The sequence below is a fragment of the Nesoenas mayeri genome, assembly GCF_963082525.1.
Source record: "Nesoenas mayeri genome assembly, chromosome: 13".
Classification (NCBI taxonomy): Eukaryota; Metazoa; Chordata; class Aves; order Columbiformes; family Columbidae; genus Nesoenas; species Nesoenas mayeri.
Genome location: NC_137550.1, coordinates 303879 through 359766, shown reverse-complemented (window position 1 = coordinate 359766; position 55888 = coordinate 303879). Strand labels below are relative to the sequence as shown.

The window sequence follows — 55888 nt, the reverse complement described above, 5'->3', positions numbered from 1 at the left end:
TCCTGAGTAAAATCTCACTTCTGTGGTGTCATTTTGAAACATCTCAAAGGTGTTTGAAAAAAGCAATATGTTGAATTAAAATGTAGAAAGACATTTATTTTTTAACTTCAGCCCACGAGACTGACTGATCCTGCAGCACCCTTTCTTTATACTTCCAGCTGTATCTTTCTTTTCTTTCTCGTCTTCCTCAGGGGGCAGGGGGGGTGGGGGTGGTGGGGGTGTTCTCCAGGGCGAGAACCCATGGTTTTGATTTTGTGCTGTAATACAAAATGCTGAAGATGCTGTGGTTGGAGTGCTGCCACAAGCAAGTTATAGCACAGTGTCTGCTTCCACACCCCCCGGGGAGCCCCGCTCTCCGTGATGTGGGGTGCAGTAGTGCCTGCCCCGGGGTGTGAATTCCCTGCAGCAGGAGAAAGGCTCATGTTTGGCTCTTCGGGGCACCTGGGCTTGAGAAGGGCGTCCAGCTACTGAGGTGGCAGCAGATCTGCCGCCATTTGAGGATCTTCAAAGGTCAAAGCTTAAGGCAGCCACAGAGTGAGTTACCTGCTTACTGAACAGGACTCTGTTTTAGCCAGTTTGATGTGTTTCGAAAGGTTTGAACTTCACTGCTTAAACTCTGCCCAGGTGCTCAGACTTAACTCTAAGCAGCGGTGCTTTGCACACTGGGGGCCTTCTCAGCCTCAGCTGAGCTCAGTGTCAGGTGCGAAAGCAAGGCTGGGGGAAGTGTTTGCAGGGCAGGAGCTGTGTGTTTTTTAACAGCACATCTCTGCCTCACTGGGGAACTGTGAAGATTTAATAATGATTGGGACGTGCTCAGATGTGGTGGCAATAAGACCGTAGGGAATGTTTTTGGCAACTGCCTGAGGAACTTGGAGCCCTTCTAGTTCTAAATAAAGCAGCTTCCATTTTATCAACAGACCAATTTTTGAATTATAGAGTATGAGACTCGCACGTGCTCCAGCCCAGCAATGGGAAAGCACAGCTCTGCAGTCATTACTGCCAGATCTCCCAGCAGAAATGACCTGCAAGTGATTTCTTTCTTCCCTCGGTGTCCAGGGCAGTGTGCCAGTGACCTTGAGGTGCAGTCCTGAGCACGCTTCACGTTTCAGATTAACGGGACCCTTCTTTTAAGGGTATTCCCTGGTATTTATAGCAAACCATGTGACATTGCATAGAGAAATGCTGAGAATAGTAACTCAGGTGACACACTAGGGGATGCCAGGTCCTGAGCCGAAATCAGCAGGTGTGGGCAATGCCTGGCAGTACGGGGGCTGTGTGTGCTCAGTCTGCTGAGAAAAATCAAACTGATGGAGAGGCAAAAAGCAATTGCTCTTTTCCATCCATACTGCCATTGAGTGTGCAGCTGTGTGTAGCGCAGAGGGTTAACACCTTCAGCCTTATCTTCTTTCCTAAGTGGCAGAATAGTCTGTAAGGTTTAAGTACAGTTTCCCTGGTTGTTTATAGAGACCACACTTCAAGTTCTTCCTTGGTGGTTTATCACATTTAAACATATTCCCCAGAGACATTAGCACACATCCTGTGCTAAGTGCTTTGCTTATCAGCTATGCTCGAGCTCCCTGCGCAGAGTGCTTGGGTTTCATTTGTTGTGCATGCCACTGAGCTGCTGCCTTGCAGTTGCCTGAACCAGCTGAGGGACCATGGGATACAGGAACCAGACTGGAGAGGCAAGGGGTTGTGTTAATGCAATAGCTTTTGTGGGGTGGCACGTCTTAGGTCTGTACCCTCCTTTCCATCCTAGAGCTTGCCATGCTGCAGGGTGCAGATGCAGCCCTGATTGTGACCGCTGGTAGGGACAGCCCTGGGACTACTCCACAGCATGATGTCAGCATCACTTAAGGTGCTGGTGGAATCCAAACATTTGAGATCTTTGCAAGATGGAAGGCATGGTCGTCCAAGGGCTGAAGGGCTGCTTTGAAAAGCAACATATGCTCTTTGGGGACAAGTGGCTAACTGGCACCTCTGTGGTCAGGTAAATGTTAGGGTTGAATTCCAGTGGGTCTTCATGCCAAATACCCTGATACTTGAGAAGGCCACTGCTCTGGCCAGCTGCCCTCGAGCTGTAGCCAAATCCATCAGGGAGCTACATTTAGACAGCACCCTACCAGGGCTGGTGGGAGAGGAACACCTTGCTTTAAGGCAGGTCAATTTCTAGAAGTATTGCTGGATTCTTGAGCTCTTATTTTTACTGAGGGTCCGCTAGGCTATGTAAGGATGGGCACGTACTGCACTTACCCCTCTCCTCGGCATCCCGTGCTCTCTCTTCTCACCTGCTTCTCTCCAGCAGATCTTTGCATGGACGTCAGCCTGGGCCAGGGAATAGTTCCTGTCTGTCCATACTTTTCCTCTGTTTCCTAAACGCCATTGTGTGGACCCAGAGTCAACTGAAACGGGGTTGGGATCACTGCATGTCCTAAGGGTATGTGATTCTCCTGGGGCTAAACAGGAGACACTTGACTAGGTTGTCAGCTCAGAGACGCTGCGGTTTGGTGGGAAGGTACAGCAAAAGAAACTGTTCAAATAACTTCCAAGCTAAAACAGCTGCATGTACTGCTGTCATTTTAAGCATGCCGCTGTGAAAAAGCAGCACAAATATTCGGTGCTTACAGTTTCAGTGGTTAGTTCAATGGGTGGCCACCCTGAGCACCGAGTTTTGTGTCTCTGTAGCATGTTTGTACCCCTGGTGTGAATCCCGGCTGTGTGCTCAGTGGCACTTGCACAGGGAAGCTGTGCAGCCTGTGCTAAAATAAAGGCCCCAAGGAAAAGCGAGGAGGAGTCATGGTTTTCCCATATACCCAGTGTGTCCTTAGTTTCATCCCTCGCCTATTTTCCAGACAGCAAAACATGCTGGGGTTGATATACCTGGAAGATCTGGAAAGTTAAGCTGTGGGGATGTGGTGTAGCTGGAGGATGAACATGTTACTAAGGAGATAAACATCTCCAAAACCATGATCTGCTGCCAACCAGGCTTTAGAAGATGTATTTATTTGTTTGCAGAGCACATAAATGATCTGGTAGTTCCAGCACAGCCGCTGCTGGTGCGGGGCCTCACTTCGCCACAGATGAGTGGCTTTTGGGACTCCCGTGGGAGGGCTGTAGGAGCTGACGTGGGCTCTCAGCACGGCATGGGTGAGCAGAGACCATGAGCAGCCAGCACATTTGCTGGGACAACATGGTCAGTGCATCTTCATTGCAGGCAAGGGGATAGAGGTGCCTTTCCTGGGTCTGGAGCAGGGGTGATACTGCTGGGGCAAAAAGCTCCTGGAAAAGCTGGACGCAAAGCCATGCCCTGGCCTATGTATGAGAGGGGCTTTGGCCCCGAGCTGGCACAAGGCAGGCAGCAGCTGCCCTGTCTGCATGTACAGCCCAGCTCCTGGGGCTGCCAGGCCCAGCGTTAACTTGTCTGTGGAGCTCCAAAGCCGCTGTGATGAATGTGTCTCACGTTATCACACGATGTGATACACGGGAACACAGGATTATGTTACTCCCTGAGCCATATGCTCACGATTACGTGTTCTGCTTGAAAGCAACCCTAAACCTGAGATCAGGAACCTCTCGATACCATTTGCCCTGGACTCTGTGCAATTGCATTTCTTCTAAATAAAACTCACTCTCTTGACAAAGCTCCGCAGAGCTGGCGGTGCCTCACATAGTTTCCACATTTCCCAGCTGTTTATTTGTTTCATTTACTCGAACCGGCACAAACGCGCCCCTTGGAGTGGTTGTCAGCAGGACAGGGCTGTCTCCTGACCCCGTTTCCAGACCTCAGACCCCATAGAGTGCAGTTCCTGCCAGCTCAGTCTCTGGCCTCCTGTAAATTTTTAGTGAAGGGTGTAGATTGGACTTTAAAATCTGCGAAGTAACAGTGTGAGTCCTGTCTCCTGCCCCAGCATCTCTCACTGCCCACACAGCAGCTTCCTGAGCCCAGAGATGAGGCAGAAGAGCTCTGAAATAATGGCAAAATGTTCATTTGCATCGGGGCCTCTGCTGCAAAGCGCCGCTCCGCGCCGAGGCGGCAGCGACCGTCCCTCGGCCCCGAAAGCTCCTGCGCCAGCGCGGGCATTCCCCATGCTGGCGGGTTGGGCCTTGCGGTTGGTGGCACATCCAGAATTACTAGGATGCACGAAGATCCAAAAAAAAAGAGCTGCGTAAATAGGTCCTAATGCTGTAACAACAAGGCAAGGACTGCGGGTGAGCCCAATGGGGGCTCGCTGACCCTCGCTTGCTGGGAATGGCGTCCCCTCTCTCCATCCCAAGTACCTCGAACCCTGTTTCAGTTTATGAAGCTGCTGTGCTGGGGCTTGGAGCAGTGTGGCTGGAACAAGTGGCCCATGGTGGGGTGGTCCGAGGTGATGGAGATGCTAATGCCTCCCCCGTGCCCTGCCCCATGGCAGGACACAGCAGCAATTTATATTGCCTGACTGTGTCCTCTCCCTTTCTTGCTCTGTGCTGGTGCTGCAGGTCTATCAGGAAAAGAATAATTAAATTTCCTTTTGGCAGACTGCTGCCGCGTCTCCATCCGGTGGTGGATGGTGCAGAAGGTTCAAGGCTGTGTCCCGGGTTGTTGGCCGTGCAGGTGACACTGCGGTTCAGCAGTGCTGGGGGCTGCAGGGCCACAAGCAGCCGGGACAGGGATGGAGCTGCGTTTCTGGGACGGCATGGGCTCGTGTAACCTCATTAGAGCTCTTGCAGCCCCCTCGCAGCAGTGTTGCTCTGAGGAAGGGCATAGGGAAATGGAGCCGTTAGCAGGAGTGGTCTGGGAGGCTGAGATGGGCTGCGCAGGCTGGGCCGGGTGTCTGGGGAAAGCACGAGTGAGCACCGCCGGCCAGAGTGGAAAATCCTCTGGTCAAGAGCTGATGTGCTGGCTCCCGGCCATCGTGCTTTGGCAGAGCACTGTGGGCACCAACTATGAGGTATCTTTACATGGAGGGAGACCTTTTCTTGTGTTTGATTTTTTTCCTTATGTCTTTATATGTGAAAGCCTGGTGAAAAGAGGCAGCTGGAAGCTGCACAACTATCCAGCACAAAAGGCCTCGGAGGACTGCAGCTGGATGCGGGCTTAGGCTGGAAACATGGAAACCATTCTGCTCTGCTTGTGGTTGGCGGTGGTTTCCGCACACAAATTACGTGGTGCCTCAGCCAGGACCTCGCCGGGGCCTGCGGTGGGCCTGGCCCCGATGAACTCGGTGGCTCTCACTGAGTGATTAGGTACCATTATCCTTGCTTGAGGTGAAATATGCAAATGAAACAGTCTAGTCTCCTCTTAAGAAGGAGCTGGGGAGAGGCTGCGGTGGGACTCTGCCCTCCTCGCCAGCAGCTGCGCTCCCTGAGCGAGCAAACCCTGCAGCCCTGTGTGGGCAGCGGGTGCGCCGCACCGGGCAGAAATCTGCCCTTCTGTGCTTGGCCAGAGCCCATCCGGCCTCTCTGCGGGCAGAAATTAGCATTCGTATCTTGGATGGCTATTAAGGGAACTGAAAATATTTGCATTACTAATGCATTCTTATGCTAACTGCAGCGGTGGAGCAGAGCACAGCCAGGAGTCAGCCCATGTGGTCCTACTCTGTAGCCCAGATTGTTCTGGGACTTCATGGCTCCATCTCTCTCTGCATCCTAAAATGCAATTCCTGACCTGGGAGGGGACATCCAAGCTGCCTTCTGTAGCAGGTGTATAAGTTGGTGACTGCTGTGGCCGAACCCAGGTTGTCTGCTAGGGGTGGACTAGATGTTTGAAGGTCCTTTCCAACCTGAAGTGTTCAATGATTCTGATATTGCACCAGCCACCCTGAGCGCGATGGTTCTTTAGCCCAACCCAGACCCTGAAGGCAAAGCTGGAGGCACCTGGAAAATGCCAGTGCAGTTGGTAGAGATCTATTGTTTTTTTTGTTGGTGTTTGTTTGGGGTTTTTTTTGTGTGCTTTTTGTTGTTGTTGTTTTGTTTAAATAAACCACTGAACTGGCTGATAGAAACCTTGCTGACACCAAAGCTCTCTAGCTTGAGGAGCATGGTACTGCTGCCTGCTCATTGCTGAGCCATCATCCTGATACCTCTAATTTGCATAGACCCAAGAAGGTGAAGCAGTTCCCAGGGTTTCAGTGCTCTAATTTCATGCTCTTTCCTCCAGGAGGGCCTGGCAGTTACACGGTGGGCACCATGTCGGAGCGGTTTGACTGCCACTACTGCCGCGACCCGCTGCAAGGGAAGAAGTACGTGCAGAAGGAGGGCCGCCACTGCTGCGTCAAGTGCTTCGAGAAGTTCTGCGCCAACACCTGCACCGAGTGCAAGAAACCCATCGGAGCCGACTCCAAGGTGAGCGCTGAGCAGTTAAATGGGTGACGAGGCAGGTGCTGATTGTCCTCGCATTTGTTTTCCTGGCTCTGGTCTGTGAGCTTCTGTGTGAAAACAAGTTGTCGTGAGTCCTGTGTCTGGTGGGGCATGTTCTCCGCGGGCAAATAGCCAGAGGCTCAGGGGCACTGCCGCAGGGATGCTCGCCATGGGCTGCTTGTGCACAGGAGCTCATTTCAAGATCTAGATTCAGCCACATGAACTGTTGTAAGTGCTGAATTGTCCTGAAGAGAGCACTGCAGGCTCTCCAGCCTGCACGGGGCGTGCAGAACTCTCATCTTCTGGGCAAAGAACTCGGGAATCTAGGGACTAATTTTTGTCAGTTTGTGAAATGCTTATTGCTTCATGTTTGTGGCAATAATAACGCACACCTGACCTAGGGGGAGCTTGGCAACCAGAGAAGCCCTTGCTTAGAGAACTTCAAAGCTGCTGCAGCACTTTCTGCTACTCTGAAGGTCCAAAATGAATTTGATTTTAAATAATCCCCTTGTTCCAGTGAGTTTGGTTAAATGTTCTTCCCTTAACTGCTTGCAGATGAGCTGCACCTCCAACCACTGAATGTGGACAGGCTTAGAACTAACGAATCTATTCTTTACCTCCCAGGCTGCTGGGATAGTAGCTTGGTTTTAGTGCTGCTCAGCAAGAGAGAAAGGCTTATTGCTCACCCCATCTCTGCTCGTTCCAGGAGCTGCATTTCAAGAACCGTTACTGGCACGACAATTGTTTCCGCTGCTTCAAGTGCTACACGTCCTTGGTCAATGAGCCCTTCATGCTAAGGGAGAACAACAAGGTTTGGTGTAGCACCTGCACGGCCACTGCGGATGCGCCCAGGTGTAAGGGCTGCTTCAAGCCTATTATTGCAGGTACTGGTGCCAGGGACACGGGTACGACAGCCGAATTCTGCTCCAGGGCAAAACCATGGTGATTTATCTAGCCGTGGAGGCTGCAGATGGGGGTAGGGGCATTTTAGTGGAAGGCTGCAGCACCACAAAATGGTGCAAGTTCTGACTCTTGCTCTCACCTGTCCATTTTATTGAAGTGCTTAAACGCTGCTTTGCAGTTAACCCTCCTGTGGGTAGTTCAGTTTAGTAGTTAGTTTCCAATCCTTTGTACAAAAAGCTTTGTTCTGTAAGTCAAGGTCTTCTCAGAAAGGCTCAGGCACCTGACAAATACTTTAAGAAAATCTAGAAGGCCCTGGCTAAAGTCTGATACAGAAATTAACAGCTCATCCCTTGTCCACGTTACAACTGAGTCTTGGACATAGCTAGGGACAGGTCTTGCCTATAGGTGTGTTGCATTGTGGGGAGTGGGGAGTTTGTCACAAGCCCAAAATCCCACATAACAAATTATTTCTGTCTGTTGTAGGAGACCAAAATGTCGAGTACAAGAAGATGGTCTGGCACAAGGACTGTTTCACCTGCAGCCAGTGCAAGCAAGTGATTGGATCTGGGAGCTTCTTCCCCAAGGGTGATGACTTCTTCTGTGTCTCCTGCCATGAGCACAAGTTTGCCAAGACCTGCACAAAATGCAAGAATGTAAGTCCCTCTGCTTTGCCAAGGCAGCTTCCAAGATCAGCCCTCACGGCTTCTAGAAGCTGGGAGAGTAAATCAGGAGGCAGATCATGCTGGAGCTGTACTGATGCTCCTGTTCTTTCCTTGAGATAGCAGTGCAGCCAGCTGATGTTGTGGCAGAGCTCACAGTTCCTGCACATCGCCGCATCCAAGCGGGAACTGCACGGTTGTCTCTCAGCAGCTCTGCTGAAACCAAGTGGGCACTGGCCTTTCACTTGCTGTGGGGTTGGTTTAAGCTCCGTAATAGGTATTGTGTATTCAAGCAGTAATACAATGTTTTGTAAAATAGCTGGTTTGCAACTTTTGCAACTGATTAGTGTAGAATTGCAGAGTCACTGCAGGTAAAGTAAACTATCATGAAAGCTCCAGGCGTGAAGGATTTCAGGCTATAGGAACTGAAGTGTGCCGCGCTATTTAACTCCATGACGAAGCCCTCCTCCCCCAAACCTGCATCACCTCTCTTCCTCCTCACCGTTTCTGAAACACATCTCTGCCCTTTGCCCCCCAGCCCATCACTTCTGGAGGCCTCACCTACCAGGAAAAGCCTTGGCATTCTGAGTGTTTCATTTGCTCCAACTGCAAGAAGCAGCTGGGTGGGAAGCGCTTCACAGCCGTGGAGGACGACTTCTACTGTGTCGAATGCTACAAGGAGTGCGTTGCCAAGAAGTGCGCTGGCTGCAAGAATCCTATTACAGGTATGTTGGAATAAATGCAGCTTTTGAGGGTGGTGGGTCCCCAAAGATGTGCAGCTCAGAGGCCACTAACGCCAGTATCAGGTTTAGTGTAATTTATACGTGACTTAATCATAAACCATGTGCTGGATGGAGCCTGTTAGTAACGGAGCTCTTCACCCTTTGGACACCTCAAATTCACTTCCCTTGAAACTTCCCAACTAGAACTGTTCCCACCTTTATCTTAGTCTAGGAACCTTAAGTTTAGAAAGAGCAGCGTTTTATTGCCCCAAAGTCACATTTGCTTCGTTTCTGATGTATTTTACATGTAATTGTTACTGGATTACAAAGCTCAGTCCTGAAATGTGGCAGTCTCCTGCCAGTCCTGTGAGACTTGCCTTTCATTCCGCATTTTAGAGCACAGACCCCTACCAAGCAGGCAGGGCCTTTACCCAACCTGTCCTTGCTCTACAACTTGATCTTTCCTGGAAAAGAAGATCCAAGCAAGAAAGCTTGTTCCAGACAAGCCACACAAGCCTTATGCTAAGCTGCCTGTTCTCTAAGCACAGTAGTACTGAGCAGCAAACAACACAGTTCAATTGCAGTTTTTGACTAGTATTTTAATCACACGAATACAGTTTGCAAGAGCACAGACACACGGGGCAGTAAGAACAGGATCTGCTGTTGGGTGGGCTAACCCAGCCACGGGAAAAGCTACTATCGCCGTCCTATAATTGTTTTCTCTCCTAGCAGGATTTGGAAGAGGAACCAGTGTGGTTAACTACGAAGATGAATCCTGGCATGATTATTGTTTCAAATGCACAAAGTGTGCCCGTGGTCTGGCCAACAAGCGCTTTGTTTGCCATAATGGAAAAATTTACTGTGCTGATTGTCCCCAACGGCTGTAAGGAGCAGACAGCAACTGCTGTCAAATGGATTTAGAGCCCTGGTAAAGAGCAGGTTTTTGCATGTTAAGAATTCTAACTTTTTTCCATTTCAGTATAAAAGACTAAAGCTATACTTGGTTTGATTTTGAAGCTCCTGCAGTACAAAAGCATGTAGCCTTGCAAAAATCTGACTTTGCTTCCAAGTAACTCTTAGTGTAAAGGCTTGAAATGCCGTTAGATTTAGCATGAGAGATCTATATCCTACATAATCTACGTGTGGCTTAAACTAAAACAAAGCTAGTTTTAAACTTGTCTGGTATATGTTTAAGCTTGGCACTTAAGTAGGTTTGACAAGGCGTGCACCTGGGAAATGGAGATGCAAACATTGCACCCGGGATCAGAGAGATCCATCCAGTACTATGCTTTTACCAGTATAGGTACATTACATACATCACATTAATTGCAGCACAATAATAAATACCTTTACTTACCCTACCACACCAAACTGCAGCAAGTGTATGGAATGGCTTCATCTTACATATAACAATGTTTTGGCAGTATGATTTAGCTTTAGTTAAGTTTCCATAAACTTGTTTTAGATTTGATTTCCGCATGGTTTGCCCGAAAGTTTTGCTCATCAGCTTTTTTTACATTATTGTTTAAATGAGGCTGTCTATAAACAATTATTAATCTATTAACAAGAAGTAAACCTTTCAACTACAAGAAAACACACATGCATTTAGAAGTGCCTTAAGAATAGCTCAGACAATGATAGCTCTCCTATCATGTCAGTGTATGTTTTATGATGTAATAAAAATGAGATCAGTGCCTGCTTGGAATCCCACAGTCTGGAAAGTTGTTTTCTTTTCATTTTGCCCTCTTCCATGACTGACACCTCGTAGAGCTGAGCTACTGCAATCAAGTCTGATATATTGATACTGGCAAAGTAGGGTCAGCTGTTCTGCCATAGTGCCCTTAAGTATCTGAGGGCCAAAGCAACAATTTGCATAAACTAATTAATTTTTTTAATATATGACTGACACCAGACCATCTGCCAAGAACAGCCTGTGTGAAAAAGCCCCTTGGAGAACATATGTGTAGCCACCATCCATACACAGTTCTACTATTACCTTCAGCACCTTCAACACTGGTTTAAGGTTGCTTTTTCTTTTTTCCACATCAGTGTTTCATAACATACAGAAATATTTATCAACTGGATGCTGCTCCAGCCATTTCCTTTTGTTCACAAGCACCTACCAGAAACAAAGAACCCTCACACAAAAAACCAAAGACAGCATCTTGCTGTATTCTCCACAGTCTGGTTCCACTGCTCGACTCGCTGTTAGAACAGAAAGATGCTGGTGCTACAAGGAAAAGGCTTAGAGGGAACAGCAATTTAAAGAATTCAACAGTTAGCGACACAGCATCAGCACGTACAAACGTAGCCAGAGCTGACGGTGTTACTAATAAACACCCTCCCAACCACACAAATGCCATCACCAAAGAGGCTCCTGTTGGTGGGGACCTGCAGCACCGGGGGCATCTCCAGGCAGGTCAGCACAGCCAGGCCTTGGAGACCCCTCCTAAGGGAATGCTTAGCATTAGAGAAATAAAGCATTGTTGAAATGCAAAGTTTATTTAATGGTGTGCACATATTTACATAGAGCTGTAACAGAACATTCAACAAATAGCGCAGAGGAAAAAAAAAAATACCGGCATCTTTTTCATTAGAATGATTGTCTCTGCCAGAACGAAACCGCTAGCGTACAAAAATACATCTTTCCTTTTACCTAAGGCACTGCTCTAAAGTCTAAACCAGTTCTACTGTATTCTGGAGAGCAAACAGTGAGAGTAAGAAGGCGGAGGGTTTCCTATAGTGACTGCGATGTCGAGAAAAGAACTAGTTTGGATCCAGCAAAACCATTTGCATTTAACCACTGAAAACACAGCTGCCGTTTGGGCGGTTCATCCAAACTCAAGTATCAGCCAATGGTTTACAGCAGGATTTGAACCAGCTATTCTGTACAGTAATCACTTACCCAGTATATCTGTTACAGGAGACAGAAGAACAAGACCGCATTAGTACTTTTACTAGCAATTTGCAGAAGATGCTTAGTTAATCTCTTCATGCCGTAAAAAGCACGCAAGTTTAGGTTAGATAAATTACTTAATGCAGGCTTTAGGGGAAGGAAAATATATATGCAGCTTGCAGATGCTGTTATAAAGCTAGAACAGGAACACACAGAATAATTAACATAAAAAAAACATGACTTCAGTGGTCTAATACTGTTATGTACACAATAAAATAATACTTCCATGAGTGTAGATAAATAATTCAAAATGAAAACATTTTTAAAAGCATGACAAGTTAAACTGCACTATGACAGACACACCTAGGTACTCAACATTGCTGTAATACATTAGTGCATATGCTGTAAAATGTTTTGATGTTTTCCAACAGATTAAAACGTATTAGCGATGGTACAATAACACATTTTGAAACTGCCAATATTTTCATGTTAGAAAACATGACATTTTTCTTCTCTACTCAAAATTGAAGATATCCAATTTTGTGTTTTTCAACAGCACGTGAACCAAAAAGTAACAGCATTTTTCTAGAACGTAACAAAGGGAGTTCAGCTTCAACACACACTGAATGGATCTTTCATTTCACCAAGTGTCATTTTAGGAATATGCAAAACCTGGCCAGTAAGTAGCTGGGGCCCTTGCAGTGGCACATGGCTGCACAAGATACTGATAGCAAAATTAAAGACGACTCAAACAGGTTACTGTAAAGACTGGAAAAGGGAAATGAGTGATATTTAAACAACGAAATCTTATCTAACAATTAGCTAAACAAATGGAAAAGGAACATCAGCACAACAGTTTCCCTGAAATGGTTCAAGGTGCAAATCTAGAAGTTTGTCATCCCTTCCCTGGTGTTTTGTTTTGTTTTTCAAATTTGAGGATGGATAAAGGTAAACAAGCAGCTTTTCAAAACAAGGCCTTCGGTACTTGATAAAACACTGGATTACTGAAGTGCAATCAGATTATTTCCAGGTCTCTAGTGTTCACAGTTCTGTCCAAAGAGAAGAAAACATTTAACCATCATAACTGGGTGTATTCCACAAACATCTGTCGCCACTGTCAGAGTCTACATCCAGGGAGCGAGCAAGGAATGGTCCAAAATGAGCGCAGCAGCTTTTCCTTTTTTATATATGCATATTAGTTTTCCAAGTTGCATACGGAATTCTTAAACCATACTACGTCTAAACATTTTCAAGTTCAAAATTAAAAGGCAACAAGGTAATGACTTTGACCAGAGCAATATGTGATCAGCAGTATCACATCATTAAACTTCAAGGAAAGACTCAATAAGGCTGTGTCCATGGGACTAAAATTCCGAGACGCAGAGTGACAGAGGAGACTCGGGAAGCAGTTCAGTCTAGAAAAGTGCTACACTTTAATATAAAAAAAAGTGCTACACATCACTTAAAGAAAACTTGGAGGCAAGTCCTGTTTTTTTTTTCCACTACCATTCATTTCAAGTGTTCACGCAGTCATTTATCTCACGGAAAGAGATCTCCTGCTGTGAGTACATCCATTTGGGGCTTAGCTCCAAACCAGAGAAGTTTAATCTTTACGTAAACTAGCTTGCTGAAGCCTCTCTGACACACTATGTTGTGCTGCATGAGGTTTTGGCTTCTCAAGTACATGTGGCTCCATACACAGCCCTCCTTCTTTCAGAAAATTCATAATATTGTGTGTGAAGCTTTATTACTCCTCCCAAAATGTAACACAACCATCTGCGGAATTTAAGGCTGGTGTTACCCCCCTCCATGAAGTGACAGACTATTCTACAGTAAGCGGAGAGGAGAGCTAACACCTTGCCAGAGCCTGGAGAGACCTGTTAAAACCATGCAGGCCAGGATCAAAAAGTTACAGAACACGCCTACGAGTGGAAAGGTCTCGTCTGTAGAGTTACATCAGACACCTTGTAAACTGTTAGTATCTTCAAAAGTAACATGTGCCACTTAGGACACCTTAGAACAAGCCTAAAAATACAACACATGGGCCTGAGTGTTGGTGGGAGAGACAGGGGCTTCACAGGGGCTCAGCTCTGTCTTTGGAAGAGCCTTATGTTGGGCCTTCGCTGCTGCCTAGAGCAAGGCCCTAGAAAGGCATTGTTTAGTGACTCCTCTTGACAGAACACGAGTTACAACCACTACAGAAAGAGGTTTCCCTCCGGCCTACACAATGGAAAGAGTGCCTTGAAAATAAGAAGCTGAAGTTAAGGCAAGGAGAGTAGAATGCGAGGAAGTTAATTATCTAACCAGAGGAACTGACAGAGAGGGAAATCAGCTTAGATTACCTGATGAAGCATCTATAGGTTTGGTCAATGAATTCACTGCACCCTCTTCCTCAAAAGTCAGTTTGGGACTAGAAGTTATTGTAGCAGCATCATTCAAGTTTTGGTTACAGTTACCAGCAGAGATGCTGTCCGAGCTCAGTCTGGTTGACTTGGAATGGACTCCAACGTCAATAAACTCCTCAAAAGTCCATGAACCAGATCTTCCATTCAGGTTCTGATTAAGTCCAATTGTATGATCAACTTCACGAACACTCAACTTCACTGAGTCATCAATAACCATTTCTTTTGCAGGATGGCTAGAAAAAAAAATGGGATACTTGTATTACAATTTCTGGATGTTTAACCTTTAGATTGATTACAGGCCAACCAATTAACAGCCTGTGTTCGCTGCAAAGCACTGAGTATCCTGAAGGGAATTCCCAGACAAGCTCCTCCAGCCACCACATGGATCCCTCCTCCAAGAACCAACGTGGAGGGACAACTCACCAACATATAGACACTTTTTACTGTACCAATAGCTCTCAGGTAAGGTCTGGGGACAGAAATTTGACATAAGAAACCAACAAGTTTAAAGCTCCGCATCATTAAAATCCTATTTTAGTAGTGTGCATTTCTCCTTTTTAGTTCAGTTAGGTCTTTTTACTGAGCCTCAGAAGACTAATGATACTTAAAATGGATTCAACATCTAAACCCAAATCACAGTGATCAATTTTCATTCATTCTTCAGAAAATCATGAAAATGTCTTCATGTTCCATCACCATCATCACATTAAAAAGAAGAGTTCACAATGTCATTTCTAAATCATTAGCATTTAGATGAGCAAAGGGAACAGCATCAGAGGACAGATTTTCCAGTAGTAGATGGAAATACTTTATGTTCAAAAAGATAAAATTTGAAATACTAAAAAAATTTTCCACTAAAGGATGCTTTTATGTTGTATTCGGTGCTTCAGTGCAACTGAAACTGTTCTAGAGCTTTCTGCACGTTCTTCTTCCTTTTCATTGTTGTCCCCCTCCTTTTTGTTTAATGTTTCGTTAACGAGAGAACTGCTAACCACTTCAAGGGAAGAGGTTTCAAGCCGATGCCATTCTTTATGAGTAATGCTGCCACAATGCTGGCTGTGCATCTCACTTCACAGCAAAGCCAGTACTGTTAACATGGTGCCATCTAAACAAACAATTACCCTGAACTAACAGCCTCTGCATGAAGCAGTAAACTGACATCAGGCACACGCCACGTGTCTGGAGCAAGCCAGACAAATACCACAGAGGTAGCAGGGTGCAAAAATGTGATGGAACGCTCCGTACAGCACTGAATTTAATTTAAACACAGAGAGGGGTTTCTCCTGTGATGGATAACTGCTCTGACGGTAAAGCAGCCACCGACACAGACCCACCTGGAATCCTTAAATTCAGCAGAAAGCAGAGAGTCCTCATCACTTTTCAAGTCACCTCCATTCATAAACACTTCGCTGGCCTTCGACTGTGACACATCTTGTTCTTCAGGTTCTGTAGAGATCAAGCTATGTGCAGTCTCTAAAAAACCCTCTGCCTCCCCCTTCACCTCCTGGGGTAAGTCAACGCCATTCAGCTTTCCTAAAAGGGGGGTGAAAAAAAGAAAGAAAAAAAAAAAGCTTTAGCAACAGAATCACTATTCTAAGTGAATAAAATCCGAGTGCCAAAATGACCTTTCCTAGCCAAAACTCAAGGCACTTGGCTTCAATACATTCATTTGTTTACAGACAAGCTGCCTGTAACAACATGAAATTTGCTTTCCATCTTTAAGAATATACTTGTAAAATTAAAGCATGCTGTCTGCATTTCACTCCCCAATCGTTTTGCATTTAATCACTTTGGCAGTCTCCTGTGGTACGGAACAGTCAATGCCCTACTCTGTGTTCACACAGAGAGTCTTCCTGGCATTTCAGGGACTTGTGTCTCAGACCATCACAGCGTTATTAAGTATTGACATTTTTAACAATGCTTCAACATCCCTGAGACACCGACTGCCACTTAAATCTGACTCATCAAATTTCCTTACCTGGCTGATCAGTCTTCTCAAGACCCAACTCTTCATCCTCTTCAATCTCCTCTCCCTCCACAGCCTCCGCCGCAGACTTCCCTTCGCTCTGCAACTGAATTCCAGGGCGTTATTCACAACAGCTCACTGCCACGCAGCGTTTCACAGCGGCTTCAATCCCAGCTCCCACGCAGGGCTGTTCTTTGCCCAGCTGTAAAGCCACACAGGTCCAGAGGCTCACAGGCAATCAGGTCCCCCAGTAACATGTGCTGTGCTGAGCCACAGCCTGGAAAGGAACCTGTGGGATCCACTTCCATCTCCTACCTGTGAACTATTCTTGAGCTCCTTTTCCCCTCATTTCTCCAGGGTACCTGCTAAATACTTATTGATTTTCAGCTATTGAAGACTCGGTCTCTGAACGTGCAGAGAAGAACAAATGCTCCTCAACATAATACATGTAATTTGCCAGAAACCTTAGGCCACTACATTAACAAAAATATATCCAGTTTACTGTACCAATCCAAGGAGCGTCCAAGATTGGCCTTAAAGAAACAGATGAAGCCAGGAATTTAAGTTTCCTGGGGAAAAATAGCCCTAGCAGATAGCATACAGTTTAATAAAAAAATCCATTACTAACCACTGCTTTTTTTAACCAATCTGCAAGCAACAGCACTACATCACGTTGCTTCTATATGCCTTGAACAAAAATGCATCAAAGGCCTTTTGGCGAGAGCAAGCAAAGTAGAAAAATGAGTGTGATGGGAAGCTACTGCAATCTTTTCAGGTGCAGCAGAACTTTGCACTTCACGTGGCAGCCTGTCTGTGTGAGGAGAGCAGAGGGAGACACGATGCACGGCAAAGCCTCCCCTGAGAAGGGCCTGTTCTGTCATACAGATCCAAACAAGTACCTTGGATTCGTTTTGATCCGATTTTCGTGTTCTTTTCATTATTTCTTCAATTCTCTGTTAAAACAGGGAAAATATTTGCAATTATGCAGAGAGCTTCATATTTCAGTATCTTGGTTTAAATTTTAATAAATTACAATATATTTTCATATTTTAGAAATTTACTATGTTTTTCACCATTTTAAAGCTCACAAGCCAGAGCTGGCTTTTTAATAAAACACACTACTTCTATTTAAATGCATCTGAGACTTTCTGCCTGTTTAGTTCACCACTTCGACTGCTATTTTAGGCTGAGAAAATTCTCTGCTTTTGAAACAACACACCTTTTTTCTTTCAAGCCTTTCCTGCATATTTTGCTGCATAATTCTCTCTCTTTCCAGCCGCTGTCTTTCAGCCTCTTCTTGAGCTTTTGCTTCTGCTTCTTCTCTCTGAAAATAAAACAAAAAAGAGAGCACCCAGTGCACAAGTCATTCCCAAAAATCAAAAGCGAAGCTGTTACAGAGATTTTGGTTCAACATAGACAGGAACATCAGACAATCACTATTTAATATTATCATACATTGCAGCTAGATGCCAATTAACCAGCTACCGACATGAAATATATATTACGATGACATTCAGAAACTGATGTGAAAAGAAAAACGATGTGCATGGCTATATTGTGATAATGCAAATGTTCTGGATGTTGTTGAGCTACTCAGAGCTCAAACTATTCTTCAGGACAAAGTTTTGTCTAAGGAGGATAATTTTTAAAGTAACAAGACAGCAATTAAGTTCTATATGTGGCAAAGTTAACTTAAAAATCTTGGCAGTCAGGTATTACTCCCAAGCTACTTTGTGCTGAGCATCTTCTGCTCCTCCTACACTGGAAAATCTTTTCCGGTATGACTGGAAAGAAGGCAGAAGCATATTTAACACTGAGTAATTGTTAAAAACCTCAACAAGCTTTTAAAGAAACATTCAGACACATGCCAATGGGATCCACGATACAGCTCTTCAAACACAAATTTCATTGTGAAACGACTATAATTTTCAAGGTTAGACTCATTTAAAGAAAATCCACTTTCTGCAAAACAGTTCCCTTCAGTTGGAAGGATTCACTTGTAAAGGTACAGAGATATTTGCTGCTCAGGACTATTTAGCAACCAGAAGAGCAGACTTGGAAACACTATCCATCTTTCAGAGAGGCCAGATGACCTTCCAGACAGACCATCTCCTTGTAATCCACAGCAGTAAGCTGGTACAGTGGGCTCAGTACAAACATTTTACGTATGCAAAACAGCATCCCAGATGGCTAAAAAAAAGAAATCTGCTTCTGCCCCACACTTGAATTTATCAAATGTTGGAAAAAAAAATCAAAATGACAGACTAGAGCAAGGAGAGGACTTCAAGGCATTCTCAAATCCACCTCGGACAGGGTGAGTTCTGCTTTACAGCATTCCTGACAGATTTGTCAAAAACATTCTGTGAAAGAAAATCAAAGACAACCCCCTGGAAACCACATCAGCCAGCTGTGCAAGGAACACAGTTGGAGCCTACAGATAAGCAGACCTGGTGTTGAAGCTCTGCAAGTTTTTCCTGCTCCTCCTGTTCTCGGCGGATCCGCTCCTCTTCTGCTTGTCTTTGCTGCTCTTCGTTAGCCAGTCGCTTTTCTTCCTCCTGCTTGCGGAGCTCCTCCTCCTGTCGTGCTTTCTCCTCAACCGCTCTCTTGGCTGCTTCTTCTTCTCTGATTCTAGTGTTTCCAAGATACAGGTTACCAATTGGATATTTACATCTTTAAAAGTGTGCATGCACATGAGACAGGCTAGGAAAGCAAGAAAGTTCTAAGGTATCCAACCACAGAATGACTGTGTAAAGATACTTTCCGGTGTAGATTTACAAATGCCATCAACCAGACCCGTCAAAGGAAGAAGTAGAGTAAGCTAGAAGAAACTATCTATGTGTACATAAAAGTTCTTTGCTGATTAAGTCAAGGCCAAGTCAGGTTGCTCCAGAAATTGAATGTTCGATAGAGAACCGGATTAAGTGACAACTATTTAATAAATACCACCTGCATCCATGACATTAAGCTTTCAATCACTGTCAAACATAAATTCAGTTAGATTGTCTAAAAAACCCTGTTTCTTCTGTAGTACAAATTCCAGATATACGGGAGGTGTACACCATCAAATCATGCAAATTTACACAACAGATCTGATGACATTTCTGATAAAACATCTGCAGCAGACTATATGTAAGCTTATGACACCTTTATACCCATGAGTGGAAAAAGACAAAATCTAATGCTCTGTAATGCTGACAGAAGCACAGAGAGGTGAACCCTCATCAGGAATAAAGTTAGTCAGCACAAAGCTAGTCATTTTTTTTTAGCAACTTCTATGCAGTGAACCAAATGTACACTGATTTATCACCTTGAATTACTTGGCTGCAACGTTTCTGACCCAGATTTATGTACTATCAAACCACCACCTGAGTACATCACAGGAAAGTTTAATAGAGAGAGAGGTTAACTATTTCAAGACAACAAAGCAAATACAAGTGGTGCGAAAGGCACATTCTAATTTTTAAATAAAAGCACCAGTGGTGACTGGAAGGAAAAAGCAGCAGTGATTTGCACACGGCCCATGCATTACTTTTACACTGAAATACAGGTTAATGATATACACAGCAACCTGGCCCATCTCGCACGGCGCTAATGCCTGTCCCTGCTGCAGGAACTGCATTAAGATTTACAGGATCTCACATTAATGCTTAAAAAAACCATTTACAGCTGAAGTGTCCACTCTAACCAGACCCCACCACCGGAGCATCCCTTCCTCCTCCTGAACTGGTACCTTTCCTCTTCCTGTCGCTGAATTCTTTCTTGGTCTTCACGCTCTCTTTGCTCCCGTGCTAGACGTCGTTTCTCTGCCAAGATTTTAGCAGCTTCTTCAGCTGTGGTGGTCCCTGCTACTGTTTTGCTCCCTGATTCTGCAAAGATTAAAAGAAACTGCTGTTAAAAAGCCTCAGTAACTTAAAATTAATAAAGAAGTTATCACTGTGAGATAAGATTTTTCTTTTGGCCAATGGCCCGCTATCTTTTCAATCAGTGCCCATCACTCATCACGTAAATCCTGTATCTACAGGCCCACAGGAGCCCAAGGGGAGTCCTAAAGAGCCACAATAGCTCACTGACGCTGAAATAACAACTCATTTCAATTACACCGACCCAGCCATATTCCAGATGACACAGTTAAAGATATTCTCCAACTACCATAGTACTTAAAAAGATATTTTTAAAAAGACACTCACTTTTATTCTGTAACACTTCAAAGAAAACTGAAAAAAATCCTGCTTTAGGAAATACACTTAACTTCCTTCTAACAAAACTGAACATTTGTGACCCTAAAGAAGAATTATTATTTTTTTAAATGCCTCTTGTTTCGTAACATTTATATTAATGTCTTTATGGAGTATCTTAGGGTGCAAACAATCAAAATGTTATCTGGCCCAGAAGGCACATACTAATGACTTGAGTAATACAGTATTTCTACACATTTTAGCAACAGATCAACTTCAAGGTTTCATGAAGATGAAAGCAGCTCCAACCACCATGTTAGCAGATATTTGTACAGTCCTGGAGTTTATGTTTCTTCATGTCCTGCCTGGTGCTATGATCAGAGATATTATAAATTGCAGATATTTGTCATTATTATTTATATAAATTATTAACTAACATTAAGGGAAAAAAAGGCCCCTCCCATCCGGTTGCTCTCAATATATATTGAAAGAACTCTGATTTTTTTCAGTTATTCCCACTCTCTAGAAATATTACTATTTGAATGTGGCTAAAGAACCGATCATGTGAAAATTCAGAGCATCAGCTCTCGGTGTCAGCAGAGCAATAGCATCATAATGCAGGCGAGGACCTGCCTTTCTTCAATATTTCACAAATCGGCACATATATGTTTGCTTAACATTTATAAAGCCTTCAAGCCAAGGTAATTTCAATGACCAATGACACTGAGGTTTCATCAGTTACTTTGCTTCTGACCTGAAGACAAATCATTCAAAATACAATGCCACCATGAGGAACTTTAATACCTGAAAAGCTGCTTAAGCCCCATGGACACGTAATCATCTGCCGCAGCCGTAGGGTGTAATTACACAGAGCGCACCCAGTGCAGCTGAATTATGGCAGTGGTTTGTGCATAAAAATTATTCTTGTAGTCCTAGGAAAAGCATTTCCACATGGAGTGAGGTCACCGACAGGTTTTCTAGAATTCAGATTTATCGAATGCTGAAAAATTAGCACCTCCCCAGGACACTCATTGCTTCTGATTTGGGTAAAAATGCAGTCATATTGGTATAAACAGGGATCAGCCATGACAGTTCCAAATTTGAACTCAGTCACAACTGAACTCAGTCCTGAGACAGCAGTGATTCTATATTCACTGGAACTGAGACTTCTGGCTTTGTGGAAACTGGCTTTCAGGGTGTGATGCACTAAGAGCTGATTTCTTCCCCCAAGCAGGTTTCTACACAACCAGTTTTAAGAACAACCAACTGGACTGAAAGACCTTTGTGGAGTTTAACTATTGACTTTGCAAACCTAAGCTAGTAGATTCTTCAGCTAGTATGGCTGAAGTCCAAAAGGCAAACAGGATTTCTGCTTTGCTTAACATTATAGTACAAGCAATAACATTGAAAGCTATTGATTTAAATCTCCAAGTCAAATAAACTGACTACTGCACTAAAATCCACAACCAAAAGTCATACCATGTAAAATTATTGTATAAATCATCAGCAAGGAACAACTTCTGCCTTAAAGTGTCCTACCCTCCAGTGGTCTGCCTCACAGTCCCAGCACACACTGGAGATATCTTCAATAAGAGTGTGTCAGTCCCTGAGAAACACTCACCTTCTTTGGTCTTTGTGCTAGCTGCTACCGCATCTCTGTCCAAGGCTGGTGAAGCACCTTGCTCTTGTCCTGTTCCTTCTATGCTCTTATCCTTTGGTTTGCTCTCTGTTTCAGTTTTCTTTTTGGTAATGTTTATAACCCCTGGTGTGAGCGGTGGACGTTGGATGGGTGCCGGTTTGGAGACTGGAGTAGGAGATGGTGGCCTTCGTTTTGACACGCTAGGTGAAGGTGGGCGAGTCTTTTGCCTGTTGAAATAAATAATATTTTTCACGGTTGACACTGAAAACCTCAAACAGACAACTGAGGACAGTCTACTTTGGTTAGTTTACGTGACATACCTCACTTTGAAAAATAAATACACCCACAAACTACTGTTGTCTTCCTCACAAAACTCAAATAGAAGACTCCAAAACAGCATGGGCACCTGGACTTGGTACTTGTGGGCTAACATCAAAACAGGTCTGCTAGCCCTCACTTCCATTTACTCCACATCAAGGATGAACCCTGTGATTCCAATCCAAGAAACTTCCTACACTAATACAGGCAGGTCAGCTTACTCAGAAGCTCGCAGGCTTCCTGCGGGTTTTAGTGCACAGACTGTACAGAAAACCAGGCTGGTTTTTGTCTGCACAAGAGACAAAGGTTCAAGTAAGAGCTGCATCCCTACTGTGGAAAAGAGAAATGGGACCAAAAATCAAATCCTTACGGGTATAAACGTGGCATAGCACAGGTCATCCAAATTCTAACAGCACAGCTGCCTTGAGACTGGAATCATCCTTCATTTTGTTCTTAATAAAAGACATTTAACCTGTGTGCGTACCTAACTGTAGAAGGTGATGGAGGACGCTTCACCAAATTAGCAGGAGAAGGGGATCTTCTACGGGCAGACACAGATGGCGAGGGGGGGCGTCTTAACCCAGAACCTGGGGATGGTTTTTCCGTCTCTGATTTCTAAGAAGATACATAAAACCAAAATAAAGCTCACTCTCTAGAAGACATTATGGCAGAGGAGCTACTACCACAACAAACACATAACTTCCCAACAAGATGTACTTCACATTTTCTTTATGTTCCAAAACACAGACCCAGTCAATATGTTACCTAAATCAAATTTTGGGAACCATAAGCAAACGATTTATCTTTAAGATAACAGGGAGACCAAGGACCATAACGTCCCAATTTGGTTTCAATACTGTCTTTTTTAAGCAAAAGCTATTACACATTTCAATAAGCAAGCAAACTGTTGAAAGAGGATCCCATCCCAAGCTGTTCCAAACCCCCAGATTAATACAAACCTAATTGCTGTGGATTTTCAACAAACCTGGGTCGAATCTGGTGAACTTGCGTCTGATGAAGACACAGAGGACTTCAATCTGTCGATGCTACGGCTGCGCACGGGCACTTTAGGAGCTGGGACTGGGGAACTGATGGAACTGGCTGAAGCTGAACGAGGACAGAGGTGAGATTCTATAAAAGTTAGGAATTTGACAAGACAAAACGAGAACCAAGTGCACAGCATAAGAACAGGAGAAAAAGAAGAGGGAGAAAGAGAGAAAGAAAGATTGTGTGTGTTAGAAACCATACAGAGCAACACCACAGGCAGTGCACATTGCAATGGGTCACGGACACACACACCACCACCACATGATTAGTACTTTGGAAGCAACAGCACCAAGAATAAAACCATTTTGAAAGCAGCAGTCTGGAGCAAATAAAAATAAAATGCTTTTCCAAAAAAACCATCAAAATTTGCAACACACCAATGTTACTTTAATTTTAGTCAAGCTGCATCTAATCACAAATACATCTGTTCTCATGGCTTAGCATCTTTTTTTACAAGTTCTTCAGGACAGGTTCATATTCTAAGCCTGTTTCCCCCATATTCAAGGAGGAAATCTTCTTTCTTTCCAAAGAGTAGTAACAAAGCAGCATTACTTCACAAGCTTTTGTTGTGAAATAAGCATTGGTGCAACATTATTTTACTTTACTTTTCTCCCTGACCCCTTTATTACAGTATATGTGTGCCCTTTATCCACACTAACCCATCAAAATAGGTGGTGTGAAAGAAAACTATCGGGAGAAAAAGGTCAACTGTTAAACTAAAATACCTTTCCTACCTAAGTGTCAATCTCTTCACACAAGATATTAAAAGAAACTGCATCTTCTAATTACTTTTTTCACTAACATCACTATAGATGGATAAGCATACATACATAGATGTAAAAATCTACTTCTGAATCTAGATGTTGGATTTTTCTATAGTCTGGATAAACTGTGACAGATGCCAGCATTCAATTTTGTAACTTTATGGAAAATACATTTTATTTTTATATTTACAGCTTTTGTGCAAGGAGAACTGCATTCTGTTTGTGCACAGTTTGTACCAAAGCACAGGTGCTTTTCCATGAAATGAAGAAAGTACTTTTAAGTAAACCAATAATAATGTAAAAGTTATCGTTAATTCAGCAACAGTGAATGTCACATGCTGTCAGTAATGGTGAAAAAGATGGTATTTCCCCACATGACATGAACTGAAAGATTCATGGTAAAATAAAAGTGGTACATACATAGGTGTGCAAAACTATGACCACTAACTACAAACCAAAAAAGTAGAAACTGATTTTTACACAAGGGGAAAAGTGTAGAAATGTCACCATTACCAACAAGGATCAAGTTAAGTGGCATAAGATAAAAAATAAAGATGGAAGAACATATTCAAAAGGAAACAAGCAAAACTGGGAACGCAAGTTGTAAGGTAAGAGAGGAGAAAAGACTCCACATTGGTTCCAAATATGCATTTACTGGGACGTTCTTATAATCACTAACAACTGTAAGACATGTGGGATGTAGCTGATGATGCAGAGATTCTTGTGCCAGTACTAAGTTGAGCCACAGTGTGGGCTTATCAGCTCAGTCTGGACCATTATGAAAGTGCTTGAGCCAGCCAGGGTTTCTCTTCAATGTCTTCTGGTGTGCCTCTACCATCAGTTTGAGTGAAGCCAGCCCAGGGCTCCTTGCACTCAATATTGATATCCCCTTTGTCATGTTTCTACAACAGTTTCTCCCCCTAAAGAAATTTAGGCTTTGCACTTATTCCTTTCAGCCTCCTTTGAAATTCTACGTTTGTCTGGGTTTTTCCCCTTCCATTGCCTAGAACTGTTCTCTGAGCAATAAGTCTCAGGTTCATTTGAGCATACACTCAAATGCAGATCTCTGTCACTTCAAAAAACAGACAAAACAAAACCACAAACCCCAAAATGAACACCAGCATCTGGTTCTCTGCAGAGCAAGTCAACTGGCACTGGAGTTTAACAGCCAGTATTACTCTATGGTTTTGTAAAGTAAACAAGCAACATTGCATATGATTGGTTATTACTGAACAAAGAAAACAGTATATAAGTATGCATAAACATGTATTAACTGTCTGATTCATACTTCAGTGTAGCACAGTTAGCAACTACCATGTAAGTTCTTGCTTGAAGAGCAACTGCACAAAACTTTCAGGCTTTGCTGCCCTCCGGTTACCTGAAGGATCTTGTCCATCAGCCGACAATGTAGCAGCACTTTTACTCCTAGCTAAGGAGGCCTGCGTGGGGGCGAGGAGGCGACTGATTACGCTACTGTCCAGAGGACTGAGCTGGGAGCGACGAGCTAAACGATGGGGAACAAATCAAAAAAGGATCCAACATGAAATCACACAATGAAAAAGACAAGCGCTACAAAGCAAAGGAAGATTGTGAGCATTGTTGCAAATCTTAACAGTTTTGGAAGAAAAATACTCAATTTGTGGAGAAGGAAATCCAGACTAATGGCACAGAAGGGTTAAACGCTGCAATCTCTTATAACGTCCTTGGTTTGATGTGCAAAGACTGGCATGCATACAACAGAGATGAGTGCTGAAGTCAGTCAAAATACGAAGCTTTTGACCCAGTTCTTCAGAGCTACATTCTCTAGATTGCAGGAAAGGCTGTTCTGACATAACAAACAGCAGACTTGCGAGTCAAAGCAAATGGTTCTCATGAGGCAACATCTGCGCATACAAATTCACACAGACAGCACCCATCACCCTCCCATACAGGAAAGATTCTGAAGCACAGTATCATTTCCACCGCTGGCAACAGCTGCTAAATAGGAAAGTTTCAGAATTGTTAACTCAAAGGGAGAATCGTGTTAGAGAAGCTGTGAGTCTTCAGGTTTAGGAAGAGTCCCTAGAAAAGAGGTTATTTGTAACCTAGTGGGAAATACACCGACCAAAAGAGACTGAAGTGAGAACAGGTTTCTTCCTTCATTTGCATGCACAACGTTTAGGCCAGCAGCAGGAGCAGAGAAGTTGCTTTTAAACAGAATAATGAAAGAGAGTTTAAAAGGCAAAGGTAAGATTTAACTAAGAAATAAACATATCAGCGACTTTTTTTTACTGTATTTTACATTTAAACCTACCAGCTTTCACATACTTCTCTCTCTCAAGTAGAAACATTTTGCTTTCTGCTTATGGTGCCATTTAACACAGTCACAGTCTTTCTTGGAGGATTTCTTTTTTGTCCAAAGGGAGACGTTTAATCTCTACCATTTACAATTTTATCTTTACCACTGAATAACTAAAAAGCCATTAAAAAGCCCTAAAAGCTCAAGAACCAAGGAAACTAGTGAAAGTAAGCCTATCTAAACTTTACTACGAATGGCTTTAAACAGAAATATTCAACTTTATGAAACAACCACCTGGTTTTTCTTCCTTTTTCACTTTTTCTAGTTCTGGAGAGGGTTGGGCTTTACTACTCATTCTACTCAAAGATGTGCTCCTCTTCTTTTCTGTTCCTCCTAGAGACCAAGTGTAAGGAAGATTATTTTTAACATGATATTTCTATATATTATTTTCTAAACTGCCATCCCCACGCTTTGCTTTTGCCCAGAAATCAGCTAAAACCACCAGACTATGATTACAAAGCACTATTTTCTCATGAGCTAAATGGTCTGGCTACCATTTGTCTACTCACCCCCACCCTCCCACATTTCAGAGGAGTAAGTCTGGTTTACAGACACAGCTACCAGATACCTGGCATTACAATGTGTGCGGCAATATTTAGGCCACAGCGAACAGACCACATGCACAGCAGTGAAAGCCTGAGTAAAAACTTTTATAATGAAACTGGGACATGGTTTAAAGTCAACTTCAAATAACCCATTTGCTGCCTCCCAATTCTCAAAACCAACTGTTTTCTAGCACCTTTCTGTTCCACCTGCGAACCTCTGAGGGCTGACTGCTGAGAATGTGGAGGAACTTTGTTATTCAGTCTGTTTAATGAGGCACTTCTCTTTGTGGTACCTGGAAGTGAAAGCGCGTGGATTAATAATGTTGAAAAGCCTCAAAGTCCCCTCCAACACCAGCCCCACTTCCCTAAGATATAGAAGAGTAATTAAGTTGCTTTATATAGTGTGAATCCTTCAGAAGCAGGAAAACCAGATCAGGGAAGAATTACTAAATGTAAAGCATTATTTCTTATATTCCCGTATGTTACTGATCATAGCAGCAGGATGCCAGCCTCAGCAGACCTCGTCTCAACTACCGAGGCCATCCTTGTGCGCTTTTAAAAATAAATGATTAAAAAAGGCCATTGCTTATATTCTGTACAAGTAGAAGTGAGAAACAAAGTGCTCAGCTCAGAATTAACAAAGAATGCAGCTCATTAAATACTCCGCTGATCCAGGGAGAAGCGTCTTACTCTCAGTTTCACATTCTGCTCCTCCACCTTCCCAGGCACATACACATGGCAGCAAACTGGTTGACTCTGTGACTGTCATGTTTGAATTCAGCCATCATTTACCAAACAGCTGTTTCTTTTTGAGTGACAGATCAAGAGCACAGCACAGCTCCAGCTTGCTGGGGTGAATCTAAACCAGTCAGTCAACCTCTGTATCATTGGAGTCCTGTTCAAATTCCTTGTATTTCAGGCCACCTGAGAATTCTTCCTCCAAAGCGAACAAGGATTCACAAATGATTTCAAAGTATGACACTAAATTTGAAAGCAATCCCAATTAGTTGATAATTAATGGCTTCCTTTGTTAGAGGCTTAATTTGTACCTTCCAGCCCTGTTTCCGACTCATACCCAGAGCTGAACCCTGCAGACACGTTCTATATAAATATCATTTTAAATTACAAGCAGCCTCCAGTGACTCAGAGCCCCTGCAGCTATGCCAGGATGGATATAGTCACCGATCCCCCTAGCAGGCACACAGCATACGGGTCTTTCTGCTGCATCACCTTCCAACATGAACCAGCAAAATCACTGTTAGCCATGTCCATCTTAGGGATTCTTCCAGCACAGCTCATTTGATTAAAGGCTGTAGATTGACAGAACACTACAGCGTAGAACTATTTGAACTTGTTTTCATATTAAGCGGCTCTGAGCTTATTAATGCTTTCCATCATTTTCAGAAAAAATACAACATTCGGTATATAGCAAGCTCCTATGGAACACTGGGAAGATTCCCCACAATGACATCTTGGGCTAAAACAAGCTGATGTGTGCTCATGCAAATATTTTTGCCGTGATTTACAGAATGATGGTGAGGTAACATTCTATAAGGTCTGTTTCACATTTCCTCTCCGTGAGTAATTTACATGTATTGGGATGAGGCAGTGAGGAGGAGGCAAAGACTCACACCCCCCACTCCCAAAATACACCCATAGATTTGAAGAATTTTACATGCATCTTTCTCTACTTGGTTAAGGCAGAATTCTAATATTAAAAAGAAAGTGTGTGTCTGTAGAGTACAGGACTAGCACAACCAAAAGATGCCAAAGCTACATTGATTTTTCCTTCCCACAGCCAATCAAATGCCTGAAGCTGTCTAAAAGAACAAGGCAAACTTTATTTTTGTACTATTTTTATTTTGCTGAAATTTGAGGGTGTGATTTAAGGCATGCATACTCAAAGATGATGTGAAATGATTTCTGAATCATCATTCACCAAGATTCATCTTTAGTAAAACAATTACGGAAATAAAATTCAAGAAAAACCAGCAATCTTTACCGTTCCTCTTCTCCTCTAACAGAGATCACACCAACTGGGTCAAAGCCCTGAACAGTCCAGCTGGATTAACAAATCGCATGAAATGCATTTGAGATCAAAATATGAAGTGAGATACAGAGCAAGGGAGGAAGAGGAGTATCATTCCACCTCCCCTCTCCTCCCAAATAACAGCTGAGCAACACACCTGCTCCCAGTGGACACACAAACACTTACTTCGATCAGAAGCATTTAAAAGCGCTGCAGATGATGACAACCGTTTATTCATGGCAGGTTCTGCCTGTTTGAGGTTTGCTGTGGAGGTAGATCGCTTGCTGGCTGTGTAAAGAAGCCATTTAGGGTTTTAGAATTCACCATCACACCCCAGGAAGAACCTTTCCCACGTGGCTGTGAGCTCACTTTGGAAGTGTTGCATCCTGAAAGCTCCCTCCAGTTCTGCTTAATGAGAAACAGAGAGATTGTTTTTTCCCATTTGAACAGACTTGATACAATTAGCACCGGTTGGAATGTGCACAGAAACATGCATTTCATTTTAGCAGAGTGACGCCAAGATTTTAGGCATGTGTGTGTAAACAGGTGATTTTTAAACCCCGCGCTCCTGATGTGTAAAGACAAAAGCTGCTGAGGGTTGTGTGTTGTTACCTGCCTGGCAAGAAAGAGAAAGTAACAACAAAACCTGAATAAGAACAGTTTCTTTCTTTGTTCCTTCCACATAGGTGTGTCAAAACAGTTCTTCAATCACTAGTTAACAAAAGCAACACAAATGCTTTTGGAGGGCTAAAAGCAAGTCCTGAGGAAAAGGAAGAAAACAACCCGGTTTCAAATTACTTTCCAAAGGTTGCTTTGACTATTTTACAAATTTCAGATTTCTTCATGTTTCCTATTAGTTTTCCAACTCCTCTGAAAAAAAATGCCACAAGAAGCATTATTCGTTGTGTGTATGTATATACACAGGCATATGTATAAAAATCACATCTTAAGTGGCAAAATTGCAAGTTTACAACAAGCCAGATATATACTTGTTTTTTAATTTCAAATAATGTACTTTCAGGATGAACACCACTCCAGAGTGCGGAAGCCTTGGAAAAGCATGTACCTGTTGCTATGGAAACTCAATAAGCAAAAAACAGTAATGCACACAAAGTAGTGCGGACTAACATAATAAACACAAGAAATTCTATACATCAAACACAGGTAATCAATTTTGCTGGCATAGTGGACAGCAAAGATGATTAATGTGAACTCATTAGTGAATAAGTGGCACAGGAAAAAGCAGCACTACTCACCACAGAGGCAGCATCTTTTCCCTTTGGCCAGCATGCTATAGCAGCTCGTCATAGCAAGAGCCAAGACATAAGGATTCCTATGGACAGCCCTGCATCTGACTTTTGACAGATGTACCCAACCCAGGCTTCCTGAGCCAGGGGCCTCCCACAAAACCAGATTTTGGAGCAGAAGGTATTGAATCTAGTTAGAAAAATGAAGATCTCAGCTTAGTAGACACTTTCCCAACATAACCAAAAAAGCCCAAGCAAACAAAAAAGCATTTTATGAATGAAGCCTGACTACTGTGGTAACTAAAACAGCCTTGAGAGGTTTTATATACAAAAGTCAGGAAACTCATAATTCATGTATTTGGGTGTTTTCAAAGGCAAAGACTACCCTCTAGTGTCCGCTCTTGAAAAGAAAGCCTGGCTGCTGCCGGAGCTCAAGCGTGCGACCCAAAGGCTTTCAAACATCGTGGAAATGCTTCAGACAAATTTCTCTTGGTTCAAATTAGCACTTTCACAAAATTTGACATTTGTTCTATCACCTAGGACTCAGAGGGCAGAAAATTAAATCATGCCTTGAGGAAAACTACACTGAGCAAAGCGATTTTACAAGTTCTGGAGGTGGGCTGTGCTGTTTAGTAAAGAGACAAGTGATGTAACTTCTACTTGGAGACTCAACAGAAAAAAATGACAGTCTCCATATGACTGTTCAGACAAAAAACCAGTATCAGTTCCTATTTTACAGGGAAACAGCAGTGCTGAGGGCGTGAGCTAATATCTAACCGATGTCTTGACTAAAATATCTAATTGGTAAACAGCATTCATACGGGTATTCAAATTTTCTTTTTCCAGAAAATTTTAAGATCTTAAGAAGTCAAGTGGTTTTTTGATCAATACATTTGCAAGTACACCATCAGATGGCCTCAACTTTTTCCCTACCTCAATCACAAGACGGATTCTGCAAACCTGAAAGCTTTGAACAATTCACTAGGGAAAAAGCTTTACAAGACAGACAGGATACCCTTGAGTAAGGTAGTCCGGTTACATCAGCAAATTACTCTGGTATTTTTTGGGGAAAAGTTAAATTACTTACATCAAGGGATTCTAAATGGAAGAAGCACAGAACATAGTAGCACTCAGTATCAATCGTCTGTATTGTTTTTAATGCAAGGGGGAAAACAAACTAAAGCAGCAAAGCCAAATACAGTATACGGCTGCCAGGCAGTGAGGCTGCCAATGGGGTGAGGAGCTGGGAAACACGGTATCCTAAGAAAATAATCATTAAAGAGCAGATCTCAACCCAGCTTCTGAGTTTCACTGCGAGAGGGAGCTGGAGCACTGCCTATCTAAAATTAGGCTAAATAAAATAAGATTATCTGTCTCTTAGTTCCTTCCAAAAATTTCTACTAGGACAAGGAAGCTCTTTATTTAGGAAGGAGAGACTCTGGCAGCCCAGTTCTACTCCAATAGCACGTGTCTCCACTACAGATGCACCTGAACGTCTTGTTTTGCTTCACAGTCATCACTAAACCTTCCTCATTCCCAAGGACTGTGTTATCGAGGATGCTTTATCACCCGGCCGTGCCGTTTCTCCGGGCAGACCCAGCCCCGCACTGACAGCAATGCCATTCATGGCACATTTGACTTGGGGGCTTTTATTAATTTTTAAATTCCAGGCCATTAGCAGGGAATTTGGTGCAGTCTCAACGAATCCCATTCTGTACATGATATCGAATGGCTGATAGTTGGTAGAATGTTGTCTTGTTTTATTTTTTACTTGCCAGAGCACACTACCTCACCCACAAATGCTGCTTTACCAGTTGATGTTCCTAAATATTACTGTGGACACAGCCAGTTCATGCAAGATCATGCCTAGTTTTGTATTTTTTTCGCACAGCAATATAATAGGAAAAAAAAAAAGCCTTTAGTCCTAAAATAATGCAAAGAATATTTGAAATTTGTTCCCCTAACGGTTTTCATTTAAGAAACAGAACCTTTAATCCCAAATCTGCCACAGCATCCGATGATGGAAAACAATATTGTACTGAAGCTCGCTCTAGACACGCTGTTAGAGAAGGCGCAGCTCTCAGCCACAATGAGGTCATGTAGCAGAGGGCAGATGGAGCTCCCACAGAGAAAAAAAGCTAAGAATGATCCTGAAATGGGAATAAATAGGTGAAGTGTGAATTCAACCCTGATTCCACATTATCCAGCCCAGGTAAGACATCGGTAGGTTTGAAACCTCAACATAAAATGAAACAAATTCAAAACAGTGCGGAGGCACAAGTGTCTTAGTTGAACACTGCGTTATATGTTTATCTCCACAGTCACTTTTTTCAAAATGAGTGCCAAGTTATCCAAATTGATCTACTGTAGTCAAACAAATCTGCTCCTCCTTATAATGTACAAGGTACAACTTAAGTGCCCGTTTTTACATCAGGAGCATATTTGTTGGAAGAAGCTTTAATGTGCTTCAGCAGCACTGAAGATCCCCCTCGATCAAAGGACAGACAAGACTCCTTCCCTCACAGAAATTAGGAAAGCACAAAGGATATTATTTTGTTATAAAGTTTAGCTTTAAATTAGATAAGGTAGAAAAGAATGGAGGAGGAAAGAATAGTGCCTTCTTAAACATGTAAAGCAAATGTGATTTCCTAGTTTCATGGTTAAATGGCATTTGGCAATGTGGAACACAGTAATTGGATTTATATATGTACCCAAGAAACATATGTTAAACAGGTAAACCAATCCAGTCAAACTGGCCAATTTTGAAGAAAATTAGGGATTCATGCTGTGCAGAGAAGGGGAAGAGAGAAGTTAAACAAAACACACATGGTTCTGCTGTTGCCAGAATAAGCCACAGTAGTTAAATCATACTCGGTCAGACTTCAATTGCATTTTCAACTCTCATATTGTTAGTGTTATGAGACAGCTGTATTGAATTAGTAATGCCCTGAGCACGCACAGGTTTTCAGAATTCAGATTTAGCTGGGTCTCAGCTGAGAGCTATCATCTTAAACTAGCTACAAGGAATAGTTTTGCTTATTAAACATATAGCCTTGGCAAATGTGTCAGTGATCCAAAGCATTTCTATGAATGGCTCAGTTTGTGCACTGACAAGTGCCAGAAATCCGATGAAAAAACATGTAATATATAGAATTGTGTTTAGGTAATTGGACAGATCTGATTTTGCAAAACCCTTCATGGAAAAAGTATGAACCCACACAAAGGACCCATTCCCTTTCACAAAGTTTCAGCAAAATATGGTTTGATTTTGCAAATGTTACTTCAACTGCTGGTAAAGCAAAGCAAAAAGAAAACAAACCAAGCCCTACCATGTATTTTTTGCAAATTAGGAAACAATGAAAGAGTTTGAAACAGCCCTTAAAAAAACCAACCAAACAAAAAACCTCTTAGACTACTGAACTAATTTATATTCAAATACACACCACCAAGAATTCATCTTCTCCTCCCCCGTACTGCATCCGGACATCTTTGCAAACCCAAATGCACATATCCTTTCCCTGAAAATTCCCTTGGGATGCCATGACTTAAGCTGAAGTTTAATTAGCTGGGAGGGAGAGTTAAAATGTAGGGGACTGCTTTCTACTTAGGGATCACATTTGTTGCACAGCTGGCCAAGATCCAGGAAAAGATCGCTCAGAAGATGATTTTCCTTAGTTTCAGAGAAACAAGAACTCAAGTTTAAAAGGTTAGTAGTGAGTGTAAAACAACAGAAAAAGAACATTTCAGAAATCAATACCACCAGTTCCATCTTCATCTGCAGTCTGTTGTTCTGTAGAAGAAGAAGGTTTGTAAGCTAAGTCACAAAGTCAAATAGCAAACAATGCAAGTTCACAAAAAAATGGAGATGCTGGATATTATAATGATAATTTATAACAAAGCACTTTGAAACATGTTATAAATAAACACTTAAAAGTCAATGCTCAAGCTAACGGAAGAAGACACTACTAAAACACACTCAATATTAATTCCACCAATTCAGAAGATAGGTTGAATGGAAGCAATTTTGTTTTATTTTATTCCTAGACAACAATTTATATGAAGTTTCTTATTGGCAGGGTCTTCCAGTTAGGTAGTGGATGAAAGGATTCCCTCCACTGCAATCCTGATTTGCTGGTCTGATTTCAGAATGTTTACAAGCAGAAGCAGTTAATTGTGTGAAACAGTAAACAGTCTGAGCGTTAAAATGCATCATCTAATGTAGAATAAAATCATAGAAGCATGTCAGTTGGAAGAGACCCTCAGGATCATCGAGTCCAACCATAAACCAACTCTGGCACTAAACCATATCCATAAGAACCTCATCTAAACGCCTTTTAAACCCCTCCAGGGATGGTGACCTCACCACTGCTCTGGGCAGCCTGTTCCAATGCCTGACAACCCTTTCCAGGAAGAATTTTTTCCCAATATCCAATCTGAACCCCACCTGGCACAACTGGAGGCCATTTCCTCTTGTTCTATCACTTGCTACTTGAGAGAAGAGACCAAGCCCCTCCATGCTACAACCTCCTTTCAGGCAGTTGTAAACATCAGTAAGGTCTCCCCTCAGCCTCCTCTTCTCCAGGCTGAACAGCCCCAGTTCCCTCAACTGCTCCTCATCACACTTGTGCTCTAGACCCCTCACCAGCTCTGTCACCTGCTATACACTCTCTCTAGTATTTCGGTGTCCTTCTTATGATGAGGGGCCCAAAACTGAACACAGTGTTCAAGGTGGGGCCTCACCAGCGCCGAGTACAGCGGCACAATCACTTCTCTAGTCCTGCTGGCCACACTATTCCTGATACAAGCCAGGATGCTGTTGGCCTTTCTGGCCACCTGGGCACACTGCTGGCTCATGTTCAGCTGCTGTCACCAACACCCCCAGCTCCCTCTCTGCCAGGCACTTTCCAGCCACTCTTCCCCGAGCCTGTAGCTGCCCAGGGTTGTTGTGACCCAAGTGCAGGACCCAGCACTTGGTCTTGTTGAACTTCATACAATTGGCCTCAGCCCAGTGAAAACCTGTTCTCTGAGAAGCTCGGACACTGTCCACTTCACCTCCTTACCCATTACAGGTCATTCAAATATCCAGTTAGCATTCTGTAACTCTAAGCATGTGTTTGAAACATGTTAGACAGAATACTACAGCACAACTGGGTCTTTTCATTCTGTTTATCGTCAGTCTTAGCACACCATTACATGTACTGCATCTGAAGGACTCGGAATTATTTTCACATTACAATTACCCTTATCTGATGGCTGGGGGCTGGCAATGCAATGCTGTCAGGTGTTGTATTTCCATGTGGCTCTTCCCAAAGTCAAAAATAGCTCTGAGCAGCGTTTCACAGCAAGTACGGATATTAATCTTTCCCGGAGAGCTAACTGTAGATCCTGTTGTAAGATCCAAGATATGAAAGGATGCCCGGGTCCCTGTGAACAGTGCTGTACTTGCCAGTGTTCAGACATAGTATTCTGTGATTTTAGCCATGCTAGAAAAGGTGCTACTTACCTGTTTTGCTCTCTGAATCTGGAGTTACAGACCCTCCCCATGACCATCTCTTCTGTCGTGTTTCCAGTCGCTGATTCCGTTCCAAGGTACGATTCATAACCGCTTCATACCGCTCCTATCAGCAAACAACACCTCTATGAAGCTGTAGAGCTATAAAGCACATCTATGCCAGAAGATAAAATACAGATTTTTTTTTCCCCAATATAATTTAAAATGTTTTACCTATACTGCCTGATAACAAGCTTTTTTACAAAAACTATCATGCAAAGCATGTTAAGGGCAATTAATGGTTTCAAAACACTGCAGACATGAATAGGTTGAGCTAAAGCACAGATAATCTATTCTACTCTTTACTTAAAATAGCTACCAAACAGATTTCCTGTTCAGTAAACAGCACTACTTATTTTCTAAATAGAGATGAACCCCAAACTGAGCAAAAATAATTGCTTACCCTTAAAACTACTTATATACTGAAGTTATTTCTAAAAAGTGCTAAAAATTCTCCACTATAAAATACCAAGTATAAGGTTACTTGTATTTTCAGAGAACTATATGAACACTGACCCAAGTCTGAACAGATATTGGCATTAATGGAGATAATGATGAAACCAGAAATAGTAAGAAATGAAGGCAAAAAAGACCTATCAGCTCCAGACCCTGACTTCTGACAGGATAAAGAGGACTGAAAGCAGCTTCTTCTTCCATCTCAAAGATTAGTAACTGTTAATGGGGGAACTTGAGCTCCTGTGCATAGAAATGAGCTGTAACCACACTAGACTGCTTCTTCTCCATAATCAGCCAGGTTTCCACATGTCAACAACAGATTTCTCTTCTGGAATAGTCATATCCCCAGCGATCTTTTGAAGCAGTATTTACTGCTGATACATTGCAGTAAGATGCCAAGGGGACTCATTATCCAAACATTTCTCCCTCTTGAGGACACAAGACTTTTACCTTCTTTCAACATCATTTCACAACACAAACTAAAAAAGCTGCAGTGTGTAACAGAAAAAGTATACTTGGAAGAAAGGGAGGAAAGATTCTGTTCATTAAAAAAAGATGAAAGTTTTTGTTTGAAATACAAACCTTAGCTTCCACTCTGTTAAAGAAACCTGAACGAGACTTTACCTAAGGTGCCAAAGTACCCAGACATTATGTAATCTGCAGATGGTATTTCCATGGAGGTATCTGCAGTGCGGTAATTCTTCAAAGTCATAGTAAAGACATAGGTTTCGCTTTACAAACAACAGAAAATCAGTTATCAACTCAAGACATCAATATAATACGTTGCACAGCTGTACAGAATAATTGAGTAACTGTGAGCAGACCAGTAGCTCATCCTTAGCCATGGCTATGTCTTCAAGACTCTCTGAGACAGAGAATAATTTCTTTTTCCACAGTATTTGCTATTGTGCTGCTTCTTCTACTTTATCTAAGGAAGGTGATTAACTAAATGAGACTTGGCTGAAATATCAAACAAGAATGTTGAAGACTGTTTTTATGCACTTCTTTCTACTAAATTTACAAGTGTAGGTGGTATCTTGCTGGCAAATCTTGCCCAAACATAGCTTAGGTTCTTTAGAAGTGATTATTTTCTAATTTCAGAGTACAGAAGTCAAGATCCATGTTCACTTTCTGGTTGAAAGCAAGGTTTACAGGTCAAGTGCGCACTATTTTCCCAACTGCTGGATTCTTCAGGTATAACTCCTTATGTACACAGTCATCTTCCTCCAGGGACCAAGTAAAAGATGAGGTTAACACCAATCAAACACTCATCGGCTAATTCTTGTCTTCCTTGATTATTCATCCCAGTGACCGCTTAAAACATATCGACCATCCTCAAAATTACGTGAATAAATGGCTTAGGGGCAACACTTCTTGAAGCATAAAGGATGCTTTTTGCTTAAAGTAGTTGCTTAAAGAGATGATGCTGCACTGGACTGCAGTCAAGGCCCACCCAGACATTTCTGCTTGTTCTTCAGCAATGTAAACTATTCCATGAAGTTCAAAGGGATTATCAATCTGAACACACCCAGAAGCCAATTACAGATGACCAAACACCAGTGTGGAATACTGTCAGCCAAAAAGGGTAAAAAAAAGATGGCTAGAACAACATAACGATGGCTGGACCCCAGGGGAACAGCCAGCCAGGCTTACAGGCTCTTCACCAATGACCCACAGCAAGTTCTTAAAACTAGCTTAAAAAAACGCATGTCATGTTTTTACTGCTGACACCCTGGAAAAGAACCCTTTCAGAACTTGCATCACATTTAATACACACTAGCTGATCTACTCTTCAAAGGGGACGACGTAATTTCATGTATTTATTTCTACTCTCAGCTTCTACCAATCTTGCAACAAACTCCACAACCCAAGTACTGCTCTGCTGATCCACAAGCAGTCAAAGCAAAGGCAAAGAGTCAAGTAAGAACAGTCAATACACAGCTCAAAGCAGCAAATAGCAACTACACAGATAACATTATCAGCTGCACAACATATAGTAACAAATTGTAATTTAGAAGAACTGAAAGAACTGAAAGGCCACAGTGGGGCTCCCAGGAACCAAGACACAGAATTAAGAAAAGTCTAAGCTCTGTCATCCGCGCAGCTTCACAAACAGAATCTACAAAGATCACTGAAAGGAATCGAAAAATCTAGGAATATGGCATGAATTGGTTGCTCAGGTGAAAAATAACCAGTGGCCAAACAGCAGCCACAGCTCCTGAAGTCCTGAGTGCCTCAGCTATAGCTGAAGCTACGCCTGGGATGGGGATGGAAGACCTGTGTCCATATAGCCCACTGTACAGATATGGAAAATATTTTTATGTTCTAATACATTCACCACTTCCGTAACTTTCTATTTCACTGCAGAGCACGGTAATGTAGGAAAACAACATCAGGGTTTATTTGAAACACTAGAGCTTTGACATGTAGTACCTTTTCTTCCTCTATTTTTTGTTTTCTCTTTTCTTCTACTGCCGCCCTCCGTTGTTCTTCTTTCTGCTTCTGTTCTTTTAGCTTTCTTTGCCTTTCTTCTAACTGCTTTTCATACTGGAGTTTTGCTTTTCTCTCCTTTTCAAGGATTTGCGTCTCTTTGGCAGCTGTAAGATTTTAAGAAAAAATAAAATCAAACTTAACTATACATTGATGTTACAACACAACTTACAGGCAAAAGACTATCAAGCAAAATTATCACCACTCAAAGCTAAAACATACAGCAAGATTAGATCGCAGTGCTGGATAACACTGTGTGTGACGACTGGGGTGTCTAATTCTGTCCCCAGGCTGGGCAGGAATTGGAACCTTTCCTGACTTCACTGTCAGGACAGGCATGTCAGGATATGCACAAACCTCGTGCTAAGCATATACTTTTCTTGGCATAATAATAGTGAAGTCTTTATAAAGTAAGTTGTAAGCTGAGCATCAAAGAGCAGAATTTTCTATGTTGTGATTTTCATTTTTTTAAGAACAGGATACGATCAAAAGATTTAAAGCACTAAGTGACAAGATGGGAAAACCCTACTGTCACTGCATCCAAGTTCAAAATAGTTAAGTCACCAACCTCCACAACCTCCACCTAGGAACAGCTGGGTGCAGTTCAACAGGGAACTTCAAGTCCTGTGACTAAAAGCCACTGGATACACAGTGGAAGTATTTTCTGTGGCAGCGAACCAAGAGACCCAGTAGTTACACCAACAATGCACAGGCAGGATCTACATCTAAGGCCCCCAAAATACTTCTGAATTTATATATGCCCTAGTGCTATCCTCTCTCCATGTTAGGATAACACAATCATTCCTGTTGATTTGTGTCTTTGCTTTTATGTTAAGAAACAAACATAAACAAACATACAGGTCAGAGAGACAACACCCTCCCAACTGGGAGACCAAGAGCCAGGAGTGCAGGGCCCACTGTGACCATCTCCTGCTGCACAGACACGCCAATTCCCCTCACAAACAGCATAACGCTGGGCAAGAGTTTTATGCTCTTCTTTAGGTCTCAGATTCTTTGCTAAGATAAAGCGTATATTGCTGACACTTCAGTCCAGGAGTCATTTCAGCATGCTAGGAAACAATGGGAGCAGTGTTAAAGACAATCAAGCCATTCAACTACCTACATCATTTTTGGTTTTCTCTGAATCAGTGTTCCCCAAATCTCAGTCTTCAGGGCTATAAGGAAGCAGTTCTAAGCTAAAAATTATCATTTCAGAAGGCTTTCAATAAGAAATTGGCTAAATTCGCTTGGTGGTCACTAACAAATAGAAGCTCAGAAGTGACATACAGTTTCAAGAAGCTAAAATTCTCTGGAATGTTTCCTCTCAAATCTAATACTTCTGCATTCAGGTTCACAGATGGTCACTGATGCAAGACCAAGAGCAGACCTTGTTTCTTGTCCCTAGCCAAGATGAAAAAAGTGACTGAACAAGGAGTAAGAGAGTAAGTTATTCCTTTATCACAAACATTTTAGGAAATAGTATTTTAAATGAAACATGAAAATACCATGTTGCTTTTCCCGCTCTTCTCTGCGTTCCCTGGCCAGTCTTTGTCTTTCTTCTGTTCTTAGAGTGGAACCATCTATCACTGCCAAAAGAAAAATTGAAGACATGTAGTAGTCAGTTATTTTGAAGATTTAAATTTAAACAATAAAGATTTTAAGTCTTTACCATCAAAAGGATTATGGAACTTCCTGACATACACATACCACCTGCAGTCTATACGGAGATTACAGATGTCATCTGCAAACTTCACAGGAAGCCAAATACCCTCCTTTTTCCCCTTTTCATTTCCCCACAACAACCAATCCACTGCTTTTAATAGGTGCAGCAGAAAGCAGACACAAGATTAAGAGGCCAAATGTGTACAGCTTAAAGAAAACCTGAGCTGAAGCCAGATGTGTAAGAACATACCCTTATTCCAAGTTGAGCTCTGATCCTCATTCTTGTACATATTAATTCCTATGATCAAGAATTACAGGAACCTAGGAAAACTCAAATCTGAGAACAGATAGCTCGCCCACCATAACAAATTCAAAGTGCTGTAGGGCAGATAGCTAATTTGCAGGCTAAGCAAAACCAAGACTGCTTAAGTCTCTTGAATTTCAGCAACAAGTGAACTGGTAACCTGACCAGAGCAAACACAAAAAAAAACCCAAAACCAAACCAAAACAACAACTAAAAAAAAACACAAACAAAAGCCCCAACATGTATCTTTGTTGTTATGACCCGCTGAGAAGACAGGTAACATCAGCAGCTGAATTCTGACCGAGTCGAGAGCAAAAGTCTGTCGTAAAATACACACCTTCAATGAACCTACAAACCATTTACCAAGTGCTTTATGCTCTGGTGCCTCCTGAAGAGAGAGCATCACACTTATTTTTAAAAGATGTTTTATTCATTCCCTACTAACTCTCCCTTGTGCACCCAGTACTTCATTAAGAATAATGACCACTAATTATACCTGGTTTAGTTGCTGTCTTTATATTTATTGAGGTCTGGACCACAACAGGGCTAACACCACTTTGGCTTCTTCTTTCTTCTGCTATGGCTTGGGCTGCAGCAACTGTGAGAAAGAATCATTCCATAGTAAGAACAGCTCTACAACCAAATCTCATGAAATAAATGTCTAAAATAAATACATAAAATTATATTGGAGGTTGCAGATCCTTATATTAAATAACTAGTTTGGGACTGCTCAACTTGTAAGAAAAAAAACTCGTCAAATAAGATTTCAGACCTGTCACAGCTTTTCTTTGTAAAAACAAGTTACAAACCCTTATGTTTAAAAATGTGTAGCAAAGGACTACAGAGGTTTTTTTAAAAATCAAACCTTTAAAATAACTTTTCTAAGAAGAAAAACAATATTTAGTAAAGTTACGAGTCTGACTTATACTTAATAAAATCTCCTTGCTACCACATGTATATTTGCAGGCTGAACACAAAAATGTAGTAGTTGGTTGACACTGTTAGAATCATATTCCAACGAGACTCAAACAGGGAAAGGTTTATGAAGATCTTTCATTATTCCATGACATGAAACAAAAAGGATAAGCTGCATAAAGTAAACCATTGAGGAATGCTTACAATGTATTTCTAAAATTGGATCCGCAAAAGTAAGCCTTAATTATAAATTAGACTCCAAAACAGTAATTTAAGTATTTGTGTAGAGACCCATTTACCTTACCTGAGTTTCACAGTGAACTGCAGGGTGATGACTCCCAGTTAATCACACAGAAATTAAATGCCAGCAATATTAATTTCATTAAATAATGAAACTCATTAAGAAGTCAGGGAGACTAATTTACTGTGTCACTTTCCATGGATTTTCTTTGTTTTGGTATCAACTTTCACTTTAATTCATCACCTTTGAGGGTGTGAAGGTGAAGCATTACAGGGAAAGCAGGCAGGGCAACCTGACAGCATCGCTGCACTGCCCTGCACAGCTTTGGGGTGTCCTCACAGTGGTGACACCTCGTCCTCCCCTTGGCCGACACATACAGGGACATCAAGTTGGTTCTTACAGAGAATACACATGCAACCATCCAAACACAAGAACGCAGAGGTTGACACCAGTTTTAAACAGAAAAGGCAATCCACTAAAGTAACGTGCCGTGATTTCAACCATAACATGAAGGATGATTGGTAGAATTTGGTGTTACGTTTAAAAAAAGATGACACGGCTTTGTCCATGAGCTCAGGCTTCCCTTTAATAGAGTAGTACAGAACGTAAAGGAGGAAGGAAGAGTGTCCCTCTTCTCCATCCATTGCCATGACAACTAGTTGTGTCATGGCAATAACCCTCCCTAAGGCTGTGCCCAAGAACAATCACCTCAAAGTGTTTAATCCCATGTGATGCCAGTGATAAATGCAGATTACAATACTTATTCAGCAACTCTAAACTGTCACCCGCAGCTGTTGCCATGTCTTGAATTAATTTTTCATTGCAGCACCAAACAAAAGTCTTCCTGGGCTCCATCCCATACATCTCTGAGGCTCTTTTGGAACGAGTCAGAGAGCAGATATACGGCGACACGGTAAGATTAGCAATCGGCAAAGAGAACTGCTAAAAAAGGGTTCACTGTAACTTCACTATGCAGACCAGAAGTCAGTCAAAAAGCTGATTCCGTCCACTGTTGCATGTCACATGGGTGGGAATCTAGCCCAAAAATTCGCAAAGTGGAGAACAACAATTACATATTCTCAACACAATTAGATGGGAAAACAGTGTAAGGAAAATCAGCCTACTGCAGGTTTTCCTGACAGCAAAAATATACAGCCAGGGCATTTCTATCCAATGACACCTTTGAAGATCACAAAGGCTGCAAGACCATAAGCTCTTTCAAATACTATTCAAAGTTAAGACACATAGAAACCCAGTTGGCATCTTTTCTTCAGTCTCCACCAGCAAGGGAGGAGGTCAGGAGGTGTCTGGGCAGCCTGACCCAGTTCAGCCCAGTCCAGCTGAAAACTGAGCCCAACAGAATAAATTCACCCTATACCTACACCAGGTTTAGTTAAGACCAACACTGGAATTCTGCTTCAACGCTCAGAAACTTTAAGCACACAAGTTTCTGTAACAACGTTACAGTAAGAAGTGAGCTGCTATTTGAACAGGTACAATATTCATCTTATTCTACTTGCAGAAGTATTTTATCATTAGAAATCTCGCTGAACAAACCAGTCATAATGGATGTAGGTGATTATGCATAGAATTATTCATTTAAAAAAATAAATAAACACTTGAATAATGTTCATGATTAGAAGGCACCCATTTAGAAAATGTGTCATACCTGCAAAGCAATTAGTCAGTTCATCTTAATTAATTATGGTTGCAATAAAATTACCTGAGGTTCTACAGAACAGGAAAGTGGGTTACAGAAACAGGACAGCTTGCAAAGGACAGAGAGGTGAAAACAGTCTAGAAATACTTAGCCAAAGGATTTTCTATGTCGGAATTTTTTTGTACATCAGTTAAAATATTTATGTTCACTGCTTCAGCGCTTCACTATTTGCATAGAAACAACACGCTTACAAATTGGAAAGTAGCAGATTTAAAGGCACTAGGAACGCACCTTTGTGTTACACGTAAGCAATCCATTTAACTAGCAGAAAGGGAGAATTAAAGGTGAGCTGAGGACCTGCATAAAAGATCGTTAAAAGGGGAACAGTCATCACATTACGTATGTCCCCAAGATGCATGAGCTCAACTTCACCAAGTCTCAGGTCCACAGGCAGGTTTTACAGCCCTTGTCAATTTTATGGTAAATTTATAATAAGAAACTGTAATTTTGAAAATCCACATTCTACTACAGTAAAAGAAAGTGAATTGCATACTGTTGTACTCTGCAACCTCTAAAAAAATAGGTACGACGATGAAAGAAATCTTAATTGTTAATACATTTAAATATTCTTAGGCGTATTTAGCCTAGTTTTCCACAATGAATGCAGCAGTCTGCTATGAAGCAAAGCTCCACTAAAAAGAATTTTCCCCCAGATCTAACTATCTCTGTAAAATAAGCTTGATACTTCAGTAATTGATCAGAATACCCCAGAATGGGAACCAGCTAACAACATTTCACTACAACCTGTGTCATGTGCCACATTACTGCGGGCGCCTTCATGGACATAAGCAGCAAACTTCTGGAGAAGAAAAATTTTCTCAAAAGCAAATTAAATCTCGTTTCTATCCTGAGCTTCCCCTCCCACTGTAGTCAGTAAAGGCTTTCACAATCATAATTGTGATCAGCATAATGCGTGTGCTTATTTACAGTAGTCTACTTTAGCTAAAATTAGTAAAAGTACAAACCGTGCTTGTGGCCAGTAATAATATTTGCATTCATGCATAATAAAATAAGGCTATTTGGAACACAAAATGGTTAGATAATTTGCAAAGCAGTTTTCCCTCTGCATCCTCACCATGGGTTAGCACTATGTGTCTGGCCAAGCGTGTTGTGGATAAAGCAAACCAACAGAAGCACCAGGAACCGGCTGCTACAGGAGGCAGCGTGCCGGGTGAAGCCGATGTCCCTCTGCACGGTCACGGTCACGGTCACGCCGACCACGCAGGCGTGGTGGCGCCTCCCTCGCGCGGGGCATGACGGCGCTTCCCTTCGCCGATCAGGTTTCCTACGTGCCCTGAAGAGACCGGTGCTAAAAATAACACTTTATTCCTATTTCAATCTGAGTTAATACCCTTGGCCTTTGCCAAGGCTGTCAAAGGACCCACACAGTTGCTGTTCTTGGTAAAACCTTGTTAGGGACTGAACCGGCTCCATCCCTTTACCTCGCAAGGTTCAGGGCTTCCATCCCATTGCCTCTCTCACTATCTTTCACCCTTCCCATCAAGAACCAGAAAACAGAGCAGAAAGTGCTGACTTGTACAGCAATCCTTCTGGTTCTTCTGATTTAATGACTCAATACACAAAGCAAACAAACGAAAAAAATCCCAGACTAAGCCTCTGAAAGGAAGGTTAGGAGGTCTCCTGAAAGTTAAGCATTTTACGTATTCATATAAGTTTAAAGCAGGTAACAAGAAGCCAATAAACAACATACAAAATGAGTTTGAACTTCCCAGCAAATATCTCTATTTTTATAGCAAACTGTGTCATATCTGCAAAATGCCATTTTTGTTTGTCTTGCTCTACTACAGGCAGCTGTTTGTCTAGCAGACAGTCATCATTTCAGTAACGCTGCCATGATCCTTTTCCTTTTAGTAATTTTTGTACGTGCTTTCAGGAAAGCTGGAGGAAGTCAGCATTCAAGTTCGAGATTTCTGCGCAGCCTTTTAAGCTGATTTCCACTCACTAATTAACACAGGTTAAGACAAACGGATGCAAGATCATATGTTAGGTGCTTTAAAAATCAGGTACTGGTTTTACACCACTACTTCTTGTTTAAAGGACACCAGAAGGACGCACCCTCACATAAACAGGCAGACAACACATACTAATGATGACCAGAGGAGCCCTCTCTGTGTGCATTCCTCTTTTCCTCGCTTTCCCCCTTCTTTCTGTCTCTCTCCGTTGATCCTCACGTCCCATCTCTGGGCTGTGAGGACTGACAGCTCCACAACCAAACACACCAGCCTCTCAGTAGGCACCTCCTGACGGACCAGCTGGAAGGCAGATGGTTCTCCTGTTGTGTCTGGGCAGCCACCAGATGGGAAGCACACAGATCTCCAGAAATCGGTACACGCCGTCTCTCAGCTTCAGCCGGCCAGAAGGCCTTCCTGGTGTCTTATCCTTATTCCAGACTCTTTACACACTTTCATTCTATACTTATTTCCTGCACAGAATACCTGTTTTATTACCTTTTTGTGCTTTCCTCCCCTTAAAACCATTTCTGCAGCTAGTTCTCTATAACAATCAGGCTTCCTTCCCAATGTTCAAGGCAGTTTAGGACAATTTCTTCAGTTCATCACAAATATCGATCCCACTGGAAAACTGCTTGACACAAGCATTCCTTTGCATGTGCATGAATTAGCAGCTCCCCAAGTAAGTATTTGAGGCATGTTTGAATGTAAGTTTTTACTTATCCTTAAACATCCATACTCAGACTAAGAGCTGGAAACATTAAAAAAAAATTGCATAATTAACAAAACACTACTTATTTCTTACAAGGAAACCTACAAAGATACAGCTGAAGCAATCTCAAAGGCACGTTAGCGTATTTGTTCAGTCTTGGGCACACTCAGGCAGGCACCAGGAAGGTTGCTGGTTAATTTGTGGGTTGATGTCTGCACACTTTTCCCTAGGGGAAGCACACAATCTAAACCAAACTTGAATGTAATACAAGCAAAGACCAAGGAGCCAAAATTTGTCCTTAAAAGAACTGGCAGCCACTTCCAAAAACTTTCCACAGTCAGGCATGCTCTAACATTGTCCAATAGCCACAGCAGGTGAGTACCATCCTGAGTCCGAACACCAGTGAAACGTACTGTGAATGTATCTCATATGGAGGTTTTACTCATTCCTGCTGTCACTTGTGTTTTCTTATTTTAACCCTGCTCACACTGCTCGTCCAAGAGTTACGCTTCTCTCTACTTGATGGGAAAAGCAACTGACAGCACAACGCCTAAAGAGGAAGAAGAGATGTCACCAACTCTTGCAAAAGCCATCATAATGTGGGTAAGAAGCACCGCGTACCATGTACACAGGGCTGACAAGTTAAATCCACCCCCTTCTCTGGAAAACACACCTGGCTTCGCAATATGGGGCTCTGTATTCGTAAGGTATGTTATTGTTCACCACCTGAAAGAGATGGAACTGAACCACAGCAGAGAGTCTGCTCTCATTCCCTGGCCTTCTGCTGCCTTGACTTTCGCCTTTGCTGCTCCCTCCTTCACCTTCCCAAAGGCATGTGAAAAGACTTCGCATTCTGCATGATCCACTTATCACCCTTTTTTTTCCTTAAACACAATCTTTCACCAATCTCTTTTGATATGATACCATGATTTGTACAAAAAGGTCCTCCAAAGGGGACACTTCTCCAGATGCCACATCCCCAACTCTCTGCAAGCTTTAATGCAACTCGGATCATTTCCCTGCTCTACCTGGCATTAGTTATTAATCTGTTTATTGTGTTGTGCTTACCAAGCTTATCTGCACAATGACCTTTCTTTGGAGCTGATGCTTCCTACATAAAGGAAATATGAGCCTTGCCTTGCAGTCCCAAACACATTCTTTAGCAAACGGGCACACATTGCTGTTGTTTCTCTGCTGTATAGAAACACAGTCTGAGTAAGACACAGCCACAGGGAAGCCAGAGGTTTGGAAAGCTTGGAACACTCATTATGTTTCTCAGTGAAAGAGCAAGGCACTAAGGTATTTGTACTCTCTGTAAAATTCTCCACCAGAAGACATTAAAGCTGCATTTTAGATGGAAAGAAGATATTTCTGCGGGTTGGCAACTACAAACGCTTCTCACCAACTGCAAAACAGGCAGAAATTGCTTTCATCCACCTTGAGGGATTTATTCTAAAGATATATTAGACACTGACTGCAATGCTGATGCAATAAACCATGACGAAAAGTCCCTTGTGAACCTTCCCAAGCGTAACAGAAATCAGTATTTACCTGTTTCTGCATAGTGGAAATTCCAAAATATTCTTATCCACTGGACTAGAATGAAAGCAGTTTATAATAAATATGCCCTTACACCATTTCAAGTGGATTCACTGTGAAATGTAGTAGTTGCGTGACATAACATAAATAGGTGTATATAGATTAAACACTCCAAACCTGACAAAATTAGAAACAGATTTTACAGCTACAGCACCAAAAAGGCAAAATGGTGGAGTTTTAAATACAGAGTGGAAGATTATTAGTCCCCACTCTGCTGTACAGATCATTTTCTTTCTTTATGAACACTTTCCAGTGCCTCGGGCTCCTGAAGAACATTAGGAAAAAGAAAATGTAATGTGTTTTGTCCCTCACATTGGACTGGATTAACAGATGTTAGGGCAGTCCCACTTCTAACCTACTCTGAGCAGTTTAGTTCCTACTGTAATTCCAGCTCAAGCATCAGCAAAAGTCAGACAGATAGAAATCAGCTACCTCTGCTTTACTCCAGCTCTGGGGCCGCCCTTAAGCTAACTCCTGCTCACAATCCTGCACGGCCACTGCGAAAATAACTTCAAGACAACTCCTGCTCTCTTCTCCTCTTTCACATCTGTTCTCCCCATTGTATGATTTCTTTGTTTCATACTGCACTGTTCCTAACACTGGAAATCAGCAAACTTCTTTCCCCCTTTCCTGAGCAGCCTGCTTTCTTTTGCTTGCTGAAGCATGTTCTTGAAAATGCTTTTGTCCCCTTCTTTGCAGGCTGGCTATTGTTTAATACACTTGGCCCAAACAATGCCAGCAAAGAACGCAGCCTAGCACTACAAGTCACAACTAACTTGAGACAAACTCTGTGAAAACAGCATTCTGAGCTTTCTTTAGATAGAAGGATAATAGCTCCTTCACATGATAGCAGTGAAAACTACTGCTTTTGCCTTTTACACTTGATGAATTTCTTACGGCACCTCCAGAGCTCATTCAAACACTGTCTCTGCTTCAGAAGAGGAAGGAATGTGTTGGCATTTACCCCTTGAGACCAGCCTCCAGACTCAAATCAGTCAATACCGCCATGCGCCAGAACAGTGCTGTAAGACACTAGCAGGCCCACAGAGCGTTTAATGTAGCAAACTGACTGCTAGAGCAGAACACAGTGCTAAGAAATGTAAAAGGAATGAAACTGCAGGTTTTCTTAATCTAACTAATTAAAAAACGAAAGCTCTGAGGCATTCAATTGCAAGTCCTCTACAGGACTTCTATATTATTGTGTCTAATCATTCTTGGACTTGGGTGAGGAATTTTAACACTTGGAAGCTCTAAAATACTTGCCCAGAGAAGGCAATTCACAGGCTACTACAGTATCTTTGCTCCCTCCTGCGATTCAGGTCAGCGCATTTAAACAGATGGTGTCTGTAAATTAAGAGCCAGTTAAGTACTCATAAACCTGTATTTTAAAAGTTCTCTATGAATTATGAAGGCAAAAAACAGTACGAAGAAAGACAGAAGCATTCTGAGCACGGCTAGTGGTAACTGTTTTCTTCAAAGGCAACTTCAGCTTTGGATCCTTCACCGAGAAAGCACAAATTCAAAACTGACTGAAAAATGAAAATCATTTAGAAGAAAACAAATGTCAAAGTGGATTTCCGCACACTGTGAACACCACAGGCACACAAGGCAGGCGCTGAGGTGTTGTGCTGGGCACCTGAGGCTGCTCTGCCAAACAAAAACACCTGGAGCAACATCTGGTTTTTCTTCCCTGAGTCCCTCACTCCAAACAAGTTAATCACCAGCATCTACAACATTTTTAATTATTGGACAGGCACACGCAAATACATTGAAAGCATATAATCAATTAGGAATTACCTAGTTGCAAGCCGCATAATTGGAAGCTAAATGGTGCTAATTTATTTGTGGCAGGAAGTTGAAATCCCCTGTTTGTTTTTGAAGTATCACTTATCATCTGATAAATCATATTGAGAGAAGTCATTTAAATTGCATGCTCAGAATTGTATGTATCAGGGTATCCTTTCACAACAGGACTGCAAGCACCTCCAGTTATTGAATCAAGTTTAGAGACAGCAGCATTTGATACCCCTATGATTATGACTAACCCAGAGTATTTCTTCCATTTATCTCATAGTAACCCAGTGCTTTTCTTCTTAGCTCGCTTATCACTTTCAAAATCTGAGAATCATAGCATATCATTACTTTAAATATTCCTATCCGCTTTCTTTTTGAAAAGCACAAGTGTATAAAGAAGCAGCAGTTCTTATTCTGGTCACATTTGGAGGCTGTGCACACTGGGACAGCACAAGCCACAATATCTGGGCTCTCACCATTAGAGCTGTGATCCTTGCAAGTCCTTATTTGTGTCATACTTCCATCTGAACTGAAGCATGGAATCCAAATTTACCTTTTGTAATTTTAACACATGAGGACATATGTAGAGAATGGAACAATCTGTATACAAAGTTTCCAAAACATGCTGTATATGCATACAGTTTTGATTTTTTTTTTTTGGTTACAGCTAGGAGAATATATTTCTTGAATACATTTGGAAAAAGCTCAATAATTTACTTTTAAATTAGAAAAAAACCCTTTTTTATAAATCACATACAACTGGAAGTATTCTTTAAAAAGTTAAGCGCCTAATAAACAGCATCCATCTTTATGAATCACCATGAAATTATCCCTACTCCATATTATTGCATTTCCACAAACAAGAAGAAGAAAATGAAATTAGGACTCATAGCCGTTACAATTACATTAAGTACTCAGCCCAGCTTGGGAATGTTCTCTCTCTGCACTGAGAACTACATGAAATCCAATTTCCGTGCAGTTCTTTGCATTTATCACCTTGGCACTCTGTAAAGCAGTGTCAATGCTACTTCCACGCAGAGAAAAGAGAATCATGGAAAAACCTTAAAGATCTTCCCCAAAGTTATCAGGGCTTTGACAAAACAAGAAACTGAAGCCAGATCTAGCAAACAGCAGCTGAAAGCCCGGGTCACTGGGCCACCTTTGCTCCACAGATAGAATGTGCATGAGTGATTTGTACAAATACCACCAGGACAGACAACAATCAAACACTGAAGATGCTTTTGCTGTAACACCCCCATGCTGTTAGAAACCTGGCAAAGGTTTCCTTGTGTTACTGCTTCCCAGAGAAGTTTTGAAGCCCACCTCTGCTCACAACCACTTTGTAAATCCCTAAGGTTTTTAAGGATCCAAATTCAAAAGTCAACTATTTCTCCCAGCAAGCAGTTCTGACACAGAACTCACTGGTTGTCCAACTGACAGATGCTTCTGGATTCCAAATCTTTTTCTCTAGTCAGAGTCCCACAGCAGAAGCTGGTGAGCACTGTCACCAAGACTGCCAAGGAGTTCTCTAATACTTCCATAGGTGTTGGTACGAACCTGTGTTTTTAAGTTACGTTTTATAACTATTACCTAGAGACCAGACAAATCTGCACATGCTCCTTGGTACTTGCTTGAGTAATGAAGTTTCACTATTAGTTATCCATCCAGCCTTCTTTTCACGCCAATTCTGTGTGTTCTTGTTTGGTAAAGAAGTTACCAGGAACTGTGCTCCAGGCAAGAAAGACAAAGCCAGACAGTGTCACTTACACAGGGAGGAACAACTGATTAGACAGAGTGAAGCTGTTATTTTATTAGACAACTTCTGACAAAATTTGGCCTGGCCACACAGGTCATGGGAATTACACCTGCAACTAGATTTGTTGGAAAGGACACTTCATTTTTGTCCCATGTCTTGAGACAGGTTTCCTAAAAGATCCTCTAGATCTTGGAAAGGAAAATATACATACATTATTTTAATATACTGTTTTAAACAACCATCACAGCAGTGATTCAATAAGTTAGTGGAAATCCTAGCAACAATGAAGTCAAGCTCTGGCAAAAGCAAATACACAATCTCTATCACAGATACTACAAAAGATAGGATAGGATAGGAGATTTTAGTATTGCCGTGAAAATGAAGATAAAATAACAAATGTAGGCTACAACAGCTTAAATTATATATATATTTATTCTGATTATCCATACCACTCAAGAAAAACCTCACTTACTGGGTAAACCACAAGTAACTGTCTATGCTCCTCTTCTCAAATCTTAACAAGCTCAGCACTGCTTATGGTATTAGGAGCAAAAAAATTCCTCTTTATCCCTGAGGGATGACAGCAGCAAGCACAGATCACAACAATGGAGTAAAAAACTGCCATTTATGCACTGCTGTGTTACAATGTACAACCACAATTAATTTCTAATGTGAAATAACGTTCATGCATCACAGATAAACATGTTAACTAGCTTCTAATTGTAGTAGCAAATTCTGCTCTTGTTGTCCACCCAAAGGAAGTGAGATTGGACAGGTGTAAGAGCAGATTATTGCAAAGGAATCGACACAGCTGGCATGATTTTGCCTGCAGAATCTTAATGATGATTCCCAAAGAAAGAGAAACACCTTTTCCTTACCTCAATACTAGCTTGAACTGGCAAGAAAACTCTCTCTAAACGTATCACAATGGTACAAAAGTTAGCAACAAGCAGCACCATGGGATTCTACACTTTCAAGGCCTAAAATAATTAACAATGACCAACCAGCCATAGATCAAACCAGTATCAAGAGGCTGGTAACACAGGGCAGAATCCAACAGTGTCTTGAATAAGGACCCACAAGAGGCATCTATACAAAAGGGATATATACCTCCTAGCTGGACTATCAGAAGGAGCTGTGGTTTCTCAGCAAGATGCCTCCCATTTACATTTATTGGCCTCAAATGTGTGGTTCCCAACCACAAGTTCATTGGCAAAGGGCTGGAGGTACTCACAGTACTGTGTTTATTTTTTATAGATGTTTGCTGTCAATTGATGAAGATGGCAAAGTACACAACTGCCCAAAAACCAGCATAAACTGGTGCAAGTTTTCTAGTTAGTGGGTACTCTGGAACTGAGAAGCTCCTCATGCAGCCAGCTGGGCTTAGAAAGGCAGAAAGTTACATCCCTTTCCAAACCTGCCAGACGGTAACTTGGGACCAAAAGAGGTTCCTCCTCCTTGTCTATTTTTTTCTCTACATCTTCTCCAAACAGCTGCGGTATCAGACTTGGTTGCTGCTCAGGACTTCTCCAAACATCAGCAAATACACTGGCAATTATCTTGCAAATTCCACTGTTAACCACTGGCTTGCAAGGATGATTTCTAAACATCATTTGCTTTCCCCAGGGAGTGAGGGAGCGCTGCTGACAAGAAGTCAGGAGCAGAACCGCAGTGGCCTGTGCACTCACAGGCAGTATTGCTTCAATTCTCATTAGCAACGAGTTCATCTTCTAGCACGTAACTGCTAAAAATGCATTCTATGTAAATTGAAGTTTAGATTCTGGTTCAGTGACTTCTACTCCCCCCAGGGAAAAAAAAATTCAAGGTCTAGCCTTTCCAGGATGTAATAAGGGTTTTGTTTGGTTTTGTTTTTTTAACATGATGTGCACATTGGAACATGTGCATATCTAAAGAGAGATGGAGCTACCTGCTTCAAGGAACATTCCACCTTGGCTTTGGGACTCAATCTAGGTCATGACAGCTGTAAGCAAACATGAGTGCCCTCTGATTTAGAAAAACTTTGGAACCAGATTTTAAAGCATCCAGCACAGAAAAGAAAATTCAGCAGCTCTAGCAGCGAGGAGGAGGATCAAATAGACATGGTCTGTGCAGGTGAGAAGCACTATCTTTTGGCAGATCGTTATCCTTCTGGAGCACTAGATTGTCTTAATTTTGAAAGAGAAATAAAAAGTAATTAAGTAATATTTCTGACACACTACACACTGATGAAGAAAAAGACTGCCAGATGAGAGTTGTGCATTCAGGACCTTTTGCCAGCACCCTTCTTTATGTAATTACACAGGTACATTTAAAACAATCAAGCGAGAGGCTGTCAGAGTAGTTTTTGTACATAGTCCAAGTTAGTTAGTTTAGATTAAAACACGTTTTTCTTTGCTTATTGTTTTTTTCAGTCCGGGATAAGAAAATATTTACCTTTTCTAATGGCTCACCTACAAAGCTAACGTGTGGAGATGCGCCATGGATTTATGCTTGGAACACACATCATGCATGCACATTTCAGAGTATGATATTATTAAGGACCTTCAGTATAAACAGGCACAAAAGAACACCTGAGGACTAAATCAAAGGAGAGTTTCTTTAGCCCTCTTAAGATATCAGTAAAAAAAAATCAAGGCATTATTCAATCTTTGATTAAGAATCAAGGCCACTGCCTCTGCCTTCTGCACTCGGGGCCGTCACCAGACCCACCGCGGGGACGAGCCGTCCGCAAGAGCTGCCAGCACCAGAGAAACCGAGAAGTTCAGCCCGTCATGAAGTGGTGAAAAATGGGCGATCCGTGCAGCCGAGCCATCGTGCAGCCGCCCCGCTGCTGGCTGCGAGCTGCGAGAGGGCCCGAGTCAGCAGCTAACGCCCGGGGGGCGGGCAGGACGCCCCGCAGCCCCACAGTCCCGCCCGGGCCGGGCAGCCCGGGAGGCGGGAGCGGCGCCTCTCCCTCAGCCGGACACAAAGCCCAGCGGCCTGCGGCGGCCGCACACCCGCTGCCCCTTCCCCCCGCCCCGGGAAAGCGGCCGGCCGTGCTGGGGGGCGGCACCGGGCCCCACCGGTGCCCTTGGGCCGCCGGAGCACGGGGGTCTCCAGACCGGGACAAACCCCCTCACCCCCATTTTCCTCCCGGCCCGGGGCCGCGCCGCCGGCTCTCACCCATCTGCTCCCGCAGCCCCTTCAAGGAGGAGGAGGAGGAGGACGAGCAGGAGGGGGGGGCCGCGCCGCCGCCGCCGCCCTCCGCCATCTTCAGCCCCGGGACGCGCGACTGCTGGCCGGGCAGAAGGGGACGCGGGAGCGCAGTGCGCAGGCTCCGCACCGCCCGGCAGCGCCGCCGCGGGGGAGGGCAGCGCCGGCCGCCCGGCGCCGGCCCCTCGCAGAGCCCGGGCGGCCCGGCCGCTCGCCAGGGCCGGTCGGAGCGGGGCCGGGCGGGGCTTGTGGTGCCGGGGCGTAGCGAGGCCCGGGGCTGCCCCCTCTGCGGCGCAGCTCGGGCGGCGGTGGCGCGAAAGGCGCTTCCTCCCGCTTTCCTCTGCCGGCCGCCCGGGGCGGCGGGTGCTGAGCGCCCGCAGGAAGGAGCGGCGAAGCCGTTGGAAACGGCCGCTCCGCGGGAGCCGGCGTGGGCCTGGGGACCACAGCACCCCGGGCCCCTCGGAGCAGGTGCAGTGCCAGGGTGCCTGCGGGACTGTGCCGGCTCTCAGCGACCCCCGCGGGACCGTGGTTTGGTCGTAACTGCGAGCGTTGCCCCGCCATCGACGATGATGATGAATCGCCTGCTGATGGGGAGCTCTCAAAGAGAGAATAATAGAACAATTTCATTTGGAAGAGACCCTCAGGATCATCGAGTCCCACCATAACCCAGCTCTGGCACTAATCCAATGTCCCTAAGAACCTAATCTAAACGCCTTTTAAACCCCTCCAGGGATGGTGGCTCCAGCACTGCCCTGGGCAGCCTGTTCCAATGCCTGACAACCCTTCGGGAGAAGAATTTTTTCCCAATATCCAATCTAAACCCCACCTGGCACAACTGGAGGCCATTTCTTCTTGCTCTATCACTTGTTACTTGGGAGAAGAGACCAACACCCCCCATGCTACAACCTCCTTTCACAGGCAGTTGCAGACAGTGATAAGGTCTCCCCTCAGCCTCCTGTTCTCCAGGCTGAACAGCCCCAGGTCCCTCAGCTGCTCCTCATCACACTTGTGCTCCAGACCCCTCACCAGCTTCGTTGCCTCCTCTGCATGCTCAGATAATTCACTCGGCTTGAGTGGCTGTGGCTGGAAGGTGAAGCACATCCTGGGATATATCACTCCTAAAAAAACTCAGGCTCACTGGATTCAAAGGAAGACAACCACAAATGTATGAGTTGGGTTGCACCCACTGCGTGACTTAGTGCTCACTGGCTTGTGACAGGGCTGGGGGTTAAGTCCTGTGTTTCAAGTACCACTGCTTTTGAACGTGTTTCCAAAAGAAGAGTGGGGTAGGCATGAGGTGGTCCTGCCAGAAAAAAGGTTACTCCAGCCCCATGGAATGAATTCCCAGATATTACTGCTCTATGTGAATTTGACTTTGTCACCTCATTGCTATTTTGCTGCCTAGTTCATTATAAATGAATTCTGGAATAGTCTCTTCAATTTGCCGCTGGGTTTATGCTCTGGGAAGAGCGAGAATGAAACAGCATGTGTGGCTGTATTAAAGAGTAGACTCTTTGAGCCTTGCGCAGAAGAC

General features: G+C 42.9%; 2 protein-coding genes across 2 annotated transcripts; one reads left to right on the top strand and one right to left on the bottom strand.

Annotated features, from left to right (window-relative positions):
* Nucleotides 1-6142: 6142 nt before the first annotated feature.
* On the top strand, nt 6143-9510 carry FHL1 (four and a half LIM domains 1; the record flags this gene model as incomplete). Its single annotated transcript, XM_080352539.1, has 5 exons — nt 6143-6324; nt 7046-7223; nt 7726-7895; nt 8440-8626; nt 9353-9510. Exons 1-5 carry the CDS (start codon nt 6169-6171, stop codon nt 9508-9510), a joined length of 849 nt encoding a protein of 282 aa, XP_080208665.1. The 5' UTR covers nt 6143-6168.
* Nucleotides 9511-13749: 4239 nt separating this feature from the next.
* Nucleotides 13750-54416, bottom strand: MAP7D3 (MAP7 domain containing 3). Its single transcript, XM_080352706.1, has 20 exons — nt 54325-54416; nt 40952-41053; nt 39995-40075; nt 38433-38596; nt 35496-35610; nt 33750-33782; nt 28932-29033; nt 26911-27009; nt 26406-26504; nt 25212-25337; nt 23008-23153; nt 22507-22637; nt 21687-21931; nt 19621-19756; nt 18338-18518; nt 17110-17214; nt 16790-16843; nt 15903-15996; nt 15259-15457; nt 13750-14157 (listed from the first exon to the last, which is right to left on the bottom strand). The coding sequence occupies exons 1-20, from the start codon at nt 54410-54412 to the stop codon at nt 13848-13850; spliced, it is 2610 nt and encodes an 869-aa protein (XP_080208832.1). The 5' UTR covers nt 54413-54416; the 3' UTR covers nt 13750-13847.
* Nucleotides 54417-55888: the final 1472 nt, after the last annotated feature.

What these genes read in the sequence shown, in the direction of transcription:
- MAP7D3 (XM_080352706.1), bottom strand. Translation starts at nt 54,412, where the DNA reads ATGGCGGAGGGCGGCGGCGGCGGCGCGGCCCCCCCCTCCTGCTCGTCC. An exon ending in CAGCGACAGGAAGAGGAAAG is followed by an intron (nt 18,519 to 19,620) that starts GTACCAGTTCAG and finishes TGGAAACACTAG; the next exon opens with AATCAGAGAAGAAGAAGCAG. An exon ending in GCTGAATTTAAGGATTCCAG is followed by an intron (nt 14,158 to 15,258) that starts GTGGGTCTGTGT and finishes TTTTTTTTCTAG; the next exon opens with CCATCCTGCAAAAGAAATGG.